The sequence below is a fragment of the Ovis aries genome, chromosome 3, assembly GCF_016772045.2.
Source record: "Ovis aries strain OAR_USU_Benz2616 breed Rambouillet chromosome 3, ARS-UI_Ramb_v3.0, whole genome shotgun sequence".
In the NCBI taxonomy this organism is placed as follows: domain Eukaryota; kingdom Metazoa; phylum Chordata; class Mammalia; order Artiodactyla; family Bovidae; genus Ovis; species Ovis aries.
The window spans coordinates 127595238-127667326 of NC_056056.1; the positions used below are offsets into that span (position 1 = coordinate 127595238).

General features: G+C 37.8%; 1 long non-coding RNA gene and 1 other non-coding gene across 2 annotated transcripts; both read right to left on the minus strand.

The window, feature by feature from the left end:
- Positions 1–8448: 8448 nt before the first annotated feature.
- LOC105607925 (uncharacterized) lies at positions 8449–50544 on the minus strand. Its single transcript, XR_001039063.5, has 5 exons — positions 50422–50544; positions 49034–49894; positions 19488–19569; positions 18265–18325; positions 8449–15939 (listed from the first exon to the last, which is right to left on the minus strand). It is a non-coding gene; the product is annotated as an uncharacterized LOC105607925 (long non-coding RNA).
- Positions 9440–9511, minus strand: TRNAR-ACG (transfer RNA arginine (anticodon ACG)). Its single transcript has one exon. It is a non-coding gene; the product is annotated as a tRNA-Arg (tRNA).
- Positions 50545–72089: the final 21545 nt, after the last annotated feature.

The window sequence follows — 72089 nt, forward strand, 5'->3', positions numbered from 1 at the left end:
CCTCTAGAATTTAAGTAGGCAAATGAATGAAAAGTTCGATTCTAATGTCTGTACTGTAAAATAATGGCTTTGCCTAGGAACTTTTTCTGGGATAATTATAGCCTCTTAAGAATTATTTGACTTGATTCAAGTTATCCTTTCAATAGCAATAATTCATCCCTTGTAATTTGTCTTATTTAGGTTATTTTTAAGTAATTCATGAGATGAATTCTTTGATGCAGATAGATATTAACATGAAAACAAAGTGAACTATGCTCTCCAATTTAAGTCTCGTGAGTGGTTTTGTTTTGTTTTGTTTTTTTTTGAACCAATTCTTTTTTATTCTGGATAAGTCCACTTTAACTTCTTGAAGAAATATTATTGTTTAGAGTAATTTATGTGCCCATTTTTTAGAGAATGGTGTCTGAGCATATTATTGATAAAAGCAATAAATAACCAATGTGTGAGCTTACTTTAAAATGATTATGAGTCTATGGGGAAAAAACGGAAAATTGGAGGCATAATCACATTTGGTGCTTCAGGTTTAAATCTCTTTGGCGCTCTCTGTATGAAAAGGTTGGCTTCTTATGAAACAGCTTCATTCCTGGAGGCCAGTTTCGATAACTTCTCTGGCACTAGTCAGGGGTCTGAGACAATACAAAATTTAAATAGAAACAGAGTACTTAATTCTTCCCATAGGCCAAAATTCATACAAATTGGTTTCTATACGGTTTCCTACCTACTAAATGATAAGAACATTATGTGCCTGTCTGAGAAGAGTAAAACCATAGTGAAAGCTGCTGAGAGAGAACAGTAAATACTGGGAAGATTTTTTGTGTGTTTGTTTTTATTCTATGTAGTTGCAAACGTTGATGGTTGCCAGCTGGCAATTGAAACCTAATGGCATCAACATTATACTAACAAGTACTTAACAATGCCTTGGCAGATCTGGGGTGTCAAGAGCTTTTTTTTTTTTTTTTCGGTGTGTTTTTACTGTCGTAAAAATATACCTAACATAAATTTTATCATGTTTACATTTTAAGTGTTCAATTTAATGTCATTAAGTACACCTACAATGTTGTGCAACCATCACTTCTTTCCATTTCCAGAACTTTTGCATCTTCTCAAATAGAAACTGTGTGTCCATTTAATAATAACTCCACATTCCCTTCACCCTTCTGTCCCCAGTAATCTCTGTTTTACTGTCTCCATGAATCTGCCTGTTCTAGATACCTCACATAAAGTGAACTCACAACAAATTTGTAAGTTAGGAGAAAAACTAAGCTTTTTTATTTGTTTTTTTTTTTTTTCCTTTTTTTTTTAAGTGTATTTAAATGGAGGGAGAGTAGAATGGGAAGAAATGAGCAGGGGCACTGAAATAGCCGGAACTATGTTGCTTCAAGGGATGGGTTTCTTCCAGGAAGAAATCCCTGGCCTCAGTCATTAAGCCTGATAAATGGGCCTGGGGGCTTGCTATGTTTATGTCAAATAGGAGCTATCCAACATCCGAGGTCAGGGGCAGTGGCTGAGAGGAACTACACCATGTCAGAGGTCAGGGATGGTGGCTGAGAGGAGCTATCCCACACTCAGGGTCAGGAGGGGAACTCGTCCAGGGTAAGGAGCAGCGGCTGTGCTTTGGTGGAGCGGCTGTGAAGAGATACCCCACGTCCAAAGTAAGAGAAACCCAAGATGGTAGGTGTTGTGAGAGGGCATCAGAGGGCAGACACACTGAAACCATAATCACAGAAAACTAGCCATCTGATCACACAGACCACAGCCTTGTCTAACTGAGTGAAATTAAGCCATGCCTTGTGGGGCCACCCAAGATGAGAGGGTCATGATGGAGAGGTCTGACAGAATGTGGTCCACTGGAGAAGGGAATGGCAAACCACTTCAGTATTCTTGCCTTGAGAACCTCATGAACAGTATGAAAAGGCAAAATGATAGGATACTGAAAGAGAAACTCCCCAGGTCAGTAGGTGCCCAATATGCTACTGGAGATCAGTGGAGAAATAACTCCAGAAAGAATGAAGGGATGGAGCCAAAGCAAAAACAATACCCAGTTGTGGATGTGACTGGTGATAGAAGCAAGATCTGATGCTTTAAACAGTAATATTGCATAGGAACCTGGAATGTCAGGTCCATGAATCAAGGCAAATTGGAAGTGGTCAAACAGGGGATGGCAAGAGTGAATGTCAACATTCTAGGAATCAGTGAACTAAAATGAACTGGAATGGGTGAATTTAACTCAGATGACCATTATATCTACTACTGTGGGCAGAAATCCCTTAGAAGAAATGGTCAACAAGAGTCCGAAATGCATTACTTGGATGCAATCTCAAAAACGACAGAATGACCTCTGTTCGTTTCCAAGGAAAACCATTCAATATCACGGTAATCCAAGCCTATGCCCCAATCAGTAATACTGAAGAGCTGAACGGTTTTATGAAGACCTACAAGACCTTTTAGAACTAACACCCAAAAAAGATGTCCTTTTCATTATAGGGGACTGGAATACAAAAGTAGGAAATCAAGAAACACCTGGAGTAACAGGCAAATTTGGCCTTGGAGTATGGAATGAAGCAGGGCAAAGGCTAATAGAATTTTGCCAAGAGAATGCACTGGTCATAGCAAACACCTTCTTCCAACAACACAAGAGAAGACTCTACACGTGGACATCACCAGATGGTCAACACTGAAATCAGATTGATTATATTCTTTGCAGCCATAGATGGAGAAGCTCTATACAGTCAGCAAAAACAAGACAGGAAGCTGACTGTGGCTCAGATCATGAACTCCTTATTGCCAAATTCAGACTTAAATTGAAGAAAGTAGGGAAAACCACTAGACCATTCAGGTATGACCTAAATCAAATCCCTTATGATTATACAGTGGAAGTGAGATTAGATTTAAGGGACTAGACCTGATATAGGCAAAGTGCCTGATGAACTATGGACGGAGGTTTCTGACATTGTACAGGAGATAGGGAGCAAGACCATCCCCATGGAATAGAAATGCAAAAAAGCAAAATGGCTGTCTGAGGAGGCCTTACAAATAGCTGTGAAAATAAGAGAAGTGAAAAACAAAGGAAAAAAGGAAAGATATAAGCATCTGAATGCAGAATTCCAAAGACTATCAAGGAGAGATTAAAAAAAGCCTTCCTCAGCAATCAATGCAAAGAAATAGAAGTAAACAACAGAATAGGAAAGACTAGAGATCTCTTCAAGAAAATTAGAGATACCAAGGGAAAATTTCATGCAAAGATGGGCTCAATCAGGGACAGAAATGGTATGGACCTAACAGAAGCAGAAGATATTAAGAAGAGGTGGCAAGAATACACAGAAGAACTGTACAAAAAAGATCTTCATGACCAAGATAATCACGATGGTGTGATCACTCACCTAGAGTCAGACACCCTGGAATGTGAAGTCAAATGGGCCTTAGAAAACATCACTACAAACAAAACTAGTGGAGGTGATGGAATTCCAGTTGAACTATTTCAAATCCTGAAAGATGATGCTGTCAAAGTGCTGCACTCAATATGCCAGAAAATTTGGAAAAGTCAGCAGTGCCGCAGGACTGGAAAAGGTCAGTTTGCATTCCAATCCCAGAGAAAGGCAATGCCTAAGAATGTTCAAACTACTGCACAATTGTACTCATCTCACACACTAGTAAAGCAATGCTCAAAATTCTCCAAGCCAGGCTTCAGCAGTACATGAACCGTGAATTTCCAGATGTTCAAGCTGGTTTTAGAAAAGGCAGAGGAACCAGAGATCAAATTGCCAACATCCCCTGGATCATGGAAAAAGCAAGAGAGTTCCAGAAAAACATTGATTTCTGCTTTATTGACTATACCAAAGCCTTTGACTGTGTGGATCACAATAAACTGTGGAAAATTCTGAAAGAGATGGGAATACCAGACCACCTGACCTGCCTCTTGAGAAACCTGTATGCAGGTCAGGAGGCAACAGTTAGAACTGGACATGGAACAACAGACTGGTTCCAAATAGGAAAAGGAGTAGGTTAAGGCTGTATATTGTCACCCTGCTTATTTAACTTCTATGCAGAGTACATCATGAGAAACGCTGGACTGGAAGAAACACAAGCTGGAATCAAGATTGCTGGGAGAAATATCAAGAACCTCAGATATGCAGATGACAACACCCTTATGGCAGAAAGTGAAGAGGAACTAAAAAGCCTCTTGATGAAAGTGAAAGAGGAGAGTGAAAAAGTTGGCTTCAAGCTCAACATTCAGAAAACGAAGATCATGGCATCTGGTCCCATCACTTCATGGCAAATAGATAGGGAAACAGTTGAAACATTTTCAGACTTTATTTTCTTGGGCTCCAAAATCACTGCAGATGGTGACTGCAGCCATGAAATTAAAAGATGCTTACTCCTTAGAAGAAAAGTTATGACAAATCTAGACAGCATATTCAAAAGCAGAGACCTTTGCCAACAAAGGTCCATCTAGTCAAGGCTATGGTTTTTCCAGTGGTCATGTATGGATGTAAGAGTTGGACTGTGAAGAAAGCTGAGTGCCCAAGAATTGATGCTTTTGAACTGTGGTGTTGGAGAAGACTCTTGAGAATCCCTTGGACTGCAAGGAGATCCAACCAGTCATTCCTAAAGGAGATCAGTCCTGGGTATTCACTGGAAGGACTGATGTTGAACCTGAAACTCCAATACTTTGGCTACCTCATATGAAGAATTGACTGACTGGAAAAGACTCTGATGCTGGCAGGGATTGGGGGCAGGAGGAGAAGTGGACAACGGAGATGAGACGGCTGAATGGCATCACCGACTCAATGGACGTGAGTCTGTGTAAACTCCAGGAGTTGGTGATGGACAGGGAGGCCTGGCGTGCTGCGATTCATGGGGTCGCAAAGAGTCGGACACGACCGAGCGACTGAACTGAACTGATGTAGTTTGAAGGCATCTAACATTCTTTAGTTAAAATCAGCACCGAACAAGAACATAACAGTTAAGGTATATTAATTATCTGTAGAAAAAGTTCACCAAGGAAGCTTTCTTATCACCAAATTTTGTTTATAAACATTGAGAATGTAATTTGCAGGCCAGTTAATGCATTCGGAATGATGGTACTGACACTCCTTAGCAAGCATTTATTTTCAGTTCTTTGCTCAGTGCTGGTAACTGAGCTTTAGAAGATATCTGTGTCTTGTCACATCAGTTCTGTGAAATGAGGAACAAAAGGGTATGTTTTGTGAGTATAAAATACACTTAAACTAACATGGCATAGCCAAATAAAACCTTTAATCTTGGTCTTACTAGAAATACTTTCTGCACAAACTAGCTATTTTTATGAAAATACTAAAGATAATATCTTCCTGAAAGAGTAGCATCTATTTATGCAAAGTGCTTTTATTTATTTATTTTTTTTTTAGTTTTTTATTTTTTAAATTTTAAAATCTTTAATTCTTACATGCATTCCCAAACATGAACCCCCTCCCACCTCCCTCCGTATGTTACAATTAAACACAAACCTCTTAAATATTTAATTCCAAACAACAGAAATCATGTGTAAAGATTTTTAGGAAAAATTCTCAGTACCAGACAAAATCTACCTTGGGAAATGTGAAGTTACTCTCATTCACAGTTTAAAACTCATAAGTCAGTTCCTTCCGAATTTAATTTATACCAAGGCATCCTAGCTGTGGGTGCCAGAATGAAAATTCCACCAAAGAGGGGATATTTGCCCTTTGTCTCACTGCAATATTTCTCATGTTTACACAGGCATGGCCCATGGCAGACCTAAGTAAATAGTTGCTGAGTATTGGCCCTGTAGGGTCTGATGTTCCCCAGCTTCAGGGCATACAACATTCAGTTCTTCCATGCTGCATTCTTAAATATCTAGAAGAATCTGTCTTCACTGGTAAAGACCCATAGTTGGCACAGGATCAAGCTCAAGTTGTTCCTTTCAGATTGATAATTTTGGAGATTTCAGTCGTCTCAGCTTTCCCTGCCATGTTCCAGGATTCAGACTCCACCATCCCTAGTTGCTCTCCAAAGCCCCACAAATGATCCGGGTACCCACACAGAGAATTGCAAAACCCCTTCTGTTTAAACTTTCTTCTGTTCTTCTTTACTTCCATTTCTCTATCCAAAGTTTTTTTCACCCTGCCTCTTTCTTTCAAGACTTTCATCTCCCCTATAACTCAGTGATTTTCAAAATTTAGGAAGTTGATTACGGACATCATAGCTTTCTATCTTTGCTGTTTTAATCAATGATTATTAATTTTACTTGATTATTAATTATTCACTTAATGACTATTATTCCAAATAATAATAAAGTCTGAAAAACCACATGGTAGTTATTTTTTTAATATATTTAAAGAAACTTAGCATATTAAAAAACGGAGACATCATTTTGCCAACAAAGGTTCATATAGTCAAAACTATGGTTTTTCCAGTAGCCGTGTATGGATGTGAGAGTTGGACTGTAAAGAAGGCTGAGGGCCAAAGAATTGATGCTTTCAAACTGTGATGCTGAAGAAGACTCTTGAGGGACACTTAAACAGCATGGAGATCAAGCTAGTCAATCCTAAAGGAAATCAACCTTGAATATTCACTGGAAGGACTGATGCTAAAGCTGAAGCTCTAATACTTTGGCCACCTGATTGGAAGAGTGACTCATTGGAAAATATTCTGATGCTGGGAAAGATTTAGGGCAGGAAGAGAAGGGTGTGACAAAGGATGAGATGTTTGGATGGTACCACTGACTCAATGGTCATGAATTTGAGCAAACTCCAGGAGATTGTGAAGGTCAGGGAAACCTAGTGTGCTGCAGTCCATGGGGTCACAAAGAGTCAGACACAACTTAACAATATGTTTAAGTAAATCACTAGTATAGTTAACTCCTTAAATTCGCATTGCTTACTATCAATGAGAAAGGCTTTAGTCTTTTGGAAAATATTTAGTAACCTTATCCAGTGCTTTTGAAACCAAATTTCAATACTTTATACTTAATTTGATATTAGTAATAGTTAATCCATAACAGATAATGGGCATATAGATATTTGAGGTTTTCCTATGTGAGGCCCCATTAGTTCGTTGGGACCGGGTCAGAAACATGTCCCTAGTTTTCCATGTTTGTGAAGTCATTCAAATCTCTTTCTCAGTGTCACAGACATCCCCAATAACAGCAATCTAATGGCACCCCACTCCAGTACTCTCACCTGGAAAATCCCATGGACGGAGAAGCCTGGTGGGCTGCAGTCCATGGGGTTGCTAGGGGTCGGACAAGACTGAGAGACTTCACTTTCACTCTTCACTTTCATGCATTGGAGAAGGAAATGGCAACCCACTCCAGAGTTCTTGCCTTGAGAATCCCAGGGACGGGGGAGCCTGGTGGGCTGCCGTGTATGGGGTCGCACAGAGTTGGACACGACTGAAGCAACTTAGCAGCAGCAGCAGCAGCAAAGACTAGACTAGTCTTACTTTCTTTGTGTTAAATCTACTCTGTATGGATCCTGGGCTAGTTACCTACAATGCTCTTATTGGATAAAGTTACCTGGAATGTTATATTCTAATGCCTTGTAAATCCAGCATTGGTGGTGGTTGGTTAGTCACTAAGTCATGTTTGACTGTAGTCTTCCAGGCTCCTCTGTCCATGGGATTTCCTAGGCAAGAATACTGGAATGAATTGCCATTTTCAACTCCAGAGTATCTTCCTGACCCAGGGATCGAACATGAGTCATCTGCAGTACAGGTGGATTCTTTACCAACTGAGCCTCCAGAGAAGCCTTAAATCCAACTTTAGACTTGCCTAATAGATTCCTTTAATATTGCTCTATCTTATTTACAAGGTTGCCCTTTAATATTTTCTTTAACAGTGAAGACTCTTACCTATACGTATACTTAGAAATTTCTTAGGTCAGGTTCATCAGAAAGTAGATCCTAAGACACATCTTTCTGGCATGAGGTTGATTGGAAAAATATCTCAGAAACAACCCTTGTAAAGGAGAGAGGGAAGCAGAATTGTAAGGGAGAAAGGGAAGACACCCTTATAAGGGAGAGAGGGCAGACAGAAAAAGCTGAACTGTGTTGAGGTCACGACTGCGATACTGGCAGATCCGATAGAAAGCTCTAGAGCTGAGTGAACTTTAGACTTGACTCCAATTCAGCAAAGCAGCTGAACTCCTGTACCCCAATAGCAGCCAGATAGTGTGTAAGTTGTCTTTGAGAAGTGACTTGACCTTGTGCAAGGTAACTTGACCATAGGACCACCTTGTGGACCATCCGGTGACAAAAGTTCTGGCAGCGCAGAAATCAGTGCCTCTGTACTAAAGGGGAGACCTGAGCAATGACTCACAACATCCACCACAAGAGCTTCCTATCCTATAATATAGGAAAATGCAAACTGAATTTTTATATGAATCAAGTTCACATTTTCCATTATTTTGAAAGCGTCTTTGTAATTGTGTATCTCACTAAACCACGAGTTGATTGAAGGTCAGGGACAGGACTTTTCCACTTTTAATTTCTGACATCTGGCATGTATATAGCTGTTCAAAAATTGTTAAAATATTGAAATTAAAAAACTGGACATTTGACACAAGTCCATAATTAAGCAAATTACAAAAGATTAATGATACAATTGAACTTTGAGCAAACATTAGGGTTACTGGGCCCTCCATATACTTGGGTTCTCTGTACCCAAATTTCCTTTATATCTGCAGATTCAATGAATCACAGATAGTGTGGTTAAGTAATATGTATTGAAAAAAATGCATAAGTAGACCCTTGAAGTTCAAACCTCTATTGTTCACAGGACAGCTTAGCACAGTTCAGTCACTTAGCCGTGTCCAACTATTTGCAACCCCATGGACTGCAGCAGGTCAAGCTTCCCTGTTCATCACTAAGTCCTGGAGCATGCTCAAACTCATGTCCATGGAGTTGGTGATGCCATCCAACCATCTTATCCTCTGTCGTCCTCTTTGCCTCCTGCTTTCAATCTTTCCCAGCATCAAGGTCTTTTCAAATGAGTAAGTTCTTTGCATCAGGTGGCCAAAGTATTGGAACTTCAGCTTCAGCATCAGTCCTTCCAATGAATATTCAGGACTGATTTCTTTTAGGATGGACTGGTTGGGTCTCCTTGCAGTCCAAGGACTCTCAAGAGTCTTCCTCGGCACCACAGTTCAAAAGCATCAATTCTTCAGTGCTCAGCTTTGTTTATGGTCCAACTCTCACATCCATACATGGCTACTGGAGAAATCATAGCTTTGACTAAACGGATCTTGGTCAGCAAAGTAATGTCTCTGCTTTCTAATATGCTCTCTAGGTTGGTCATAGTTTTCTTTCAAGAAGCAAGTGAAGTGGCTCAGTCATGTCCAGTTCTTTGCGACCCCATGGACTGTAGACTACCAGGCTCCTCCATCCATGGGATTTTCCAGGCAAGAATACTAAAGTGGGTTGCCATTTCCTTCTCCAGAGGATCTTCCTGACCCAGGGATCGAACCTGGGTCTCCTGCATCGTAGGCAGATGCTTTACCATCTGAGCCACTGGGGAATTTCATGGCTGCAGTCACCATCTGCAGTGATTTGGGAGCCCAAGAAAATAAAGTCTACACTGTTTCCATTGTTTCCCCACCTATTTGCCATGAGTGATGGGACTGGATGCCATGATCTTTGTTTTTTGAATGTTGAGTTTTAAGCCAACTTTTTCACTCTCCTCTTTCACTTTCATTAAGAGGCTCTTTAGTTCCTCTTCTCTTTCTGCCTTAAATATGGTGTCATCTGCATATCTGAGGTTATTGAAATTTCTCCTGGCGATCTTGATTCCAGCTTGTGCTTCCTCCTCCAGCCTGGCATTCTGCATGATGTACTCTGCATATAAGTGAAATAAACAGGGTGACCATATACAGTCTTAACAAACTCATTTCCCAATTTGGAACCAGACCATTGTTCCATGTCCATTTCTAACTGTTGCTTCTTGACCTGCATACAGATTTCTCCAGAGGCAGGTCAGGTGGTCTGGTATTCCCACAGCTTTAAGAATTTTCCACAGTTTGTTGTGATCAACACAGTCAAAGGCTTTGGCATAGTCAATAAAGCAGAAGTAGATGTTTTCCTGGAACTCTCTTTCTTTTTTGATGATTCAGCGGATGTTGGCAGTTTGATCTCTGGTTCCTCTGCCTTTTCTAAATCCAGCTTGAATATCTGAAAGTTCACAGTTCATGTACTGTTGAAGCCTGGCTTGGAGAATTTTGATTGAGCATTACTTTGCTAGCGTGTGAGATGAGTGCAATTGTGTGATAGTCTGAGCATTCTGTGGCATTGCCTTTCTTTGGGATTGGAATGAAAACTGATCATTTCCAGTCCTGTGGCCACTGCTGAGTTTTCCAAATTTGCTGGCATACTGAGTGCAGTACTTTCACAGCATCATCTTATAGGATTTGAAAGAGCTCAGCTTGAATTCCATCACTTCCACTAGCTTTGTTCATGGTTATCCTTGAGTTCACACTCAAGGATGTCTGGCACTCTGTTCAAGGGACAACTGTATATAAAAATCACAAATTTAGTTAAAAGACTTATACATGACTGTTTATATATTATAGCATTTTGTTATCAAATGTGATGAACTGTAATCTAACCCAAGGATTTTCAAGCATGCTAACACTTAAGGGGTGAGGAAAGAGGTAGCTGATTCTCCCCTAATCCTCCCCTGCATCTGCAACAATACTGAAATTTTATGTCCACATCATCCCTTCACTGAAAAAAAAAGTCCATAAAGAGCTAATGGTCCTCAATAGTTATTTCATATAACTGTTGGAAAAAAACACAGTGCTTTAACCTGTGAAGGCTGCTCTAACAAATGTCAGAGATTGGATGGCTTATAAACAACAGACATTTATTTCTTACTCTTCTGGTGGCTGGGATGTCCAAAATCAAGGCTCCAGAGACCATATATTTGGTGAGGACTTGCTTCCTGGTTCATGGACGATTGTAGTTTTGCTATAACCTACATGGCAGAAGGGGCAAGGGACCTTCTCTGTCACTTGATTTATAAGAGCACTACTCCCCATCATGAGGGAATCACCCTTATGATCTAATCACTCTCAAAAGTCCCACCTCTTAATGCCATCACCTTGGGAATTAGATTTCAATATATGAGTTTTGAGGGGCTACAACCATTGAACTTATAACAGGCTTTATTATAATTTCTCATATTTACAAACAGCTCTAAAGTAAAACAGTTACAAGAATATATAAATTAGACATTATCATGTCATTTTTTCAAAAAAATGGCTGCTTACAAGTTTCACAAACATTTTAAAAATATTGTGTCTAGTTTCTTAAGATGAAATACATGCACTTAATGCTGTAAATTTCTTCCCATCACTGCTTTTTACTGCATTCCACAAATTTTCATAAGTTGTCTTTATATTTTCATTCTCTTCAAGTAATTTTAAACAATTATCTTCTTTGGCTCAAACATTTGTCTTCTCAAACCTTAAAGTAATTAAAAAGTATGTTGCCTAACTTCAAATATTTGGGGACTTGACATGTATCTTTCTGTTTGACTTGTACTGTAATCCCTTTAGGTCTGAAAGCATACTCTGTGTTTTTCTATTCTCTTAAATTTGTTAAGACATATTTTATGTCCTCCCAGAGTGTGGTCAGTCATGATGAATGTTCTATGTGAGCTTGTGAAGGATGTGTACCTTGCTGTTGTTGGCTGAAGTCGTCCATAAATGTCAGTTGGTTCACATTAATTGATAGTGTTTTTCAGGTAAAAGATATTCTGATTTTCTGCCTGATGGTCAGTCAGTTGCTGAAAGAACAGTGTTGAAGTCTTCAGCTACAGTAATGAATTTGTCTATTTTTCCCTTTCATCTTATCAGTTTTTGCCTCTTTTTTTTTTTTTTTTGGTACACACTCTTGTTAGGTATACACATTAAAGAGAAATTAAAATTGACTTCTTTATCATTATATAATGCCCATTTATCCATGATAACTTTCCTTCTTCTGAAGTATGCTTTATTTGGAATCAATACAGTTACTTTAGTTTTCTTTTGATTATTGTTAGCACAACGTCTATTGCTCCATCCTTTTTAACCAATTGGAGATTTTATTTTTAAAGCTGACTTCCATCAGACAACACAAATTGAGTCTTGCTTTTATACCTATTCTGACAATCTTTGAATTTAAATTGGTGCTCTGACCATCCACGTTGAGAGTTATTCTTAATACAGTTGGATTAATATCTAACATGTTTGTAACTTTGTTCTATTCATTTAATTTGTTCTTTTTCCCCCTTTTCTGCCTTGTCTGCTACGAAATGAACATCCAATATGACTCCCTTTTACTTCACACCTTAGCACAAAAAAATAGTTCTTTAAAATGTTGCATTTGCCTTAGATTTTCCAATATACATTTTAACTGCCCTGTCTGATAGTCTTTATATATATATATGTATGTATATGTATATATATAATTTTTTTAATTTACTTATTTACTCATGGCTGTGATGGTTCTTTGTGGTTGCTGCTGCTTGGGCTTTTCTCTGGTTTTGGTGGTCAGGGGCTACTCATGGGGCCTCCCTTTAAGGTAGCTCCTCTGGTTTCTGAGCCCAGGCTCCAGGTCATGTGGGCTCAGTAGTTGCAGCTCCTGGGCTTTAGAGCATAGGCTCAACTGTTGTGATGCTTGGACTTAGTTGCTCCATGGCACGTATGGTCTTCCTGGATCAAGGATTACCACGTTTCCCGCCTTGGCAGGTGGACTTTTTTTTTTTTTTTTACTACTGAGCCATCAAGGAAGCCTTCCAATATGCATTTTTAATCAATCTAATTGTTATTAAAATGATACTAGACCACTTCACTTGTAGCAACAGAATATTTCCAATCCCTCTTTCTTCTCCCTGTGACATTGCTGTCATTCATTATTTATCCATAGGCTTACTCACAGAGAACATTGTTACTATTATTACTTGAAACACAGTTATCTTTCATATTAAATAAGAATAAGAAAAATACAATTTAAAAAAATTTTTTAAAAAAATTTTCTCTGATATGCTCTTTTCCTTTAAGTAGATTCAAGTTTGTAGTGTATATCATCTTCCTTCTGATTAAGAAATCTTTTAACTTTTTTTTGCATACAGGTGTGCTAATAATGGGGTTTCTCTCATAGCTCAGTTGGTAAAGAATCCGCCTTCAATGCAGGAGACCCTGGTTGAATCCCTAGGTCAGGAAGATCCGCTGGAGAAGGGATAGGCTACCCACTCCAGTATTCTTGGGCTTCCCTTGAGACTTAGCTGGTAAAGAATCCACCTGCAATGTGGGAGACCTGGGTTTGATTCCTGGATTGGGAAGATACCCTGGAGAAGGGAAAGGCTACCCGCTCCAGGATTCTGGCCTGAAGAATTCCATGGATTGTATAGTCCATGGGGTTGCAAAGAGTCAGACACGACTGAGCTACTCACACTATGCTAATGATGAATTCCTTCAGTTTTTGTTTGTCCTAGGAAGTTTTTATATTTCTCTTTCACTTTAGAGAGTAATCTTTCTGGATACAGAATTCTTGACTGGTTCTTTTTATTTTTCTTTTAACATTGAAGATTTATCCTACCTTCTTTCTTGCATAATTTCTGACAAAAAGTCCATTGTATCTTTGTTCCTTTGTAGGTAAGTTGCATTTTCCCTTCTCTAGATTCTTTTAAGATTTTTTTTTTCTGTCTTTCTCTCTTTATTTTGGAGGATGCTGCTACTGCTAAGTCGCTTCAGTCGTGTCCAACTCTGTGCGACCCCATAGAAGGAAGCCCACCAGGCTCCCACATCCCTGGGATTCTCCAGGCAAGAACATTGGAGTGGGTTGCCATTTCGTTCTCCAATGTGTGAAAGTGAAAAGTGAAAGTGAAGTCGCTCAGTCTTGTCCGACCCCGAGCGACCCCATGGACTGCAGCCCACCAGGCTCCTCCATCCATGGGATTTTCTGGGCAAGAGTACTGGGGTGGGTTGCCATTGCTTTCTCCATTTGGAGGATGAGGGTTTCTAAATATTATGTATGTGGAAGTAGTGTTTTGGTACTTATTTTTGTTCTGACTTTCCTGGATGTGTGGTTTGGTGTCTATCATAAAGTTTGGGAGCTTCTCAGCCATTATTACTTCAAATATTCCTTTCTTATTGTGGTATGCCAGTTATGTGTATGTTATATCTTTTGACATTATTCCACAGTTTTTGGATGTTCTGGGTTTGGGTTTTTTTCCCTTCTTTTTGAATTTCATTTTGGGAAATTTATATTGATCTGTCTTCAAGCTCACTGACTCTTTCCTCAGATTTATCTAGTTTATTGGTGAACTTATCATAGGCATTCTTAATATCTGTTATAAGGTTGGGGATTTCTAGCATTTCCTTTTAATTCTTTCTCAGAGTTTGTAGCTCTGTGCTTACTTTACCCAAGTGTTCTTTCACATTATCTAACTTTTAAAATTAGAGCTCATAATGTTTGGTCAAGAGTTTTTAAAAATCTCCTGTGATAATTTTAACATCTGTGTTACATTTGAGTCTAGTTCTGAAGCTTACTTTATCTCTTTAGACTATTTTTTCTTGCTTTTTGTCATATATTAAACAAAGATTACACATCCCCTTCCCATTCCAGAGCCTTGAAGGGATCTTCACCAGATCTTCAACTGAAATCTGGTAGAGTTTCTAGAGGTAAAGCCCACAAAAGGTCCCCTAAGACCTCAAAACCAAAGACTTTCTCATTTTCATGCTAAATCACAAAATTACTACTTAAATGTTGGCCCTGATGCTGGGAAAGATTGAGGGCAGGAGAAGAAGGAAGTGACAGAAGATGGGATGATTGGATGGCATCACCAACTCAATGGACATACATATGAGCAAACTCTGGGAGATAGTGAAGGACAGGGAAGCTGTAGTCCATGGAATCACAAAAAGTCAGACATGACTTACTGACTAAACAACAAACAACAACAGGTAATTTATAGCTACCTCTGCTTCTGATCTAGTTAGCGGATTCCAACTGCAAATCCTCGAATTCATCTCTCTAAGGAAAGGACAACCCACTCCAGGATTCTTGCTTGTGAAATCCCATGAACAGAGGAACCTGGCAGGTATAGTCCACAGGGTTGCAAAGAGGCAGACTGAGAAACTAAACAATAACAACAAAGCCAGTATAGTATTTTCCCTGAAACCTGCATTTTCTGATGGGTTCAAGAAAAGTCATTAATATTCTTTTTAAAAATTGTAATAGCGGTTATTTCCAAGCTCTTTACATGTTATTGCTAAAACTGGAAACCTCTTCGTTCTTTTAGGTGAGGGAACTTTGTCTTTCTTTCTAGTTTCCAGATTTCTATTGCTGTAGTCTTAGTTCTTCTTTTCATTGTCCTTTTTTGATGTTGACTCATTTTGTTAACATTTTTTTGGGATTTGGTGAAAAGTAGAGGTTAATACATTTGTTCAATTTCCCACCCAATTATTTCAACTTTACCATTATATTCCCTCAGAACTCCATGAGTCATAGTTTCCTCAACTAGGTCAATAAGTATATTAGTTCCTAGAATCATTACTTTGATCACTTTAGTATATTCAGGGCCAAGACAGTGCTTGGTAAATAGTAAGTACCTCAAAAATTTGTTCTGAGTGAATGGGTAGATGACTAAATGGCTGAATGAATGAATGGCTACTTTCTTGACTTCAGTTACAGGTATGCCAAGAAGAGTCTTCTCTTCAAACCACCTCCTCATTGGTCTGCTTGTGCTGGAAGCTCCTTTGGAGTTTCATAGGTGTCGGTCTGAAAGCATTTTCTTGTTTCTGGAGTTATGTGTTCATGTTGAATGATGGGAGAAATGACAGAGAAGACAATATCATGTAACATTCCAGCAGAAAATTTGCAGGAACCTAAACAAAATTGTTTGAAAACTGTCAAAACTGGCTGAAGTCAAATATTTGTCTTGATGAGATATTCTTCTTGTAATACCTTGAAAGGAAAGCAAAATGTCTTTAATATTATTTTTTTTCTTATCACAATTATACTTGCAAATATTTTTAAAATGCTAAATTATTACTTTTACTGAAGAATTTCCATATCTCATTTGTTACTCTAATGTCTGGCACATAGAGGTTAATACATTTGTTCAATTTCCCATCCAATTATTTCAACTCTACCATTATATTCCCTCAGAACTATTATTTAATAAATACTATTTTCTAATTGATCCAGTGAGTGCATTCATTCACACCTGTACTGAGGGATGTGTATTTATTATAGATTTTTGCTCTAGAACAGAAGTTAGCAAATTTCTTCTAGGTAAAGGGCCAGGTATTAAATATTTTTGATTTGTGGGCCATAAATCCCTGTTGTAACTGTTCAGCTCTGAAATTGTGTTCAGCTCTGCAAAAGCAGCCACAGCCATGTGTAAATGAATAACATCATTGCATGCTAATAAAACTTTATTTAAAAAATTAAGAAGTGGACTGGATGAGCCATATACCCTGGCTTGGCTATCCCTACATTAGAGTCCAGATATTTGACCCAGGTATATACTCTATAATTTTATATTCCCCTTTCTGCTGAACATTCCTTCTGGGATGTACATAGGTACCTCAATCTCAGCATGCTGAAAACTGATTTTATCATTATTTACCTGCTTAAGTGTTCCCTGTATATTTTCTACCTCAAGAAATGACAAAACTTTCTCCTCAACTAATAAACAGTCTAAGATTTCCTATGTTCACTTAGGTGGTTTTTTTTTTTTTTTTTTTTTGGTTTTGTCTTGTTCCTTCATCTAGAATGCTTCTTTACTATCTTACTTTGTTTAATAGAGACCAATATCCCTTTCATTTTATAGGATAACATTTTAACAAGTGTGTGTGTGTGTGTGTGTGTGTGTGTGTGTGTGTGTGTGTTCAGTTGCTCAGTCATGTCTGACTCTTTGTGACCCTATGGCTTATAGCCCACCAGGCTTCTCTGTCCATGGGATTTTCCCAGCAAGATTACTGGAGTGGGTTACCATTTCCTCCTCTGAGTGATCTGCCCAAGCCAGGGATCAAATCTGTGTCTCTATCCCCTGCATCGCAGGCAGAGTCTTTACTGCTGAGCAACCAGGGAAGCTCCTGTTTTAAAAAGTAAGATACATGAAAATAGGATTTGAAATCACCTATGTTTTTAAAGACACATGACCATGATTTCCTTTAAATTTCATCACTGTGTTTCTATGACAGTGACTATGACTACATTTGGAAATAGTACAAAAAGTCAAAATTTGAAAAGTTGTGAATGTCAAATCTATACCCAAATGATCTTACCATACATCTTATCCCCATAATGAGTTTTGCTTTTTATATATGAAAGCATAAAGATAAGGAATATATTTATTCATGCATATGTAAAATTTTTATTTTTGAAATTTTATGTTTTATTGAGGGAACATAAAAATTGGTGGGTTAAGATTTTTATAATATTGTTTTGAGCATAACATTATATATTATTTAAATTATTAACTTGAGGTACCATATTTCTTACCAATTGGTCATCTTTTTCCCTCATTGCTTAATTTTGTAAGTAATTATTGACCAAACCTGCTTGTTCTCTAAAAGAAATCCATTTCCCCATGATGTTTGTGTGAACTGAACATGATGTTTGTGTGAGGCTATTAATCATGAAGACACATAATTTATGTATTTGGAGCGTGTGTGTGTGTATCTCAGTCACCGAGTCATGTCTGCCTCTTTTGCAACCCTACGGACTATAGCCCATCAGGCTCCTCTGTCCATGGGATTCTTCAGGCAAGAACACTGGAGTTGGTTGCCATTTCCTCCTCCAGGGGATCTTCTGGACCCAGGGATTGAACTTGCATCTCCTGCACTGGCAAACAGATTCTTTACCACTGAGCCACCTGGGAAGCCCTTATGTATTTGGACAGATGCATTAATGCATGTTTTCGCTTGAAGTTAAATTTAAACCCAGAAGATAACAGTAAATTTACTCAGCTGTATTTTTTTTCACATACAAAATTTGTAAAGTAAGCCTTTTAAAACATGAAATTCATGTTAAAGGGCCTAAAAATACTCATGGGTCATGATCTGGAGTGAGATATTCCTGGAGTCAGGGGAACATCCACATTCAGCTTTCAGTTCTTCAAAAATAGCTGTGAATTTGTGAAAACAATGTCTCCTATTTATTAATACCACCTTTATTTACCCTGTATGTGTTTTTCCTGGATGATTGCTCAAAATTTTGCAAGTTAGTCTGTGAATGAATACATAAGAAAATATTTATCACTAATCACATGCGCTCACTCACTTCAGGGAATTTCCATTTCATAGATGAGCGTGTTCCAGACACGTTTCATAAGTTGCTTCTCCTAGAGACATTGGTAGAGAAAGAAAACTCAGAAAACTCAGGTTAAATTGCCATCCCAGAAGTCCATGTTTTGTCTGAGAACAGAAGTAGGGGTCTTAGAGGGCAGAAGCCCTTTGAAATTCTTTCCAAATTTTAGCTTCCAGACAGCAAGGAGAGGCAATGGTGGCCAGAGAAGGGTGAATGAGCAAAAGAAAACATAAGGATCCAGAATTCTGGATCAATGCATAGCCAAACATCTCCCACAAACTGGTTTTAAAGAAGCAGTGAAAAGAATTGTGTACAGAAAAACTCCTGTAAAGTTCTAATGAATCACTGCAAATTGCTTTGAAGAGACCAAGTTTGATTCATACAATTTACAGTTTCTTAACACTATCCCACCTGAAGCCCATGATACTTTATGTTCTCTGGTTGGTGCTGGTTCCCTTCCAGGTAGAATCCAAATAAAAGGTACAATTTCTACTCAGGGGAGTGGACAAAAGGCAGCTCTACTTCAAAAGGTTAGCTTATGTCCTAAAGACTATAATTAGCCTAAACTATTAATAGTCATTTTTACTAGTTTCTAAAATAGAACAAGTTAGTCTTACTGTTGGATTTCTTCACAATAGGCTTTGGTTTAGTGCTAGATTAAAAGGTAGAGTTAAATGGACATGATACGTTGCTTTGGAGTTCTTTTACATTGGAGTAATCTGTATTTTGGTAACCAGTTTTTACTGACAGAGCCACAGAATGACAGTGTGGTTTAAAATTGCCTACAAAGCACAATGTGTTCATGAAAAAATGTTATAGAAATACTCTGCCTTTGTCATTTTATTCAGGGTCTCCAAAAGCTGGCATGTCACTGAGGTAAAAGGGTTGACTCTTCCATTGTCTTTTCACCAAAACCTACTATATAATATTTCTCAAAGTATATTAGTGGCAAACAACCCATTTACATCAAGATATCTTTCTTGCCACTCCTGCACAACTGGAATTCATGCCATGTCACCTTCTAATCCAGCCCTTAGATATTAGCCTTTGATTCAGTGCTTGTTCACTTAGGTACAGGAAGAGTGTGTTGTGGGCAAGAAGGGTTTGCCTTTCACATCTCGATTAGTGCCCTATTGCTGCTGTAACAAATGACCACAAATCAAATGGCTTGAAAGAACACAAATTTATTATTTTACCATTCTGGAGGTCAGAAACTTGAAATGGTCTCACTGGTCCAAAATGAAGATGCCAGCGGGGCCGTATTCCTTTCTGAAGACCCTAGGTTAGAATGGGAAAATCAGAACATTTGTGTCTTTTAGTAGTGCTATGGCTTATTAAACATCACAGGCTGTGTCTGGCATTGTGCTTGATTGCATGTTGTTGTCGCTAAGTCAGGTTTGACTCTTTTGTGACCACCGTGGACTATATAGCCCACCAGGCTCCTCTGTCCATAGAATTTCCCAGGCTAGAATACTGGAGTGAGTTGCCATTTTTCTTCTCCAGGGAATCTTCCCAACCCAGGGATTGAACCCATGTCCCCTGCATTGACAGTCAGGTTCTTTACCACTGAGCCAGGAGGGAAGTCCCTGTGCTCAACTAGATGGAGCTAAATGACTCTCAGTTCATAGACACTGGGGAGTGCTGCTCTATCCATTCTGTTTCTTTCCACTTTTATTCCAGACCTGCAAGTGGCAGCAAGTACTGATACGGGGGTTTGCCTCAGTAGACCTCAAATTTTCTTTCAATGGACTATGCTAATGTCTTAAGAGAGGTTGAGGGTGTATATAAAGAACAAAAGGCATTCCCAAACCTATTTGTCCATTATCCTAAGCCACATCTTCCAATACAGTTTTTACTAGCAATAAAATTGGCATATCCATCCTATCAATTTATCTCCTATATGTAAGCTGAGTTTTATTTGTGACTCTCATAAACATTTAATATTGCTTCTATGTAGAAGTTCTGGATCTATTCATATCACCAGCTGGGACTCAAACATAGATCTGATACTTGGTAAGGCCTTCCTTATTCTTAACCACAGTCACCTTTGGCTACATACTATAATTATTTTAAAGTTTAAATAATTTCATTAGCTATATCCCACACATAAAAGATGTTCAATAATTGTGAAATTTTCTCCTCCTGTTTTATGAGTAAAATGAGGATCAAATAAACTAGAAATCTTAAAATATTGCATAAGGTAATTTTTATATTAACCAGCCCTCAGCAAATAATTTTTAGTCTAAGAGGTGCCTGATTTTTTCATTCACTAATTGGTCCCTTTATTTATACATTCAATTAGCTTTTACTTTTTCAAGATAAATATAACATAACATGAATAAGACCAAATTTAGCTTTGAGAAGAACATTCATGTTTTTAAATCAGCAACATAGAAGAATGGAGTTCAGCTGTGTCCCTGTAACTCTCAAAGCTAATATTTCTATTTTTCCCTGATATAGAATAATGTAACCAAAGAAAATGAACTGCCTGAAACTTATAATAAATAATACCAACTCAGGTGTATAGCCGTAACTTTAACTTCTGTAACCCCAACATGAATTCATCCTTGTATCTTTTGACAGTAACATACTTTGGCATAACTCTGACTGTCTGAATATCATAACCCCTATAATAATGTCAGTAAGACAAAATTTTGCTTGATTTAAAAAAATTGTGGACAGGATACTCTCCAATATTATTAGGCTCCCATTGCAAAGCCAACTGCAACACTTACTGAACAACTAATGACAGATTTTCTGTGTTGCAGCTGGCAAAAGTTTTATAGATCAGTAGATATTTCTCAGGACATCAAATGCAGGATGAGATCAGTCTGTCTCTTTGGGATTAGGCTGCAAAGCTATTGGTGTTTCTGAGGAAAAACAGTGACAGATGTTGTATCATTCACTTTGTTGTTGGGCAGATTTATATAGGCATCTTACTACCACGTAGCTAATGTTAAAACCAGAATTTCCACATGTGAAAATATATACTGTTGACTTAGCAAGTATGAATACTTGCTGTATCATCTTATGGTGTAACAGTTAGGCAGAGTGTGGAAATTTCACCCTTTTGGAAATAAAATTTGGAAAGCCAGACCTCATTTGATTTTTTCAACTATGAAATTTTCTAAAGCTTTACACATAGGCTCTTTTGATATTTACTAGAGGGTGCGATGATTTACAATGTAGATCACATAATAAATAGACTAAACTCTGGAGTCAGAAAATCAGAGCTTGAATCCTGGTTCATCCATTTGAGATGCATGACCTTGGTGGAACCAATCAACTTTTCTAGTGTTTATTTGCGAATAATGTATATCAGCCTCAGACATTTACTATAAAATTTTATTTCATTTTTACTTCTAATATAATATTTGGTATATAGTAATACTTACTAGCTATTATTATTACCTTATATTAAGTTTTGAGCAGCAACAACACATCCAAAGTATTGAATTGAAAAAGACTTTATAACGAAGGAACCGGACAGAGTTGTGTTCAGGAGATGAAGTAGAGAGAATGATTGATTATCCCTAACAAGCAACAGTTGCAAGCAATGACCAACCCTGTAGGGAAAAGGGAAGGGACTGGTATCATCAGAATCAGCATGGCGGTAGAAGCAGAGACACACAGCCATTGAACGAGCCAGTTAGTGGGGAGAAAGTTGAAGGGATTCAATTCTCCATCTGCCTGGCAAGTTACTCTCATTTGTCCAACCCAGTGAAAGCCAGAGATGAAGGAAACAGCATAAGGAAGTCCATAGGGGACAGCCCATTGGGGCTAAGGACAGGGTAAAGATGGCAAAAAGAGGATAGCCAGCATGATATTAAATTTAACCATCTCCTGAGGGCCCATGTCTCCTCATGAATTGTGACAATTTGGGCCTGTTTGCCAAGCAAAACATTTGCTCTGTCCCATCCAGGATACAGCTGTGGCCTCCTTGGAGCCCCCACTGCTCTGGAGGCCAGTTTCTCTCTCTCTCTCAGACATGTGGAATTCTTTCAAATCCAAGGTCTTGAGGTTAGAAGTCCACAGAACTTCCCTAAACTGGAAGCCTTCTCAACCTGGCCTCATAATGGAAAATCATTGCCAAGAGTGCTCTGATGTGAAAAGGTACAGACATAGCTGTGTGATTGTACTGAGTCATTTCCAATATCAGCTCCCAGACCACCACCATGTTTTCCTCTCCGAAAGACACACTTTTGAACACAAGTAGTTTTTAACCTTTTTCCAAATAGAAGAGGGTAAATTTATCAAATATAAGATATTTGTCAGTAGTTGCCCCTTCTACCAGTACGTTTAATTTAGGAACTTCTTTCATGGGAAATAGTTGGTGATTTCAGACTGTTCCATAACAGTATCTCAGGGGAATAAGGTACTGGTATGGCATATGATTAAACAGAAAGCATGTTTTCAGAATGTCTTTCCTCTCTTTCTTTAAAGTAGCTAGATATAATTTAAAGCAGAAGATTGAGATCAGTTTCTGACTCCACCAGCTCAGAGAGCTCCCTTAAGCTTACTGGGTGGCCATACTTTCATCTATGACATTAGCATATGAATATTTTCCCTGCTCTTGAGTAGAAATTACATAGCAGATATGAGAATCTTTATGTAAGTCATAATTTATGTGAGAAATTAATTCTTTTTTCTTTTCTTTGTCTCTGTCCCCTTCTCTCTCTTTCTTTTCTGGTAATATGAACTCTGCTGTCTTCTAACTCAGGAAAAGCCTCGGGTTTTGCTCCAGAGTTAGACAATGACCAACTTTGAGACTCTGAAGAAGTCCCATGATGCTAAACAGATAACAGATACTTTAAAGATATATTATTTTAAAAAGACCTTGGAATAAAATATATTTAACTTTGTCTTTAATTCTGAACTTTAACTGTACAAAGTTATTTAACAATGATCATATTCAAATATTAATTCTTTTTTGAGATACAGTTGGTTTCCCAGTTCCTTGCTAAGTTAATAGAGAATAATATTATTTCAAATAATTGATTAATAGTGTTTAATTCAGTTATGCTGTTAGTATAACTTTTAAAAAATGCTTATCCTCATCACAGAAGAAGAATGATATAATATACCAGATGGAAATCCACTTACTCCTTAGGGGTCAGGAATGCAAATAAAATAACTATGTAATAATATGGTCCAGCTGCACTTTGGATTTAGCAGAGGCCCCAGTTGTGATGTGACATCTGAAAGATTTTTCATAACATATTTTTCCAGCTGAAATTTGTCTTGTCCAGATACAGGATCTGCCAAATTACAAAAATTTACACAGATGCTAGATTTTGAAAAAGAAGGGACTGTACAAGTTAGGAATTTTTCATAACTACTCCTTCTCTCATCCCCCTCAAAATGAAATATAGCAACTCAGATAGTCTTCAGTGAATCAATCAAATAAGCAGGTTCTACCTTGCTCTGAGTATATTTCTTTATAGGAGACACATCAAAAGCCCCTGACAGAGAGAATTTGTAGTTTGCCTGTGAGCACGTTTTCAAAATATGGACCATTACTGGAAAACCAAAAAGCACATGGGTAATGTACACTTACGTTTTCACTGCTGTTCAAAGGACCTCAAACTTTGATCTGTATCATTGATCCTTTTACAACTACAGTCAGTTGGTGTACTGAAGAGTGTTATGAACTACATGGCAAGTAAACTGAGTCCAAAGCCAGGTTCTCCCATTTGCGTGTTTTGTGGCCATGGGGACAGGCATTAGACTTCCTGAGTGCAAGATTCTGAAGTGAACACAGTCATGCTTAAACCTGGGCTTCCCAGGTGGAGCTAGTGGTAAAGAATGTGCCTGTCAATGCAGGAGGTATAAGAGACATAGATTCTATCCCTGGGTTGGGAAGATCCCCCGAAGTAGGAAATGGCCTCCCACTCCAGTATTCTTACCTGGAAAATTCCATCAGCAGAGAAACATGGCAGGCTACAGCCCTTGGGGCCACAAATAGTCAGACATGACAGAGTAAGTGAGAAAATGCTTTACTAGAGAATCTCCAGATTCCTTCTAAATTCTGAAATGTATTGAAACTTATGCTTCGAATTTTAGAATTCAACTATCCGTGGCATATGCTGCCCCAAAATGGCCTCTAAATAATTTTTTTCTTTAAATTTTAATATATTTAATTTTTTAAGAGTAATTTTAGGTTTTCAGGAAAACAATATTCAGAAAGTACAAGGAATGCCTATATACTCTCTGGTCCATTCTCACGGTTTCCCTTATTATTGACATATTGCATTAGTGTGGTGCATTTGTTACAACTGATGAACCAATATATTCAGTACATTAGCTGAATTCCATAGTTTGCATTAGGGTTCACCTCTTATGTTGTGGTGGTGGTTTAGTTGCTAAGTTGGGTCCAACTCTTGCAACACCATGGACTGTAGCCTGACAGACTCTGATTCTCCAGGCAAGAATACTGGAGTGGGTTGCATTTCCTTCTCCAGAGGATCTTCCTGACCCAGGAATTGAAGTCAGATCTCCTGCATTGTGGGCAGATTCTTTACTGACTGAGCTATGAGGGAATACCCTTGTGTTGTAGTTTTGACAAATGCATAATGGTTTGTGATCTCAGTATAGTATCACACAGAATACTTTCATAAACCCTAAAAGTACCCTGTGCTCCACCAGTTCATTCCTGTTTCCCTCCTCCTGAACTTGGGAAACCATTGATTTTTTTTTTTTCCCTCTAACTCTATAGTTTTGCCTTTCCCATAATATCATATGGTTAGGATCGTACAGTGTGTAGCTTTTTCAGGTTGGCTATTTTTTTTTAGCAGCATGCATTTAAAGTTCCTCCATGTCTTTCTGTGGCCTGATGGCTTATTTATTTTTTATCACTGAAAATATTCCATCACATAATTTTATTACTCGTTTATCCATTGTCCTATTGAAAGGTGTGTTCATTGCTCCCAATTTTTGGCAGTTGTGAATAAAGCAACTATAAACATTAGTGGGCAGGTTTTTGTGTGGACATAAAATTTTAACTCATTTTGGTGAATATCTAGGAGCATGATTGCTGGCTGTATTTTCAGACTACGTTTAACATGTAAGAGAGTGCCAAACTATCTTACAAAGTGTTTCATTTTGTGTTCCCACCAAAAAAGAGCGAGAGTTTCTATATACAAATGCTTTTATTTTAAGAAATATAAATATAAAGTTGGTACAAATAGCTCCTGAGTGTGAATAGTTTAGTAAATAAATATCAATTAACTTATACTTTATATCATAGGAATTCTTGATTACACAAGATAAAAAGAGCTTGATGTATGTTTAATAAATTTGTTTTACAGACTTTACTATCCATTAAACTATCCCATGTATACAAAACACTGTTTTTGCATAATCTCCTTTAAGAACACTTTAGCTACATGTGATAATGTTTATTACATTTCATGTATATTTATATTACTATAAGTTAGATATGCAGCTGATGAGTCCCAGGAATTTCTACAGCACTTCTGAGATAATCACAAGTCATGTGGGTTTTATTGAGTCTCAGTATTTGACCTCTGCCTGATGCAGATGTTTTCTGGCGATCAGACACATCTTGGTGAGATCCCAGATTATAACATTTAGAAAATCATTGTCTAAGAAATTAAATTTTTTGGCCTAGAATATAAGCTTTGGAGCATGAGACCCTTAGTATAGCTCCTGATTTCCTCTTTGTTTTCATTTATTTCCACTCCAGCTCTTGTCCAACATTCCAGATATAAAGAAATATTGTGCTGTGCTTGTTGTGCTTAGTCGCTCAGTCGTGTCCAACTCTGTGTGACCCCATGGACTGGACCCCACCAGTCCATGGGGATTCTCCAGGCAGGAATACTGGAGTGGTTTGCCACGCCCTCCTCCAGGGGATCTTCCCAACACAGGAATCGAACCTAGGTCTCCCACATTGCGGGTGGACTGTTTACCGTCTGAACCACCAGGGAAGCCCAAAGAAATATTATTCAACATGAAAATGTTTGCTTTATGGGTCCTGGCAGTTCAGGGGTTGGGACTTTGCCTTCCCATACAGGGGTGCAGATTCGATTCCTGGTCAGGGAGCTACCAAGCTAGGATCCCACAAGCCTTGTGGCCAACCAAAACAAAACAAAGCACAAAAGAGAAACAATATTATAACAAATTCAGTAAAGATTTTCAAAATGGTTTGCATCTAAAAAACATCTTTAAAAAAAAAAGAAAATGTTGGCTGTAGTCCCAAATTCTGGAAGCCAGTAGCATATAGTGGATTCAGACGTGGGTCCTACAAAGTGTTGGTTCAGTTCCCAGGTCTGCAGTTTCTTAGCTATTTGAAAATGGATGGTCATATAACCTTTATCTTCCCCAGTGTCTCCATTGATATAAAGTATTTACTTCATAGAGTTGTTCTAAGGATTAAATGAGACAGTATCTGTAAATATTTGAGCACAGCAGAGAGATAGCAGACAAGAAAGGTTAGCAAGTACTATCATTAAGTGCTGGACTTGTTACTTTCCACTGACTCTCCTTTTTCTCTGCCTCACTTATTTATAAAAAGCATTCAGGGATCATCTCAAAGAAATCCTCTTTGTCAATCTGTCATTGCCCCTCACCACAATCTGAGTGAGTTCTCCTTGCTAGATGGAGCCTTCTCTTTCTCTTTATCCTAAAATATCACTCTATCTAGTTTGTTTGTTTTCTGTTTGTTATTAACATGTAAATCCCTTGCAATCACAGACTCTGTGCTACCCCCTTGTTATCACCAGTATCAGGTACTTAGGAATCCTTTCCTTGAAGTAACAGAAGACTTTACTCAGACTCAGGCTTAAAAAACAGAGGAATCTAACGGGCTAAGTAAGTGACCACCAGAAGTATGTCCAAATTTAGGCAAGGTTTGATCAAATGTTCTTGATAATGTCCAAAAAGACTCTTCATTTCCATGCCTTCTTGGCACTTATCTCGTGCTATTTCAAGGCTGCTTTTTCTTGGGGGTTGCAAGATGCCAGCCAGGGTCTGCTAGTGGCTACCAGTGACTCATTTACTGTGAGCAGACAGAGAGAATGTTGGTCCAAGAAGCTCTCTGGGGAAAACATGAAAGCTTCTTTCTCAGAAGCCCTCAAAACCTCTCCTCCCATCACACTGACCTGAAATGGATCATGTGCTTATCCCTGAAGTCCAACAGCATGGGTTGTGCCTATTGGCTTAGGTCAGTTTGGTCACACGTACAGCTGGGTTTGGGCTATTTCAACTTGCCTGCACTACCCCCTGTCACATGAGCTGCGCAGAGAGAGAAGAAAGTAGGATAAAATTAACACACTGATACCAAGAAAAAGGAGGAACTACTGTGATAAACACAATTACACCCTCTCTTTTCAAAGACACAAAACTGGATCAGAAAATATCTTGTGATCATTAATGCTGTGGCGTCTATGAAAGAAAATGTATGCCTAAGTATAATTTTCCCCATGTCTACCTCTTTGAAATGAGATTCAGATTAAGTGTATAGAAGCTAACCTCCCATAAGTACTTTGTGAATTGCACATATTGTTTGATATGAGCTTCATGAGAGTAGATTCCTGATTTACTTGGTTTCCTACTAAATCCCCAAGTCATAGAACAGTGCCTGACACATAGTAGACATACAATAAATATTTCTTTAATTAATTCATATTTCTAATGTTAGAGGTTTACCAATGTAAAGACTACAAATGCAGATGTTGGAGTAAAAAAAAAATCACATTTGTTCTGTCTCGATTATTAAAGTGTCCAAATCTCTTCATTATGACTGATTTACATGGCATCAGACTAAAGAGAACAAATAAAAACCATGTGCTCCAAAAAACTTGCTCAAATCATGTGAGCAGCTTCATCATAAGATGACAGATGAAGAAATTCAAATTCGAGGCAATGAGGCAAGAACTCTAGACTTGCATGCTGGGGGAGAGCAGGATTAACCCATTCAAGGCTATTCTCAGTGTAACAGTCTGAGTGAGGTGTTAAAAAAATCTAATTCACAACATACAACTTCTCTTTACAAAACACTTACACTGGCTCTGTATTTCTATTAAAAAGTCAGCCCCAAATTTGAAAAGACCTATGAAATTTTATAAACAATCCCTCTCCCCCAACTTCCACTATAACTTCTTAGATTTATCTTGTGATATTCTCTCCCTGGTTTAAAGAGATCAAATCAGTCAATCTTAAGGGAGATCAACCCTGAATATTCACTGAAAGGACTGATGCTGAAGCTGAAGCTCCAGTATTTTGGTCATCTGATGTGGACAGACGACTCATTGAAAAAGCCCCTGAAGCTGGGAAAGACTGAGGGCAGAAGGAGAAGAGGATGTCAGAGGATGAGATGGCTGGACCGCATCATGGATGCAATGAACAGGAACTTGGGCAAATTCTGGGAGATGGTGAGGGACAGGGAGGCCTGGCATGTTGTAGTCCATAGGGTCACAAATAGTCGGACATGACCAGGCAACTGAACAACAACAACAACAATTCTCTCCCTCATTCACTCCCCTCCTTCTATTGTTAATACCTTGCTGTTGCTCAAATAATACAGGTAGTGTCTTGCATTAAAGCCTTGGCACCAATAATTCCATTTGCCTGTAAATCTCTTCCCTTATACTGTACGACTCTGCACAGCGTTACCCCTGTGATACCTAACGGTGCTGTATTTAACAGTGTATCCTAGTCCTCCCTTCTACCTTGACACTAGACCTCCATATGGTGTTCTACCATTATTATTTCCATAGCATGTCTTAAGTTCTCACATACAACATAATGTACTTTTATCATGATTATTCATTTTTCATTTCCCCCATTAAATGCAAACTCCATGAGTACAGTGGTTATTATTTTGACCACTGATTGATTCTGAAGCATAGAATAAGACTTGGAACATAATATACTAATATTCTCAATACATATGGTTGAATGAGCTTATGTATTGAATGAGTAGTCATGTGTGTGTAGTCACTCACTTGTTTCCAACTCTTTGCGACCTTTTGGACTGTGGCCCACCAAGCTTCTCTGTCCACGGAAGCTTTAAGGCAAGAATATTGGAGTGGCTTGCCACTTTCCTCCTCCAGGGTATCTTCCCAATTGGAGGATCAAACCTGTACCGCCTGTGTCTTCCTGCATTGCTGGTGGATTCTTTACCTGCTGAGCCACTGGGGAAGCCCATACTGTATTAACCATATATTCTAGCCAGTAGTTCAGGGTTATCCTGTATAGAATAGTATTATCCTATATAGAATAGTATTATCCTATATAGAATAGTATTATCCTATATAGAAGAATAGTATTATCCTATATAGAATAGTATTATCCTATATAGAATAGTATTATCCTATATAGAATAGTATTATCCTATATAGAATAGTAACCCAATAAGGCAAGCTGAGTGTTTTCATTTTTGAATATGTTGACTATTATTTATCTAGAAAATATGTTGGAAAATATACTTGCCAAGCAAAATATATATTAAGCATATTAATACTCCGAATTTTTTCTGCATTTTAATAAAACCCAACTGTCCGGTGAAACCAAACAATGATATGATAGGCATAACAGTAACTATATCACAGCCAATTTTGGATTTTTGAGTATTTGCCCAAGGTCCAAATATTTAACAAAATTTTGACAGAAACTCAAATATATACTTTATTGATTTATTGTGTGACCCATAATGGTTGAAATGAGTTTTTCCAGCAGGACACTGCTAAGTATGAAGATTGTATGTTTTTCACAGAATGGCACTTACCTTTTTCTACAGAATAGTAATTTCTAACAAGTTTTATGATCCTACATTCAAACTTTTTAAAAAAGAGCTAGCCAATAATTAATCTCTATATTAGTGAAATATTAATTGTACAGAAACTAGCATGTATGTAAGAGAAATAAGTTCTCCTTGGTATTTTTTTTCCTGATTGGATTCTTTCTTTTAAACTTTACTAATTGATACTACTGATATCTTTTTACTTGGAAAATAGCTATTTTTATGGATGTGATTCTCATTTCATCCAGGCTACCAAAAACAAACAAAAAAAAATACCATAAACTGGGTGGCTTATGAACATTTATTTTGAAGACAGGAAAATCCAAGATCATGACATATTTAGTGTCTGCTGAGAGCCTGCTTTCTCACTGCTAACCTCACATGTAGGAAAGAGTGAGGAATCTCTCTTGGACCTCTTTTATAAGGGCACTAATCATGTTTACCATGGCTGCACCCTCATGACCAAACACTTCCCAAAGACTCACCTTCCAATATCATCTCTTTGGGGGTTAGAATGTTAGCATATTAGTTTTGAGTCATCATGGGAGTGGATACTTATTTGGTGTTCCTGAGATTAGCTTCTGTAGCTGGAATCACCTTGATAGAAACAAACCCCACTGACCCTGGCCCAAATGGGCAAATTGTGTTCAAGTAGAAAAAAGGATCGCTGATCCTCAGTGATAAGTGCAAAGAAATAGAGGAAAACAATAGAATGGGAAAGTCTAGAGATCTCTTCAAGAAAATTACGGATACCAAGAAAACGTTTCACGCACAGATGGGCACGATAAAGAACAGAAATGGTATAGACCTAATAGAAGCAGAAGATATTAAAAAGAGGTGGTAAGAAAACACAGAAGAACTATACATAAAAAAGATTTTCACAACCCAGATAATCACAATGGTATGATCACCAACCTAGAACCAGACATCCTGGAATGTGAAGTCAAGTGGACCTTAGGAAGCATCACTATGAACAAAGCTAGTGCAGGTGATGGAATTCCAGTTGAGCTGTTTCAATCCTGAAAGATGATGCTGTGAAAGTGCTGCACTCAATATGCCAGCAAATTTGGAAAACTCAGCAGTGGCCACAGGACTGGAAAAGGTCAGTTTTCATTCCAATCCTAAAGAAAGGCAATACCAAAGAATGCTCAAACTACCACACTCATCTCACATGCTAGCAAAGTAATGCTCAAAATTCTCCAAGCCTGGCTTCAATAATACCTGAACCGTGAACTTCCAGATGTTCAAGCTGGATTTAGAAAAGACAGAGGAACCAGAGATCAAATTGCCAACATCCACTGGATCATCAAAAAAGCCAGAGAGTCCCAGCAAATCATCTACTGTTTTATTGACTATGCCAAAGCCTTTGACTGTGTGGACCACAACAGACTCTGGAAAATTATTAAAGAAATGGGAATACCAGACCACCTTACCTTGCCTCTTGAGAAATCTGTATGCAGGTCAGGAAGCAACAGTTAGAAATGGACATGGAACAACAGACTGGTTCCAAGTAGGGGAAGGAGTACATCAAGGCTGTATATTGGCACCCTGTTTATTTAACTTATATGCAGAGTACATCCTGAGAAATGCTGGACTGGAAGAAGCACAAGCTGGAATCAAGATTGCCAGGAGAAATATCAATAGCTTCAGATATTCAGATAATACCACCCTTATGGCAGAAAGTGAAGAAAAACTAAAGAGCCTTTTGATGAAAGTGAAAGAGAATGAAAAATTTGGCTTAAAACTCAACATTCAGAAAACGGAGATCATGGCATTTGGTCCCATCACTTCATGGCAAATAGATGGAGAAATAGTGATAGACTTTATTTTTATGGGCTCCAAAATCACTGCAGATGGTGACTGCTGCCATTAAATTAAGACACTTGCTCCTTGGAAGAAAAGTTATGACCAGCCTAGATAGCATATTAAAAAGTAGAGACATCACTTTGCCAACAAAGGTCCGTCTAGTCAAGGCTATGGTTTTTCCAGTAGTCATGTATGGATGTGAGAGCTGGACTATAAAGAAAGCTGAGTGCTGAAGAACTGATGCTTTTGAAAAGTGGTGTTGGAGAAGACTCTTGAGAGTCCCTTTGACCTAAAGGAGAGCCAACCAGTTCATCCTAAAGGAAATCAGTTCTGAATATTCATTGGAAGGACTGATGTTGAAGCTGAAACTCCAATACTTTGGCCACCTGATGGGAAGAACTGACTCACTGGAAAAGACCCTGATGCTGGAAAAGATTGAAGAGAGGAAGATAAGGGGATGACAGAGGATGAGATGGCTGGATGGCATCACCGACTCAATGGACATGAGTTTGAGTAAAGTTTGGGAGTTGGCAATGGACAGGGAGGCCTGGTGTGCTGCAGTAATGGAGTTGCAAAGAGTTGGACATGACTGAGCGACTGAATTGAAGTGAGACAAAACGATTGGTGTTCTAAGGCACAAGTGTTAGGGTCAATCATCATTTGGCAATAGATAACCAAAACACTGTGGGGCCCGAAATGGGAAACCTTAAAAAAGATGGGTTAGCTTTGCAGTCAGAAACTAAGATGGCGCCTGGTGGAAGAGAGAGGGGCGTGGTCTATGTTACAGTTTTTGATTGGCTCTCTTGATTTCCCTGCGGGTGATCACCATAGACCCCTGTTATAATGAAGGCACATGATGATTTGACCTTTAACGTGATTGGTGAGACTATGGCATATTACAATTTGAGCTTTAACGTGATTGGTGCAACTATAGAAAGTTCCTTGCAAAACCCCCTTACTTGCCTATATAAACCAAGAGTTTGTGGCAATAAAGTGGAACTGCTTAGAAGGAACCCCTGCCTGGTCTGATAGGGAAGTTCCACTGCCTCTCTCTTCCTGCAGGAGAGCCCCCAGCAAAAGACAAGTTATTTTCAGATAAGGTTAATTGGAAAAAAGTCCAAACTCACCAAATATCACCACCCCAAATGCTGTTATTAACAAATTTGTAGGAAAAAAATGCATTTAACAGCAAACATATAAGAAATAACCACATCTAAAAATATCATCCACTTGTATGTATTTAGGCATTTATCTACATGTATATGCATATACATGGGCTTCCCGGGTGGCTCAGTGGTAAAGGATCTTCCTGCCAATGCAGGAGACACAGTTTTAATCCTTGCTTTTGGAAGATGCCCTGGAGAAGGAAATGGCAGACCACTCTGGTATTCTTGCCTGGGAAATCCCATGGACAGAGGAGCCAGGCAGGCTATAATAATCCATGGGGTCACAAAAGAGTCAGACACAACTATCGACTAAAACTACAACAAATATGCGTGTACTCACACATACTTTGCTTCATTTATTCATATCTATTTAAATAATAATTGAGTACCAAGTTAGTACCAGGCACTAGACGTGAAGTAAACTATTGAATAAAACTAATGTATTTCACAGAAACTGTGAAAGATAGTAAATTTTGCAGCATTAAGCCACTATGTTTTTGGTAATTTGTTACAGAGAAATAGATAACTGATTGGGGAGCTTTATTTCTAATAATCCCAGGGCCCACAGCTTTGTCACTTACAAAACAGGGATTCTAAAATAAGATAGACCTGGTCTCTGATTACAAATTCATGACTTCTTATTCTTGTGTTCTGGAACAAGTCCCCTGACAGTTTTGAGTATCTTTCTGCATGTTAGAAGAATTGGGCTGTAACATTTATTTCTTGTGAATGCTTTGAGGGCCTGATAAGACAAACATTAATATAAGCTCTGTTGTCATTTCTGCTCACGTCACATGTCCCTTTAGAAGAAATTCTCTAACTGCTAAATTAATAGGGAAATTAGGGAGTGGGGATCAAGAACTGATGTGAGAAGACAAGTGATTAATTGTCTCTGGGGCCCAGACAATGCATAATGGTGGCTCAGGGAGGGTTGGATCAAAATAAGACCCAATGAGAAACTAAAAGGAACAGAAATTCTTCTTGATGATATCCATTAATTTTAAAAAATTTTATGTTCCTTTAAATAAGCTTTCACATCTTTAGGCTAAATTATTCTACTTCCTCTAAATATTTCGGATATACCATTTTAGTCATTCATCTATAAATGCATTTTAATCCTTCTAAATGTTTCTAAATGAAGGTGCCCAGAACTGACTGAAATGGCCCGAGCACTGACTAATCAGTACAGAGCTGAAGTGTTGCTTCCCCAATTTTAACTACAGTACACTTCCCTTAGTAAAGTTTGAGATGCTGTTATCCTCTTGGTGACAAAAGCACCCCTTTATTTGATATTGAATGTGCTGATAACCATAAAGTTGCCAAGTCATGGCTTCCTTATTTTGTACCAGTGAATCCTGTTGCCTGCACATGCATGGAAGTCTCATATTTACCTTTGATAAGTTTCACCTTGAAACACTTCCTATATCCTCAGTCCATCACCATCTTTTTGTAGACACATTTGTCCAGAGACATATTCGTTCTCTTCCTTACAAGCTCACCATTAATTTCAACTTGGTTAATTTTACCAAAATTATAGCTAAATGCATGGATGTCTTTATCCACGTGTAGATGAGGAAATATTAATGATTAGAATATGATCAGTTTCAAAATGTATTTGAATATATCTAAAAATCATCTCAGTAAGTGTAAATGAAATAACCAGGTGTGAGGGATTCATATTATTATGTTTATATTTCTTTCATATAATACACTGATGAGGAATTTATTTATTTACTCATTTTTTTAGTGTGTGCTGTGTTCTTTGCTGGGTGCTGGAGATACAGCAGTGAACCAGACAGACTAGGTCTGTGGTTTTACAGATTTCATGACAAGCAAACAATGGCAACATGGAGCAGACTCTATTTCACTGACAACCGTCACATGAATTCTGCACGTGTAATCAATTTTTATTGTCAGATTAATAGCAACCTCACCTCATTAAAATAAATTTCAGAACATTTTCTTCTACTGCTGAGATGAAACTGCTTGGTTTATAATTTGCAGTCATTTTTGACATGCCATCAGCCTATTTCAGAATGTTTTATTTTTACAGCACACTTACAATATCAGTCTTGGTTTTCATGGATTGCGTGTGTCTATTCAAAATATATCTAGCCTGTGCCTCTGCTTTGGTACATTAGCTTTTTAAAAGAGTTGATATCATTATAATGGTTAAATAGCCATGTTTAAAAGAACTACTCCATTGTAAGATCTATTTTCTTTTTTTAAGTTGGTTATAATTTTGCCTTTGTGGTGCAGATAGATTACATCCAAGTGTCTATTTAGAAAGAGAGCGATCACTGAAGATGCAAGATGCATTCAGTGGATAACACTGACCCAACATATACTACTACAGACTAGTGTGTCAAACTAGAGGGTGAAGAAAGCTTAAAGATATTTGGTTATATATGCCTCATGTTGTAAATGACTTATGGAGAAAATAGAGGATGCCCAGGATCAAGCAAAGACCTGATCCCAGATTTTATGTCTTCCATTTAGTGGTGTTTCCAGTACGCCATGTTTCATGCTTATACCAGGAATGCTAGGGATGTTTATACTAGGACAGACATAGAGGAAGCAAGATTGGCTGTGTCTTAGTTCTGGATCATTGTCCAATATGATAATCTCAACCTTTGTTAGAAATTTTCTATAGAAGACATTTAAAAGTAAGTATAATAGAAAGAGATTATCTCTCATTTAGCATGATATCATAATTTATAATGTAGAGGCTACCGAGTATTACATAATTTTTGAGGATAAGTACAGATTAGAAAATATTTGCCACTTTTGGGCACATATCCAAACAAACTCATTCTAGAAAGAAGAAAGCAGAGGGACCTCCCTGGTGGTCCAGTGGCTAAGACTCCACGTGCACTCCCAGTGCAGGTGGCCGGGGTCCACTTCTTGGTCAGAGAACTAGATCTCACATGTTGCAGCTAAGAGTCTGCATGCCACAACTAAAGATCCCACATGCTGTGTTGAAGATCCTGAGTGCTGCAACCAAGGTCCAGCACAACCAAATAAGTAAGTAGATAGATGTTTTAAAAAAGAAGAAACTAGAAGCTGTTCTAGGAAATTGGCATGCTATAGAATCATCCTTTCTGCTATGGTAGAAACTAGTTTTTGTTTTCATGTCCACTGGATTTAGTACTGTTGATAAATTGCTGTTTCTGCTGCTGCTGCTTAGCTGTTCAGCCGAGGCCAACTCTTTGCAACCCTATGGACTGTAGCCCCCTCAGTCTCCTCTGTCCATGGAATTCTCCAGGCAAGAATACTGGAGTGGGTTGCCATGCCCTCCTCTAGGAGATCTTCCCAACCCAGGGATAGAACCATGGTCTCTTGCATTGCAGGTGGATTCTTGTAGCTGTGTGCTACTAGAGAAGCCCTTGCTGTTTCTGTGATGTCGAAAATGTCAATACTTGTGGCATTTTATATAGCATAGTGGTTCATTTCATACTCAGCCAAGTAAAACATTAATCCAACAGGATTCAACTAATTGGGACTCTACATTAACATCTTGTCCAATTTTCTGTGCAAGAGTAAAACAATCACAAATAGATAAAGAAGATATATTCATTGAAAAATAAATTCTAGGACATGTCTTGTGATTTCTACAGACTTGGTACACCTCTTGGTACACCAAGATTTTATTGCAAGTAAGATGGTCCTAAGAATCATAAAGATACATTACTAAAGGAAAATTGTGTTGGTAGTTACAGTAAGGGCTTCCCCGGTGGTTCAGACAGTAAAGAATCTTCCTGCAATGCAGGAGACCTATTTCGATCCTGGGTCAGGATGATTCCCTTGAGAAGGGAATGGCTACTTACTTCAATATTCCTCCCTGGGGAATTTCATGAACAGAGGAGCCTGACAGGCTATAGTCCATGAGGTCACAAAGAGTGACGTGACTGAGTGAAGTTACAGTAAATGAATTCAGGTCACAAAGTATGTTAAATACATTTTAGAAAGTTGCTAAAACAAGGATAAAAGGGGGAAAAGATTCCTTTGTATATTTTTGCTAACTAGAAAATTTTACAAAGAGAACTAATTATATTATATGAATTGGGGTTATTCAGTGAGCTTCAGGGTACTAATTCTATAGGATAAAGTGCATGACTCCAACAAATGCAGTGCTGATAATATCTCTGAGTGTCGAGAATGCTCACAAAATTTTCCTCATGGCTTATCTAATGTTTATGGCAGAGAATAAAGAAATGGAAAATTTTTGCCAATGACTCTAAAGATAGTGGATTGCTAAACTCTTTCCCAGATTCAGGACTATTCTTGTTGCTTAAGATACCGCAATTCATATTTTTTTAATTACTCATTCTTAAGAGCCTGGTGTGTCATGAAACTTGTGGCTGTAACTTTGAAAATTTATTTTTTCCAGAGTTTTCAAAATGAGCAAAAATATTATAGTAAGCCACTGAACTTTCCAGACTTCTTCTTTACAACCACAAACTGCCAGCTCTCTATATTTCATCTGAAATGATTCAAAGATTGCTCACCCACTATACATCCCCAAATTCCCAGTTTGAGCAAGCATAGGGCAAGGATAGACATTTGATGAGGAGTCAAACCCAGAAGAGCATGCCTAGGCTTTTTTGCACATGAAATTGCTTAAAATTAAGACCAGCTCATTCAGGGACCCCAGAGCAGGTAACAATTCTTTTACTCTTCGATCTCTGCCACTGCAGGAGAGATATTGTATTCATTCATTTATTCATTCATCTGTTCAATCATTCATTCATTTACCAAGTACTTATTCATAGAAACCAATCCCCCTTGTTACCATATGAGACACACTCTGCTGGGTCTGACCAACAATAGTATGTAAACAAAGAAGCAAGGTGATTTCAATAGAAATGAATGAAAATGTATCCCATCTGCTTTCTTCTAGTTGTGTGAATTTGATAATTTCCTAACTTTTTTTGATATATTAATTTTTAAGATGTTAATGTTAGCATTTCTCCTAGGCTTTGTGAGAAGATTAAGTTAGATTAGGCAACAAAGTTCTTGGAAAATAATATGTGGTTCATTTGCATAAGATATATGCTAGGATGTCTGCAGTGCTACTTTTAATGTTGGAAAAAATGGAAACAAGCCAAATTTCCCCAGAGGAAAATGGAATGGATAAATGATATGTATTATATTTGTATGACACTTTGCTGCTCGGCTATTGAAAGGTACATAGTACTTGATTTTAAAAACTATAGACCTGAATCAGTTCTGATGAGATGGATGAAACTGGAGCCGATTATACAGAGTGAAGTAAGCCAGAAAGAAAAACACCAATACAGTATACTAACACATATATATGGAATTTAGAAAGATGGCAATGACGACCCTGTATGCAAGACAGCAAAAAAGACACAGATGTGTATAACGGACTTTTGGACTCAGAGGGAGAGGGAGAGGGTGGGATGATTTGGGAGAATGGCATTCTAACATGTATACTATCATGTAAGAATCGAATCGCCAGTCTATGTCTGATGCAGGATACAGCATGCTTGGGGCTGGTGCATGGGGATGACCCACAGAGATGTTATGGGGAGGGAGGTGGGAGGGGGGTTCATGTTTGGGAACACATGTAAGAATTAAAGATTTTAAAATTAAAAAAATAAAAAAATAAAAAAAAATAAAAAAAATAAAAACTATAGACCTTAAATTATAATTGAATTTTAAAATGTGGCATTAAAAGTAGAGAGAAATATAAAACATTCATTTACATATAGGTATGTATGCAGCACTATTTTAAAAGGAAAGAAAACATATATATCATATTTATGATGGTAAATATACCCAGAAAGAAGGAAAAGACACTATGACCAGGAAGAGGATAGAGGAATTCAGAGTTCTATACTTTATCTGTTATGTATTTTTTATTTTACTTTGAAAATAAAGCACGTGATAAACTTGGTTAAAAATAGTAATAGGCAAAATGGTAGGGGAGATAAAATCAATTGTATGAATAACTGAGATACAATATGAAAAAAATATTCAGTAAATCAGCCCTGAATATTCATTGGAAGGACTGATGCCTAAGCTGAAACTCCAATACTTTGGCCACCAGATGCGAATTGACTCATTAAAAAATACCCTTTTGTTGGGAAAGATTCCACACAAGAGGAGAAGGGGACGACAGAGGATGAGATGGTTGGGTGGCATCACTGACTCAATAGACATGAATTTGAGCAAGCTCTGAGAGTTGGTGATGGACAGGGAAGCCTGGTATACCACAGTCCATAGGGTCACAAAGAGTTGGACATAGCTGAGCAACTGAACTGCACTGATATGAAAAAAAATATGGTCTTGTGAAAGGAAAATTCTTTGTATATTTGTGGCCATCCTTTCTACAGCCAGTTACTTTAAGTTTGAAAGTTCTTTTTCTCTGACTTAGCAAAATTTTGTGAAATGGATGTGCTATTGGGTTTTAACTCCCATTTTTGAGTTAAAACGTATTTACTTAGGATAATCAAGATTTTTCTTGATATTTCATTTTTTGTTATTGCATTTTTTTACTTAATGTTTTACTTAAGTAAACATTTTTGTACAATGTTTTTTGCCGGGGACTTCAGCACATCTGCGTAATGGCACAGAACTCCTGACTGCTATTTTTGATCTGAAGAAGTCAGGGTGTTTCAATGAATTGTCACAGAATAGCTGGCACATGATTTCTCCCTGCCTCACAGGGAGACTTGATTGACTTGATTGACTTTTACAGATTCCAAATTGTCATTCTGCATGGCCTCATTGTATTACTAAATATACACATTTGTCTATCATTGCCAGCCTAAATTTTTTCCAACTCTGATAGCTTTTAACTTTCACTGAGTACTAACAGTCCATGCACATAGTCACTAAGTGAGATTGTTAAATTTCCATTTTCCATCTGACATAAATAGCTACTCAAGCAGATGTGGACTGGGATGGGTATTCCCTAAACCAAAGCTATTTGGCAGAGATCTGTCTTTCCTTACACAAGAGAAGAAAGGGTTTTGATGACTAACATCTTGACTCACTCCATTAATACTTCATGAAAACAGATCTCCTCAAAAATAGTTTTTGGGGGACTCAGGGTAGGGAGAAACTACTTCTAGGTGGGAATCAAGATATCTATGTGGAGAAAGTAGAATTTGACTTGAGAGAAGTTTTCATTCATTCATTTAACACATATTTTTTCAAGCAGCTAAAATTACTTTGCATTGTGACTAACACTGGGCTGAAGAAAATTTTACTAGGTGAAGAAAAAGGGATAAAAATCAATGAGCAAATGAGTAGTTTGAGTAGTTACAAGAATGTTTGAGCAATAGCAGTGGGTCAGTCTAGTGTTCAATTATCTGTTAATACATTCAGCAAACAGTTATACCATTTCTATATGGGCTTCCCTGGTGGCTGAGCAGTGAAGAATCTGCCTGCAATGCCAGAGACTGCCTGCAATGTAAGAGGCATGAATTTGATCCCTGGGTTGGGAAGATCCCCTGAGGGAAGGCGTGAAAACCCACTCCAATATTTTTGCCTGGGAAGTCTCATGGACAGAGGAGCCTGCCAGGCTACAGTCCATGGGGTCATAAGAGTTGGACACAATTTAGTGACCAAAACCTCGTAGTTGATATTGGATTAACTTCTTGGAAAACAAAAGTGACACAGAACAATACTGTCTTTTTGCAAGAATTCAAAATGTAGTGAGACAAATAAAAAATTTTCAGAAAAAAAACATACAATAATCAGTGTACATAAGTAGCCATGCCCCCAGAACTAAGCAACACCAAAAAAAAAAAAAAGGTAAATCTCCTGCCCTTAGTGAGAAACAAAAAAGGCAGGATAACTGATATAATAAATATTGAGATTAGGGAGAGACACAGGTAATATGTGCTTTGAGGGATTTGAAAAAATGTTGGGAAAATTTTAGGAGATTATAGATTATAGGAGAAAGAGACCATAGCTAGATATTGGATTAAAGAAAAACAAGAGATTCAGGTCAATGAGGGCCAGGTAGTCTGAACTTTAGGCTATAACCAGTGGAAATCTTTGAATTTTTAGTCAGAGATGTGATCTCAATGGCCAGTTTTGATGGTCAGCTTTACTTGTGACATAATGCAAAAGAATTATGGGACAGTTAGCAGTCCAAAATTTCCAAGGTTGGTTTAAAAATGAGGCTATAAAATGGTAGAGGATACCACAAACATTGAAGTAGGCAGGGAAATCAATAAAAACTTGCTGAATAATTGATTCAACAATTCTTTCCTGGTTTCTTGCCTGAGAGAAGAAAAGCACAAAACTTGGAAGATTTTACTTGTATCTCAGTCCAAATTCCACTGGAGAGGAGCAGGGACACAGGAGGAAGGAAGGGCACTGGGCCACACCACATGGGCCACGGCTGTCGGCAAATCCGTGTCCATCTGGTCAAAGGGGAAATTGGTTGGCCCGAGGTAAATAAATGGCCCAAGGACCATTTATTCAGAGTAAAGTAACAATTTTCTTTTTGGGAAATTTACCTGTTATCATAACTAAAAAGTAAAGTTCCACATACAGTGGTTCACAGCTTCACAGTAGCTATTCACATAGCTTCTATTCAACATTCCAGAAAGCTCTGCTTTGCTTTTCCAGATCCTTTCTTACTGAAAGTATTTGCAGGTAATTGAGAGTTGGGAAGTCTGCATTCTGAAATCTCCTCTACATATTCCTTTTTGCGAAAACACTGGCATCTCAAATTCTGTGGTTTCTTTCTTCACTTGAAAACATATCTCCATGTCCCTTTTGGTTTTAATATTTTATAAATCTCTTATAATAACCTATGACAATCATTTTACTTGAGGAATCAAGTAATCCCAAATACTTTCAACATCTCCTTTTAGTTCTTACTATTTTATCATCTTAACTTCACTCAACTTACATGCTCAGTTGATCTGTTGTGTCTGACTCTTTGTGACTCCATGAACTATAGCCCATCAGGCTCCTTTGTCCATGGAGTTCTTCAGGCAAGAATACTGGAGTTGTTTACCATTCCTTTGTCCAGGGATTGAACCTAGGGATTGAGCCAACATCTCCTGCATTGGCAGGCAGATTCTTTACCACTGAGCTACCTGGGAAGCCCTTCACTCAATTTACCATTCCTTTTATTATTTATGCTTTTAAACTGTGGTGTTGGAGAAGGCTCGTGAGGGTCCCTTGGGCTGTGAGGAGGTCCAACCAGTCAATTATAAAGGAAATCAGTCCTGAATATTCATTGCAAGGACTAATGCTGATGCTGAGACTCCAATTCTTTGGCCACCTGATGAGAAGAACTGACTCATTGGAAAAGACCCTGGGAAAGACTGACGGTGGGAGGAGAAGGGGATGACAGAGGATGAGATGGTTGCATGGCATCACTGACTCGATGGACATGAGTTTGAGCAAGTTCCCGGAGTTGGTGATAGACAGGGAAGCCTGGCAAGCTGCATTCCATGGGGCTGCAAAGAGTCAGACACAACTGAACGACTGAACTCAACATTTGACTTTTTATGTGTTCCTGTTGTTTCTTTGTTTTATTTTTCTTAAACTAACTTCCCTTTATCATTGGCAAACTTTTCTAATAACTTTTAATATATCATACTTTGGGTCCCAAATCATTTTTCTTGTCATTTAAGTCTTAGTGAAATTTTATCCTGTTAAATAGATGATCCACCTCCCAGAATTCTGGAAATAAAAGCAAAAATAAACAAATGGGACCTAATTAAAATTAAAAGCTTCTGCACAACAAAGGAAAATATAAGCAAGGTGAAAAGACAGCCTTCTGAATGGGAGAAAATAATAGCAAATGAAGCAACGGACAAACAACTAATCTCAAAAATATACAAGCAACTTATGCAGCTCAATTCCAGAAAAACAAATGACCCAATCAAAAATGGGCCAAAGAACTAAACAGACATTTCTCCAAAGAAGACATATGGATGGCTAACAAACACATGAAAAGATGCTCAACATCACTCATTATTAGAGAAATGCAAATCAAGACCACAATGAGGTACCATTCACACCAGTCAGAATGGCTGTGATCCAAAAGTCTGCAAGCAATAAATGCTGGAGAGGGTGTGGAGAAAAGGGAACCCTCTTACACTGTTGGTGGGAATGCAAACTAGTACAGCCACTATGGAGAACAGCGTGGAGATTCCTTTAAAAATTGCAAATAGAACTGCCTTGTGACCCAGCAATCCCACTTCTGGGCATACACACCGAGGAAACCAGAATTGAAAGAGACACATGTACCCCAATGTTCATCGCAGCACTGTTTATAATAGCCAGGACATGGAAACAACCTAGATATCCATCAGCAGAAGAATGGATAAGAAAGCTGTGGTGCATATACACAATGGAGTATTACTCAGCCATTAAAAAGAATACATTTGAATCAGTTCCAATGAGATGGATGAAACTGGAGCCGATTATACAGAGTGAAGTAAGCCAGAAAGAAAAAACACCAATACAGTATACTAATACATATATATGGAATTTAGAAAGATGGTAATGATGACCCTCTATGCGAGATACCAAAAGAGACACAGATGTGTAGAGCAGACTTTTGGACTCTGAGGGAGAGGGAAAGGGTGGGATGATTTGGGAGAATGGCATTGAAACATGTATACTATCATGTAAGAAATGAATCGCCAGTCTATGTTTGATGCAAGATACAGGATGCTTGGGGCTGGTGCATGGGGATGATCCGGAGAGATGATATGGGGTGGGAGGTGGGAGCGGGGTTTGTGTTTGGGAACTCATGTACACCCGTGGAGGATGTCAATGTATGGCAAAACCAATACAGTATTTTAAAGTAAAATAAAGTAAAAATAAACATTTTTAAAAAATAAATAAATAGATTCTCCTTGATTTTTTGTATGACCATGCAAAACTACACACCAAAACATTCCATCTGAATTCATTTAACTTGAATGAGTTTGTTAGTTAGGCTAAATCTATTATTCAATTAATCATGTATTCAAAGCTACACACACACATACTCACCCCTCTGACATAGTACTCATTGGTCTTATTTATCTATTACACTATTAAATATCTGAGGACAGAGATCTACCTAACTTAATTCTATTAAAATAATGTAGAACTAATATAGATCCACATTTATTCTAAGTGTGAACTAAATACAGGATAATGATGATGTTATGCGTTGTTATAAGATCTGTGTCCAATTATCAGAGTGATTGAACTGGCTAAGATACTGTCAAACTTCTTACACAAATATGAATAAATGGAATTATATGTTTAGAGGGAAAATGTATACCCAAAGAGATTTTAAGTATTAAAAAATTATCCTCATACCCTTATACCATTTTTTTCTAGGAGTAATATAATTCTAAGGGACTATCTGAGGAACACACAATGAATGAGATTAAAAACAAGAAATTAAACATTTAAGTACATATATTATAGTGCTAAGGGGCTTCCCAGGTGGCTCAGTGGTAAAGAACCTGCCTGCCAATGAAGAAGACATAGGAGACATGGGTTCGATTCCTGGGTTAGGAAGATCCCCTGGAGAAGGGAATGGCAACCCACTCCAGTATTTTTACCTAGAGAATGCCATGGACAAAGGAGCTTGGCAGGCTACAGTCCACAGGATTGCAAACAGTCAGAAAGGATGGAGTGAATGAGCACGGATTATAGCACTAAGTGTTAGTCACTCAGTCATGTCCAAGTCTTTGTGACCCCATGGACTGTAGCCCATCAAGGCTCTTCTGTTCACGGAATTCTAGGCAAGAATACTGCTTTGGGTTGCCATGCCCTTCTCCAGGGGATCTTCCTGACCCAGGGATGGAACCCAGGTTTCTTGCATTGCAGGCAAATTCTTTATCATCTGAACCATCAGCACTAAAGAGCTACATAAAATTTCAATTATAATATTCATTAGAAAAAAGCTATTTTATTTTTCTCTCCCTCATTTATTTCTGAGGGGGTTGATATATATCTATAGGATGGGAGATAAATATTAAATTTTCTACCCAAACCAGACTTTATCACTAACAAGAGGTCAGTGGAACTCTTGACATGTCAGCAGGAATCCCCAACTACAGATTCAGTTCATTTTATCTGTCTCTCCTTTTGTTCTTTTTCTGAATATGAGGCTGTCATTGGCTCTAGGATAAGTATACATTATTGGCGTTTGGTTTATCCAAAACAGCATATGCTCAACTATGCTAAGTAGAGGTTTAAACTTGAAAATGATGTGGAAACACTACTTTGGTTGTAGACACGTGGGAGAAAAAAGAAGAATTTGCCTTTCCATTGCCAATGTTCTCCACATCAAGGAGACTGGGCTACAGTTGTCACTGGTGTGTTTCCTTTTTTATTTTGCACCTCAGAAGCCCTTTCTCCCTTCTTTTCCTCACTTTTCCTCATGTATGAGAAAGGTCAAGAGGCCACAAATGCTTTTCCTTTAAGACTGAACAGCCATGGGCTTCTTTTGTAGGTTAAGAAAGAGATGTAGTGTCTGAAGAGACCCTCTGCTTAGCTCTGACTTACCAATGAGTATCATGGTAGAGTCACAGGTTAATTCGCTAAAACAGTAATTTCTGTTTTGTTCTTGTTCTGAATTCCCTCTGTTTGAACAAGACAGGCAGACACTTTGTACTCTTTCACGCCAGAAGAGTCTGTGTAGTGTACTCTGCCTCAAATATTCCTTTCTTTTTTTTAGAAAATGAAGTTATTTAAAAATAAGACTATAGGGATGAGAGGAAAGAGGGAGAAATGGTCAAAGGGGAGAAAAGTTTTCTTCATTCCAACGCAGGGACTAGAGGCTCACTGCCTTGTGAACAGGGCAGACCAAAGCCTTGAGGCACCCAGAGAAGTGGGAGGAACAACGTATTACTGGAGGCGTCACTTGACTTCCAGCACAAACGAATTATGCTTTGCTCAAGAAACGTAGACATAGCCTGAGCATTGGTGCTCAGCAAGGTAATTTATGATCTTGGACAACGGATGTCTAAGGGGTAACTCAGTGTGAACAAAAGGCCCTTAGAGCTTAAATAATCTGAATGGGAAATAGGCAATAAGTTAATGATTCAAATTTAAGTTTTTGCTGCGTCTAAGGGACAGAGCCTTATTGTCAGATTTATCATGATTTGAAGGGTGGTTAGAATCCTACCCTATTTATATACTACACATACTAATAAAGGGGTTGAAAATTAAATAAGATAATATTAATATAAGAATTCATATAGCAAGTGGATGCCTCACAGCAGGTAGTTAGCTAATAACTGCATAACTCTTAGATATAATTGCAGAAAGCTGTCTGATCCTTTAAAGGACTAGGTTCTGGGCCTTAAACAGTTAATATATTAAGTCCATTGTTAATTTCTATTAATATGACTTTGGAGTTTCACAGGATGGTAAATGTCAAGCCTGAATGCTGGCTAATAGTCTTGAGATTTTGTCCTGATGGGTATTTTAGCACAAACCTAACAGACTGTACATCTCCTGGGGAGAACTGAATAGTATTTCCATAGAGTAAGGGAAACTGTAGGCAAAAGTTGAAGTAAAACTTCTAGCAAAATTACACAGCAGCTTGCACAGTTATAGACTGTGAAAATCAAATACCCATAGCATATCTTAGTGTTTCATTTAGTCATTAATTAATCTAAGTTTATTTATTCATTAAATAAGCATCTATTCAGTGAGTCTCTATTAAAGTAAGTCTCCCCAACCTACTGGCTGAGGACTGGTACCTCCTGTTGGAACCAAGTGGCATTAGATTAGAAATAAAGTGCACAATAAATGTAATGTAATTGAATCATCCTGAAAACCATCCCCTCTATCCCCAGTTCGTGGAAAAAGTGTCTTCCTTAAAACTAGTCCCTGGTGCCAAAATGGTTGGGGACAGCAGTATTAAAGGACAGGAATATTTATAATAAATTATTGAACAAAATAAGCAGTGGAGTGACCTTGTGGAGTTTATAGTCTAGGAGGCAATTTATCCATAGTGAGATACTTTTTTGGAACAACATAAGAACACCTAATTGTTAACTATAAGTCTAACTAGAAATAGCAAGCTCTGAAATAGTAAAGGAAATAATAGTCTGTCCCAAATAATCTGTGGTTGTTTGGACCTGGAATTTTGAGCTGCATCTACATGCATAAGGATCATTTAGCATTTATTCTACAGTTTATTAGACTCTGATAGACCATGTGCTAGCTATTGCAAACACAAAAAGATGATGTCCCTGCAATATAGACATAATGGCTTATGAGATAAATGTTATTTTCACCATTCATTTTGAAGATCAAGAATAAAGATGGTGTAGAAAAGAAAGGAAAATAAAGAAAAATAGAGAAGTCCCTATTTATGGATCACATACTTCAGGCCCGATACTATGCTGAGCATTTTATAGATTACTTCACTTAAGAGCTATAGCAGCCAAAAAATATATTATTATTCCATATTCATGATGAGAAAGCTGAGGGTGAGAAGATATGTTACCTGCTAAAAACTATTTAGTTAGTTAATAGGAAACCTAGAATTTGAAGCCCAATCAGTATTATTTTTTCACCTATATCTTAAATCTTAGCAATAGTACAAATTTATATTTGTCATGAAAATATTTTAAAATGTCTAGTGCATTGGAATCACAAACTAGGTAAAATGTGAACTCCATGGTTGAAAAATGCCAGTATATATTCAATTTGAGAATATTTTCTGGGAAATAAAAGAGCTGCTATAAATGACTGACAATGAATGAATACATACATACATACATACATACATTATTTTCCACATAATTTTATGTTATACTCAGGCAAAGATGTTTAAATTTAACATAATCTGCTTCAGGGCAAATTAAACATTGTTTAATGATTAAAGAAAGTGTTATATTTTAAAATCTAAATAAAAGTATACCTTTCAGGTACCATTTTCCTTGGGAGAAAAATCATGTTTATTTCAATATAAGTAACATATCTTATCATTAGCTTATAATTTTCATGTATTACTTTTTCTAATATTTGAGTTTTTAACTGAATATATGAAAATGTGTCAGCCTTTGAAAGTTTGAAAAAAAATCTAAAATTTTAGTCTCTGGTTAGCTTAGGCATAGAGTTATGCAAAATACTTTTCACTTCTGGCAAAAACAACAGGAAAAAAGCATTAGTCTCTCCAGGGTGATTTGGTACTTCCTACTCTAGGATAGTCCAGAAACAAAATGAGGTCAGAATTTTTCACTAATTTCTGGCCTTCTGTTCCTCCACATTCTGGCAATGAAATGTGGAAAACATATTTGTTCAAGGGCAAAGTGAACTTTTTCTGAACCTCTCAAGACATCCACTCTTAGTCATAGGAAAACAGAACTTTTTGGTTCTTTTTTAACTGCAACTACTGAAACCACTAATGAATCGTACAACGGCTTCTCCCAGTCTCCACTGTCAGCAATCATTTTCCTTTATTTACTTACCACATTATAAGTAATATTATGCCAAGGTGTGGATTTACAGAATGCTTGATCAGAGACAGGAAATCAGTTTTGTTGTCAGAATGAAATAGCCGATATTCTTAAAAATGTTCCCTCTCTGCCTCCTAAGCTATTTAAGCCAAAATTACTAATGAAATAGGAAGCATGGTTAATTGACTGAGTAGGATGAATTCTTTTCTAAAAGGTGGGAGCCTATTACCATGTTTGTCTCAATTAGCCTCCAGAGTTATTTGCTTATTTGAGGGTGGTCATGGAAAAGAGTTTGAGGTTGTTTTTTATTTTATGAATGAGAAAAGAAAACTGACATCAAAACAGAAGGCAATATTTGTTTAAATGTTACACTACTGGCTGGAGTCCCAAGAGGTTTTCAAATATTAAATGCTTCTTCTAACACAGTGATTAACAAAAGTAGGAATCTGCACAGTCTAATTGCAAAAGAATTTACATAGATATAAACTAAAAACTAGGAGCCCTCAGGGAAGAGACAAATATGCTGAAGAGAAGTCAACGGTGTCTCTGAAATGAAGAAACAAGAAAAGAAAGCAAAGAGAAATTACCTTTCCATCCATCTTCCCCCAAATCGTCTGCTTCACTACTTGAAGGGGTGTTGAGTAACTTTCAGCAATCGCTATTACAAGCACTCAGCTGAGGATATTATTACAGGTTGTGAAATAGAGCCTTAGGTATACGAATTTTTATTTTATTTCACTCATTTCTTCAGTACTTCATTTTAAGAAAATGCACTGATAGCATTACTGGTAATAAATGTATTTAAATTCTTTTCAGGAATACCAACCTGACGTTTATATTTTTGTTTGACTTTTTTAAAAAGTGAATTTAGAGCTTAATATTATAGAATATAAAAGGTGAGCTACATGATTTGGGCACAGACTGATCCAGACCATATGTTCTACCCAGTTTAAATGTCATGCTCCTTGCTGTTTCTATTGTGTTGTGACTTGAGAAACACCAGGTTTCCATTCCAATTTTCTTATATAGCTTCAGGGCTTAAAAGCACAAAGAACAATTACTTTAGAAATTCTTTGAAAAGCTATTTAGTTTGCTTTCTTATTTTCAAGAATTTTCTAAAGTCATGAGAGCATATACCTTGGATTACAATACACCAGAGAAGAAACTCTCTTTAGTACATGAGGTGTCTTGTTGCATGCATGCTTGCTAAGTCACTTCAGTCGTGTCCAACTCTTTGCAGTCCTAAGGACTATAGCCCACCCACCTCCTCTGTCTGTGGGATTCTTCACCCGAAAATACTGGAATGGGTTGCCAAGCCCTCCTCCAGAGGGTCTTCTCTATGCAGGGATCGAACCGGGGCTCTTCCATCTCCTGAACCGGCAGGAGAGTTCTTTAGCATTAGTGCCACCTGGGAAGCCAGGCTTTGTGCAGTGGCCAGTACACATTTTCTGTAAAAAAAAGAAAAAATTAAGCTTTCTGCATAGTCACCTATTTGCACTTCAAAGAACTTTCACTTTCCATAAAGTATTATTATTTTTTATTTTTTTAACCTTTAAATGATTAAATATATAAAATTATTCTTAGCTCATGGACCATATTAAGAAACCAGGCTGAAGCTGGATTTGCCCCTGGGTTGCAGTTTGCTGACCCCTGACTTGGTGCATTGGTTAGAAATCTTAGTCTTGAAAGTAGCTAGTCTTGAATATAATGAAAATTCTACCATTTATATTACAAAATAAAACTCTCTATATATCCATTTTTACAAGCACAGCATCTATTTTGCAATATGAGGGTTAAGTAAAGTTCTTATTGTACACTCATTGAAGTAGGTTTATTATTGGGCTATAACTTTTTCAAGCAGTGGAGACCTGCATCACTGCTTCAGTCTCCATATAAACAACAATAGCCAATTACTATCACTGGCAAATAATATTTTGCAAAACTTGAAACTTCTCCATGTCATTCTCCTTCTTACCTCAACCAATGCTGATTCTTCCAGATTTAACTTAGAGATATTTTTCTTCCAACTCTTTACTCATGTTCTGAACTTCTTGTAAATGCTCTGAGATGATTCATTATCCTCTGAAATTTTGACATCAAGACAAGACTGAATTTTTTGACTAAATATGAAGCCCTATTGAAAGTCATTGCTTAACCACATGAAACATTCCCAGAAGAAGAATTGCTGGTTGGTATTTTCTGAAAATTTAAGTTACGTATCTAATGCTTTATATTATCAAGCTTTCATTTTGCTATTTATATTATAGTAATATTTGCTGTTTTTATACAACTTCAAAATCCTGTTGATGTTTAAAAGGATATCTTGTTTGATTTTTTATTTCTTCAACTAGTTACCTCAGTAGTGCTCTTGAAAATCTCCCTTTTGCCTTTATTTCCTCCTTACTATTTCAAATATAACTATAAATTATCACTGCAAGGAGGGCTTCCCAGGTGGGGCAGTGGTAAAGAATCCTATATGTCAATGCAGGAGGCACAAGAGACTTGGGTTCGATCCCTGGGTTGGGAACATGCCCTGGAGCAGGAAATGGCAACCCACCCCAGTGTTCTTGCCTGGAAAATTTTATAGACAGAGAAGCCTGATGGGCTACAGCCCATGGGGTTGCAAAGAATCGAACACAACTGAGTGACTAACACTTTACTTTTTTCTCTTTAAACTTATTAGTATGATTGATTAAATTGATTGATTTTTGAATTTGGAGACAACCTCCCTTACTTGGAAAACACCATTTGGCCATGGTGTATAATTCTTTTTATGCATTGTTGGATTCAAATTTCCCTTATATTTTACACATTTATTCATGAATAATATTGGTCTGAATTTTAAACTTTATTTTGTTTTGATTTGTACTGTTTTTGTCTAGTTTTGCTCTCAGTGTAATTCTGGCATGATAACATGAAGAGACATTTCTCCTCCCTTTCTTCTTCTGAAACAGATTGGGTAGAATTGGTGTTCATTCATCTTTAAATGATTGGTAGAATTCACCACTGAAGTTTTTGGTCACAGAGATTTATTCTTCACGAAAGGTTTAATTATGAACTCAATTTCTTTAATGGTTATAGGACTATTCAAAGGATCGACATCACTTTAATTAAGTTTTTAAAAATATTTTTTGGCTTACAATGAATCGGCCCATTCATTAATCTAGATTGAATTGTGAGCGCAAGTTATTCACTGTATTCCCTTCTTACCCTTTCAGTGACTGCGGGAACTGTACTTAGAGCCCATATACGTGTAATTTGTATTTTTTCTTGTCTCACTTTTGTCAGTTATGCTAGAAATCCATCAATTTCATTTTATTTTCAAAGAAAGAACTTTTGTTTCATTGTTTTTCTCTATTATTATTTTCTGATTTTTGGTGTCACTGATTTCTGCTCTTGTCTTTATAATTCTACTCTTTTCCTGCTTTGCATTTATTTTACTCTTGGTTTTCTAATTTCTTGAGTTAGTATTTAGGTTTGCTCTTTTTTCAACATAAATATTTTGTGTTATAACTTTTCCTTTCAGAATAACTTTACCTGCATCCCACATATTTTGATATTTTGTAGTTTCCTTGTTGTTCAGTTCTGTGCATTTTATTTCCTCTGAAAATTTCTCTTCAAACGATTATTAAGAAGTATATTGTTTAATCGCTAAGTGCATGGAGATTATCTTGTTGTCTCTATATTTTTAGTTTTTGTTTAATTCCATTATGCTTATTATTGTTAGGTAAAGATGACCAGGACACCGAAAAGAGTGTCTAACAGGCTTTTTAATGACGAAGTGCTCCCGGGCGGGGGTTCCCGGACCCCTACGAGGCAGGTCGAGGAAGTCCGTGCCCGGACCTTGTTGGAGGCGGCTTATATATGTTTGTTGCGAGGGATGGTCAGGTTAACGGACGGGGTTCAGAGCCGAGGAGTCGCGGGCTGTTAGGTCCTTCTACGTGGCTGGGGTGGGACGGCTTTAGCTGGTGAAGTGTGCTGTCATTGGTCCCCAGGATCTGGGAGGCGCCTTCCGTTAGGGACTTCCCCCGCCGCCGGGGCAGAGAAGGGGCGGCCCATCATGGCCCTGGGGTCTGGCCTTCCAATTATGATTTCAGTTCTTTTAAAGTTGAGGTTTGTTTTATCACCTAGTATTTGATTTTTCTTAAAGAACTTTTCATGAGCCCCTAAGTAAAAGTATGTATCTAGGTGTTATGTCCTATAATCGCCAATTATACTGTTGTGTTGGTTGTTTGATTGTGTTCTTCAGATTTTCTATATCCTTGTTAATTTTTTCCTTAGTGTGTGTGTGCTTAGTTACTCAGTCGTGTCCAACTCTTTAAAACCCCATGGACCATAGCCCATCAGCTCCTCTGTCCATGGGCATTCTCCAGGCAAGAATACTAGAGTAGGGTGTCATGCCCTCCTCCAGGGGAGCTTCCCAACCCAGGAATCAAACCCAGGTCTCCCACATTGTAGGCAGATTCTTTACCACATCTGAGCCACCAGGGAAGCCCTTTCTCCTTAGTAGGTCTACCTGTTTCTGAGAGGGGGATTGATTGAATTACCTAACTATAATTATGACTTTTATCACTTTTTGAAGAGCATTTATATACAAGCTTAATCACTTTACAATTCTTAGAATTATCACGGAATGTGATTTTTTTCAAAAATTGAGGCATAATTGACATATGACATTGTGTAAGTTGAAAGTATACAGTATATTGATTTGGTATATTTACATGTTATAATATGATTACCACCTAGAGTTAGCTAACACCTCTATCATGTCACATAATTATCATTTCTTTTTTGTGGTGAGAACATTTAAGATCTAGTGTCTTGGCGACTTTGAAGTGTATAATACAGTATTGTTGACCTTGGGCTTCCCTGGTGGCTGAGCAGTAAAGAATCTGCCTGCAATGCAGGAGATGCAGGAGAAGCAGGTTCAATTCCTGGGTTGGGAAGATCCCCTGGAGGAGGGCATGCAACCCACTCCAGTATTCTTGCCAGGAAAAATACCATGACCGAGGAGCCTGGCGGGCTACAGTCCATGGGGTTGCAAAGAGCGGTGCATGACTGAAGCAGCTGAGCATGCGTGCATGCATGCATTGTTGACCATAACCTCTATACCGTGTTTTAGATCTACAGAAGAATGCAATCTTGAAACTTCCTTAACCACTGCAAATTTCTTACTCAGACAGTAGAAGGAAACGAAATAAAAGAATTTTGATGTATTCCACATAACTAGTGACCAAACACAGCAACTTGGTGTTGGAAAAAGTAGCAAATTTTAACCAGTTGGTGGCTAGAAGTCCAAGCATACGCTGAAGAAGTCAGTTCTCTGTAGCTCTTCTCGTCCTGTGTAACATGCATGTATATGTGAAATTTGCACAGCATTTCTTAATAGGCAAAGTTGGCTTGACTTTTTGTAATAAGTAAATACGGAGTAACAGTAGTTACACTAGGGCATGTGACAAAGCAATCACTAACAAAGTTGTGAGTGTAACCCAGTTTATCTAGCATTTCCTAGACTCAATGGCTTTACATATGTAAGTCTATTTTACCATCTCATTATAGAGACTTCTATTAAATTTGAAACGAGAAGACTTTTCTTGTTTGGACCTTTGTTTTCCATAGTCACGAAAGACCTATAACTAAGGGAAAACAGGAACATTCTTCCTGCTAGTGCTATTATCTAATGAATCACATCTGATTTTGTTGGATAAATAGTCTCAGAAGAAAATTTTATAATGTATCGAGAGTTTAATAATTGCTGATTCAGTACATCTTTATATAACAGGAAAATAAGAAAACTCTGCCGTAAGCATGTTGAACAAGGTTTTAATTAAAAGCAGTCCTACAGCTGGCAGCAGACTCTGCCCTAACTGCTCTTTTACAAAAGTCTTCAAAATATTTTAAATTTCTACCTTTACTTATTATAAAGCCTGTTTTGCATTCTTCTGACTGATATAAATAAGAATCATTTTCAGCTCATGTAATTAATGGAGTAATAAATTTACTTATATATTAGAGTCAGCCAGCAATGGGTGTGTGTGAAATAAAAAGCCCACTCCTATCTCCCTAGTGTATGACCTCAACTTAGGAGAAGATAATAGAAATGGCTTATGTAAGAGATTAGTTCCTGATGTTTACAGACTTAAAATCCACAGAATGTGCTCTTTGTTCAAAACCAAAAATGGGAGGTTGCTCTTGTAGTCGATGCCTTATTTACATGTATACATGTGTTATGTTTTTAAATATGTCTTCAAGTATAAACTCTATTTTGCTTCCAACTTCCATCTCACTGTTGTCTTGTGACAAATTTTCTTTCTCATCCTCTCTTACTCCTATTTATGGCAAGTGGTAATCTGACATTACAAGGAAAAGGCTAATCAAAAAAGCCTGCAGCTTTTTCAATTTTTAAAAAGAGAGCACTGTTTGAGGTTTTATAAGCCATGTTAAATGTCCTCAGTTCTCCAGTGACTTTGACAAATGACTTTTAAAAAGTTTTGTTATAACAAAACAAATCCCCAGGATATACATTTCTCTTGTAGCCTCATCTCCTTATTTTTCTCATAATTGCCCTGGGACTCTTTGAGAACATCTGGGAGAGCTCTGATTACAAAATCCAAACTGTTTTGAGCAACAGAGTAGTTTGTAATTCTGATTTGCTTTGTTTGTAATTTTGAATCTTGTTGTGTTCTCATCCTTCTTCTCTCTTTTCAGATAGACACCAAGTCCAAGATGTCTTTCAAATGGGTTAAGTAAACTTAGGTTTCATGGAGTTAGAATTTCTCATCACTTAAGGGAAATCTGACATTATCATTACATGTCAGTTGATGTCATGTAAGATGAGGCAATTTAATATAAAAAGGGACAAGTCCTGTACTACAGGGATCTTAGGTTGCAAAGCCAATTTCTTAATTTCTTTTTTTTTTTTTCCAATTTCTTAATTTCAGTATGGTAGCACCTGGTGAAATTCCTGAAAGAATTGATTCATATACTTATTAGGACCTTTTACTCAAAATGTCATCTTGAAATTCATTAAAGTTAGAGGATGGATTTTGCTTTATTCTTATGTGAATTTCCAGTGCCTAACCCAGAGACCAGCACAGAATATTCAATAACTATTTCTTGAATCAAATTTATATACAATTGATATATAGATAAGAAGATAGATTCAGAAATAATTATCTTTTAGATTGTGAGTTCATTATCATTCTAAAGATATTTAGTAAAATTTAAAGCATCAAAAGTTAAATTTATAGGCACAATTATGTGATATTAAGATAAAATTAGCATTATCAGCTTGATATATTATAGCCTTATACTGAGTGGTATAATAATCATCATAAGTATCACTTATTTGGATTTTACTCTATGTTCTTAGCATTTTGCAGCCATTCTTTAGCAATCTCAAAACGAGCTATGAGTTACGGTATTATTATTTCATTATGTGGCTCAGTGGTAAAGAACCCATTTGCCAGTGCAGGAAATGCAAGAGATGTGGGTGTGAGGCCTGGGTCTGGAAGAGCCCTGGAGGAGGGCATGGCAAGCCACTCCAGTATTCTTGCCTGGAAAATTCCACGGATAAAGAGGCCTGGCGGGCTACAGTGCTTGATGTCACAGCGTCAGACGTGACTGAGCATGCGTACTCACAAGAAGAGAATTCAAAACTGAACATTTTAAACAACTTTCCTAAAGCTCTCCAGCTGAGATTTGAATTCAGATGTTTGACTCTAAAACTTGACTCTTGAATCATTATTGATGAAACTAGTACTGGATTGAGAATGAGACCAAATTTTATACTAAGCTTTGTTAATAGCTCTGTGTCACCTTGGACAAGTGATTTAAAATTCCCTGACCTCTTTCTGATTTTGAAAATAAAAGTAGAACTAGCTAATGTATAAAGTCCTTTTTAGTGTTAAATGTAATTACTCAGTGATCATAGTTGTTGTTGTTAATTTTAGTCACTATTATTTCTTTTCTCTGGTGGCTCAGATGATAAAGAAGCCACCTACAATGCGGGAGATCTGGGTTCTATTCCTGGGTTGGGAAAATCCCTTGGAGGAGGGCATGACAACCCATTCCAGTATTCTTGCCTGGAATCACCATGGGCAGAGGAACCTGGCGGGCTATAGTCCATGGAGTCACAAAGAGTCTGACACGACTGAGTGACTAAGCACAGCACAGTTCTTTTCTACCAAGGACAGCAAAATCACGACCAGGGCAATGAGGCTGCAGTGATTCCCGTTGACTCTCACTTGTGAATACAGAGAAAATAAGTAACTTAGGAAATAAGTAACTTCTGACTACAGAAGTGAAGTCGCTCAGTCGTGTCCGACTCTTTGCGACCCCGTGGACTGTAGCCTACCAGGCTCCTCTGTCCATGGGATTTTCCAGGCAATAGTCCTGGAGTGGATTGCCATTTCCTTCTCCAGGGGATTTTCCACACACAGGGATCGAACCTGGGTCTCCCACATTGTAGACAAACGCTTTACCATCTGAGCCACCCGGGAAGTCCAGAGGAAAATAAAATCAATTTAAGACAGGAAAGGACCTAAGAATGCACCCATTTAAAGGCCCTCATTTTACAAATAAGGAAATTTGGGACCTACGAATTTATGACTTGCCTAAGTTACTTAGTTACTTTGCCAGGGACTGGACTATATCCAAAATCTTAATATATTATTCTTTCTGCTATGGTATGATGATGATTTCATCATGAAGATCTTAATCAGAAGTAAGGATCAAAGCACAAATAGTGTCACACACACACACACACACACACACACACACACACACACACACAGAGTGAGAAATCTGCCTCCAAAACACATACATTCATCTGTGCATTCAGTCAAAAAACATTCATTGACAACCTCTGTCTCAAGGCTGCCTACATTAAGACGTGACACCTGAGACAACGAAGAGCTTCCTGCTCAATGGAAGAAGCAGATAAGTGAATAGACTGTTAAAAAAGTAGTAAATCGTATGGGAGAAAGCACAGGCTACTCCAAGATAGCACATCTTACCGAGATTGGGTGGTTAAAACACTGACCTACAGCATTTTTTCTCATTTACCCTGTAAAAAGATTATAAAATCCTGTACTCTCTTGTCTCTTTTAAATTGATATCTGAAATTTTTCATCACCAATATTATAGTTACAAAGGATTTCATTTATATTATAAATATTGATTTTTAGAAATAAAATTATGTCTCCCTTTTAAGTATATTATATCCAGTGGAATTCAAATTGCAAAGCAGTATTTCACCAACCATGTTCCATTAATATATACATGAACAAGCTGTTCTTTGACAGAAATTTTCCATCATTTTTAAAAATTTTTGAACTCACATTTCCTTTTCAATTCTTCTACTGATTTTTTCAAATACAGACTTACACCTAAAAATATTCTCTTGATTGTCCTAATATCATTTCTACAACCAAAATATTTCATAGATCATATAAATTTTAAGTAAATTTTAATGTATAATTTCATATATAAGAACATGGTGCATTATATGCAATATAATTATATTTAAATAAAATAATGTATATAATAATATGGGCTTCCATGGTGACTGAATATAAATAAATTATAAAAATTTTAATTTATATATATGTTCAATTTCCTGGAATCTTACAGCAGTAAGGGCTAAAACATTTTGTCTAGAGTTATTTATTTCATTTTAATGTTTATTACTGCCAACTGATAAAATAACATAAATATGTGACTAATTTAATGACATGGATAAGAATAGTTTTCATTTAGTATTTCATATATTCATTCTTGAATATTAATTATTGCTTGAATAAAGCAGATTACAATGTGAATTTTAATTCTGATTTTAAAAAATTTATGTTTATAGAAGCTAACACTTATAAACACTGTTTACATAAATGCATATTTGCGAACAGAAAGAAGTTCATGGAGAAAAAGAACCAATTAAAAAAATTTTCTATTTATATGCGATGAATCACATAATAATGTATCATCAAATATTTTGAATGAACCAAAGGCTCAAATAGGCATTTCTCAACTTTGTCAAAGGCAAATAAATGAAAACTATCTGGCATTAAATGAATTTGTTATCAAAAACACTTGCTTTATTTCTGAAAAATATATGTATAAGGCTTAATCTAATCAAATTATTCCTTTATTTTGCTTAGTACCTTTTCATTTCGAGGCATATTTATTAAGCCAAAGTTAGTTAAAACTGAGAACAAATTTTCATAAAATAGGAAATTTAACATTTTAGTATTTTCCCCCTCTTTAAAATGCATAAGAAATGGACAGAAAAACAACATTTGGTAATTATGCTAGTTATTTCTCTTTATGGTTGAAAGAAATCTTATTCATAATCATGCCTTTGGCAAAATTAATACCAGACCACCTAACTTGCCTCTTGAGAAATCTGTATGCAGGTCAGGAAGCAACAGTTAGAACTGGACATGGAACAACAGACTGGTTCCAAATAGGAAAAGGAGTACATCAAGGCTGTATATTGTCACCCTGCTTATTTAACTTATATGCAGAGTACATCATGAAAAATGCTGGACTTGAAGAAACACAAGCTGGAATCAAGATTGCTGGGAGAAATATCAAGAACCTCAGATATGCAGATGACACCACCATTATGACAGAAAGTGAAGAGGAACTAAAAAGCCTCTTAATGAAAGTGAAAGAGGAGAGTGAAAAAGTTGGCTTAAAGTTCAACATTCAGAAAACGAAGATCATGGCATCCAGTCCCATTACTTCATGGAAAATAGATGGAAAAACTGTGGAAACAGTGGTTGACTTTATTTTTGGGGGCTCCAAAATCACTGCAGATGGTGATTGCAGCCAGGAAATTAAAAGACGCTTACTCCTTGGAAGAAATTATATTCAAAAGCAGAGACATTACTTTGCTGACTAAGGTCCGTCTAGTCAAGGCTATGGTTTTTCCTGTGGTCATGTATGGATGTGAGAGTTGGACTGTGAAGAAGGCTGAGCGCTGAAGAATTGATGCGTTTGAAATGTGATGTTGGAGAAGACTCTTGAGAGTCCCTTGGACTGCAAGGAGATCCAACCAGTCTGTTCTGAAGGAGATCAGCCTGGGGATTTCTTTGGAAAGAATGATGCTAAAGCTGAAACTCCGGTACTTTGGCCACCTCATGTGAAGAGTTGACTCATTGGAAAAGACTCTGATTCTGGGAGGGATTGGGGGCAGGAGGAGAAGGGGATGACCGAGGATGAGATGGCTGGATGGCATCATGGACTTGATGGACGTGAGTCTGAGTGAACTCCGGGAGATGGTGATGGACAGGGAGGCCTGGCGTGCTGCGATTCATGGGGTCGCAAAGAGTAGGACACGACTGAGTGACTGAACTGAACTGAACTTAACTGATTGTATTTGTAGATTCCATAGTATTCTATAAATAATTAATAGGAATGAATAATGAACAAATGCATATATGATTACAAGGAATCTTGGAGATATGAAAAATTGCCTAAATTTAAAAAATAGATATACTAAATGTATCTTTAACTTTATAAGAAGCCACCACATATGTCTTTTTCCCCAAAGAATTTTATTATTTTTTATTCCTACTGCATAAAAGTGTCAGTTTTCCCAAATCTTTGTCAACACTTGGTATCATTAGCTTTAGTGTTTTATATCATTGTGTTTTAATTTGTATTTCCCTGATGATTTATGACTCAGAATATTTTAATGGTTTAATTTTTGTTTATATGTCTTGTTTGTCATATATTTGTTTAATTCTTTTGACTTAAAAATTTTGTTATTAGGCTGTAAGAATTCCTCATATATTTTGGATCAAGGTTTTTTTCTTTTTGTTTTTGTTTTTTTTTTTAATCAAGAATAAGCATTGCTAACATTTTCTCCCGGTTTATGATGTGTCTTTTCATTTTTTAAATAGCATCATTTAAGAGCAAAGTATTTCTAAATTTTATGGATTCAAATTTGTTGTTTTTCAGTATTTCACCTTTAGATGTTTACCTAAGTTTTGAAAATATATCTTTTTTACTTAAATTTTACAGCAGTTTTATTTACAATAGCCGCAAATTGAAACAACCCATACATATATTGACTAAATATTTCATATCCATGCAATGGAATACTATCTAGGAATAAAAATAAACTACTGAGATACACATAACATTTATAAATCTCCATTGCATGAAAATGAAAAGTGCCCAACAAAAAGGGCTGTATGCTATTTGATTCTATTTTTATGAAATCCTGCAAAAGACAAAGCTACTCAACAGAAAGCAGATCATTGTTCCTAGAATGTGAGTGTGTGTGTGTGTGTGTGTGTGTGTGTGTGTGTGTGTGTGTGCTGAGTCCCAGCCGACTTCTTGCAACCCTAGGGGACTGTAGTCCACCAGCCTCCTCTGTCCATGGGATTTTTCACACAAGAACACTGGAGTGGGTCGCCATTTCCTGCTCCAGGGGATCTTCCTGACCCAGGGATTGAACCTGTGTCCCCTGAATTGGCAGGAAGATTCTTTACTGCTGAGCCCCTGAAGAAGGGTTTTGACTACAAATAGGCACAAAGGGACTTTTCGTAGAGATGCAGTTATTCAATGTCATGATTATGGAGGCTTGTAAAAGGAATGAATATAGCTGTCAAAACATTGAATTGCCTATTTAAAGTTGGTGAATTCTATTACTCATAAATTATACATAAGTTTTTTAAAAGTGAAAAAGTATAGATTTATATCACTGTATTATTTTTTATAAAAGCTAATGTAAAAGCTTCTGTAATGTATTGTAAATGTGATGAAAAATATCTTTCCTCCAATAGATATTCTCTTTAACCAAGAACTAATAAATAAGGTTAATTGGTAAAAGTATCAACCAATGCATAACAAAGAAGAGTCAAATCATTAAAAAAAAAAAAAGTTATCACTTCCACCTCTTCACTCTATTGTATCTGAATTTGAAACATTTCTAAGGCCAACTTAACCCAGAAGGGAAATGTATTTAAGATAAAAAATTAAGTCCTATATCAATTGATTAAGAATGATTCATCAACACCCAGTCTTCTAATAGGTTCTTTAGTGTTCTGAAGGATTTTATGTCCTGGAGCAAGATAAGCATAGATGCATGACCAAAACTGTCAAAAGCTCTTTTACTAAAAACTCTTGTTGGACCTCAGGTTCATAGGATGTCATTGCCTCTTAATAGGATGGGGCACAACAGGAGGGGAAGACTGTTTTACTCTGGAGGTCAAATGTCATGGCCTGAAAGTAATTCCTAACAGCTTCCATCTAAATTAAGTGAGAAGAGAGAGTACAAAATCCTTCAGAGGCTGACAGAAGAAGAAGTTAGAGCTGTTGATAAAACACTTCTGCTAGTCTTCAAAAACTAGATGTGAAGATGTTTGAAAGGGCAGCACACATAATACTGGACAAAAAGAAGAAAGATAATTTTAATTCTCCCCCCCCTCTCTACATGTATACATAAAATTATTAAAAGAAAAAGTATATAGCCCTCCCAACATCATTAAAAGAGATAAAGAAATTTCAAATCATGCTTACTCCTACGTCTCTGTGTATTGCACATTTTCAGGACATAAATAGATTCCAAGCTTAATCTTTCTCAGTTGAAGACTCTGAAGGGTAAAGGTTCTTTATAGTTAGGCTATTTTGAATCCTTCATGTTCATTTACTAGCCAACTATGTGAGTGCAAGTTCGATCACCTCATTTTGGTGATGTCTTTCTCCTGCTTATCCAAGGTTGGCCTCCACATCCTCTCCTTATTTCCTTACTATAGCCTGGAATTAGCTCAATTAAATTTTAATTAAATAATCATTTTCTAATTTGTTTTGGTTTCCAATAAAATTAATGAAGAATTTAATTTAGTAAAGATTAGCAAACAACTTACATGTTTAAGACCCTGAGCTAGACATTGTCCAGTATATAAAGTTAAAAAAGATGAAATTAATCTACAAAAGGACATCTAGTAAGAGATGGAGGATAAATTAAAAAAAAAAATCGAACACACTGTATAATGTGATGTTTGTAATATGAGAGATATAAAATGCTATGAAAGAACCTAAGAGGAAGATATTATAGAATAAAGGTTTTTTAGATGTAGTAGGGACATTGGAGATATCTAGTCTAGTGGTTCTCAAACTTTAACAGGAATTAGAACTACCTAGAATCTGTGTTAAAACACAGGTCACTTGGACCCATCTCCTGATTCATTAAATCTGGGGTCAGCACTAAGAATTTGCGTTTCTAACAAATTTCCAGGCGATGCTCATGCTGTTGGTCCAGGGACAACACTCTAAGGATCACTGATCTAGTTCATATAGTCTTAATTTACAGAGGGGAAAAAACTGTCTGAGAGACGTGTACTGTGTGCTGTGCTAAGTTGTTCAGTCGTGTCTGACTCTTTGCAACCCCGCCAGACTCCTCTGTCCATGGGGATTCTCCAGGGAAGAATACTGGAGTGGGCTGCCATGCCCTTCTCCAGGGGATCTTCCCAGGCCAGGAATTGAACCCAGGTCTCCAGCATTGCAGGTGGATTCTTTACCATCCGAGCCACCAGGGAAGTCCCTGAGAGGGGAAAACTAGTCAATATGTGAATAGCCTATTAGAGGCTTCCCTTGTGGCTTAGTTGGCAAAAGAATCCGTCTGCAATGTGGGAGACCTAGGTTTGATTCCTAGTTTGGGAAGATCCCCTGGAAAAGAGGAAGGCTACCCACTCCAGTATTCTGGCCTGGAGAATTCCATGGACTGTATAGTCCATGGGGTGGTTAAAAGTCAGACCCGACTGAGCGGCTTTCACTTTCACTTTATTAGAGACAAAATTGGGATTAAGATCCAAGGCCCTTGACTGCAGTTGAATTTTCCTTTTCTAAATGCGTACTTCTTTGAAACAAGATGTGAAAAGAAGGGAAAGATTTCTAAAGATTGAAATTCATAACAAGGCCTTCCCACACCCAGGAGCAGCGGCCCAGGTAAATGGTACAAGCTCAGTGTTTCAGTTTGGCTGAATTCGTTGGTTAGTGCATGAACTGTGACAGAATCATTCACTTAATCAGTTGTGTACTGAGCAAACTGAGGGAGAAAACCACCTGAGAGCTAGGAAGTTTGCAAAATCTAGTTGAGAAGTAAAAAAGGGCATAGCTAATATTAGAGCAACAATGAAGTAACAAACTGTCTATGGTTCAGAAGGTAACCAAGTATGTCTTTTTGGCTAGAAAGGATCCCTAATTATAAATTTAGTGTAATACTGAAATTCAAAAGACCTTGAGTGTAAAGGGAAAAAAAAAGCATATTCAATTGAATTTTAAATATCAGGATTAACTCTCTAATGTTGCAGAAGAAATATACTCTGAATATCTCCACTCATAATAAATTAGAATGATAAATAATTTGAAAAGAAACATGAATTTCCTAAGCCAGGTCTAAAATCTTTTTATTAATAACTCAAAATAAACAGAAATGATATTCATGTCTTCTGGCTCCTGCTATCCATTTTAATAAAATAAAATAGAATAGAATAAAATAAATGGAAAAGATAAAAAATTGAATAAATTCTAAGTTCAGAGATCTAAATATTTCTTGTTTAAGGGGTTGAAAATTTTAAACTTTTGAGGCTGGTTTTAGTGAATATAAACTTCAAAATTATGCTTTGTCCAAAACTGCATGAAGAGTTTTATTTGAGGGGAAATTAAAAAGGAGGATTTAGCTCAAGAATTTAATTTCCTAAATCTGACTTTTATTCTTTTTTTTTTTTCCCACAGAAGGTCAGGACAAAATTTCACAATTAGAGCTCATCTGGCATTGTTTTCTACAGGAAAACTGAAAACTAAAGGATCTTTTGTGCAGCTAAAAGCCCATTTATTTATTTATTGGGGTTTATATTCATGCCTGTGGGATGGTACCTTAATGTTCTACCCAGTATTTTGGAAGACATCAAGAAACCAGGCGAAATCATGAGGTTGGAATAAGCATCTCTGATGTTCCTTGAATTAATGGATGGTTTTCAACCCCTCTGAAAAATCAGCAAAATTACTATCATTTCCTCTTGCTCCAAGGATCAGACTGTGCCATCCGTCATCCACCCCAACACTCCGTCAGGACAGCTGCTTCTACACAGTCTGGTGTGTCATGCAGATCATACCCTGTGACTTCCATGGTCACTCCTGTGAAGTGGGTGCCTCGGTCAAAGGCTATCGTGCGAGAGTTCCCGTTGGTAGATCTACACTATATTAGCCCCGGAACAGTCACACTGTGTGAGGCTCTATGGAGATAAAAAGCAAATCTACATCTGAGATGTGCGTACCTTTCTGCGAAGGGAAACACTGGCCCTTCTAGAATGAAGGGGACCGAAACAGATGACTTGCCATCAGTGCGCAGCTGGTCTCCTTGAGGGACAGTGTCTTGGTGAGTCTCAGCAATGGGTTCTGTGGTTGCTGGTTTGGACTTACAGAAATGTCTGTCGTCTGACTCAGTGGACGTCCACTGTGTCAACTGCGTAGCTTCCGATTTTGCCAAAACGGCCACCCTGTCCAAGTGCCCATCGTGTCCGTTGTAGGAGAGCTGAATACAAAGACTGGTGGCACCATTTTACCTACTTAGTGTTCCATGCCTCTCCAGGGTGAATGTTTTCTGGTGGATATTGATATGCAATAACACAGATCTTCACACAAGTCCTGTTTCATTACGTTCATTCACAGATCTCCAGTCTAGACATCCTCGTCCCTGATCCCCCTGTAGGTTTCCTTCCAGTATGCCTGTAACACTGGCCCTGTTCATCTGTGGTTCGTACCTGAATATCATGCTGATCCCTCCATAAACCAAATTTAGGCTTTTTATTCTTCCTTGATCTGGATGTACAAGGCCCTTATATGGCCATGGGAAAATGAAAACTGAAGGACAGTCTCAGAAGCAACCAGAGTGGTGGGTGATATGGGAATCTGGGCCACGCATCTTATTCAGGCCTTCTGATCTTGCTCAAATTCAGTTACATTTTCTTCTTATGATAGACCATCCGAGGCCCTTCTGACATTACGCTTGGCAGGTCTGACAGTACCTAGCTTATGATGAGCAGCTTCAGAGACATGGTTACTTGGCATGTGTGCATGTAAGCTCAGTCGCTCAGTGTTGTTCCACTCTTTGCAGCCCCGTGGACATTGCAGCCTGCCAGCATCCTCTGTCCATGGAGATTCTCCAGGCAAGAATACTGGACTGAAGTATGCTATGCCCTCCTCCAAGGGATCATCCGAACCCCGGGACTGAACCCACATCTCTTGCATCTTCTGCGTTAACAGCTGGATTCTTTCTAATAACCCCACCTGGGAAGCCCTGATTACCTGATAACTCTATGGAGATTCTTCTACATCTTCCAAGACTCAGTCACTTACAAGAGACTGCTTCTCAAAAGGAGTATAATTCCCCTCTGCTGTTAGCATGGTCCTGGTCTAGAACCCTAGGAGGCTGTGTTAGGATCCTTCCTCTGGGGCTTGCCCTAAAGCCACACTGAAACTCTTTTACCCACTTACTCTTCAAACACAGCTGGGATGGATCATCTGACCCAAATGGCAGGGCTGTTTGACAGAGGCCTAAATTCTCTGCTGAACCCTTGACTGCTTTTGGTTCTACAGTTCTGACAGCCTTTTGTGTTCCCTGGTATATCAGTCAGAGAAGTAGACCTGCATGTAAAACCTGTTGCTTCTAAAACCCAACAACCCCTTCAAGCATTGTACTTCCTTCTCTGTAATAAGGCATCAACATGTAGGAATTTATTTTTTACTTTGTAGGGGTTACATCAGCATATCCCTCACCGTGTGTGTGTGTTTGTATGTATGTTAGTCTCTTAGTCGTGTCCAACTCTTTGCAACCCAATGGGCTGTAGCCTGCCAGGCTCTCCTGTTCATGGAATTCTCCAGGCAAGAATACTGGAGTGGGTTGCCATGCCCTTCTCCAGGGGATCTTCCCAACCCAGGGATCAACCCCAGGTCTCTTGCATTGCAGGCAGATTCCTTATCACCTGAGCCACCAGGGAAACCCCAGCCTTCACTATAGACCCTTTTAAAATTTTGCTCAAGTTATCTTATTGCCTCTGAAGTACACGTGTCTTACCCCAGCCTCCAGAATCTTAATAAATCTTACTCATTCTGATTGAATCACAGAATGTCATCAATCTAATGAATCAATGTGATATTCTATGGGGTACCTCTTTCTTTCACACGGTATACATCTCCTTGGACTACATCATGGCAGAGGCTACCCAAGTTAACCTATTTCTGGGGCAGAATTGTAAATGAATATTACTATTTGTCTCCTGTGAAAGTGTGCATTCTCTGTTGTTCTTTGTTAACTCCACGGAAAAGAATGCATTTGCCAAATGAATGGTCACATATCATATGCCTGAGACTCTATTAGTTGTCTCTTGCAAGCATATCATGTTTAGCACAGTGCTCTGATCACACGTTTTCATAGACTACAGCAATTCTTCAAGCTGGGCCAGTTTGCATCGAGACTGGAGTAGCAAGCTAAATGAATATATGATGAGAACCATCACAAGGGCATCCTTTAAGATCATGGGTCTTGTTCCATAGGCTTGAGGCCCAATAGGTCACAGTAAAGATCCATGTTTGCAGGTATCGTATGGGCTCAAATCAAATGTCCAGTGGTCTTTGAAATATCTAAGCATTGTATTTATGCCAATATGCAGACATCTGAATAAATGGCTGGAGTTCCCATTTCAGATAAAGACAAAATGGAAAGCAGACATAAAACTGGTGGTTTAGTCACTAAGCTGTGTCTGTCTCTTGCAACCCCATGGACTGTAGCCTGCCAGACTCCTCTGCACATGGGATTCTCCAAGCAAGAATACTGCATTGCCACTTTCTTCTCCAGAGGATCTTCCTTACCCAAGAATCGAACCCAGGTCTCCTGCATTGCAGGCAGATTCTTTACCAACTGAGCTATGAGGGAAGCCCCTTAGGGAAAGCAGACATAACAAACAGCTAATTACTATCCTGGCTATAAATGGAATCATAATTCATGATACTCTTGCTATTTGCCTCAGTGATTCATTCATGCATACAAAAAAACACAAAGGGCCTGTGTGGGGACTCTGTACTAGACGCTTGAGCTCTAGTACAAGGAATTCAGGTACAAGGTTAACAAGATCTGAAATTTGCCAAACTTCTCACTTGGCAGGGCAATCAAATTTAAGAAACAGTTTTTAAAGATAGTTGTTGTTAACTTAAATGGATATAAGCATATTTTACTTATGATATTAGTTTACCTTCTTTAAAGGAGTTTTAAGTTCTCACTTATGCAATTATTTTATTATTCATTTTCTAAAAGGGCTCTCAGTTCAGTTCAGTCACTCAGTCGTGTCCAGCTCTTTGTGACCCCATGAATCCCAGCACGCCAGGCTTCACTGTCCATCACCAACTCCCGGAGTCCACACAAACCCATGTCCATTGAGTCGGTGATGGCATCCAACCATCTCATCCTTTGGCAGCATCAGGGTCTTTACCAATGAGTCAGTTTTTCGCTTCAGGTGGTGAAAGTATTGGAGTTTTAGCTTCAACATCAGTCCTTCCAATGAACACCCAGGACTGACCTCCTTTAGGATGGACTGGTTGGATCTCCTTGCAGTCCAAGGAGCTCAAGCATCCTCTCCAACACCATACTTCAAAAGCATCAATTCTTCTGTGTTCAGATTTCTTTATAGTCCAACTCTCATATCCATACATGACCATTGGAAAAACCCATGGCCTTGACTATATGGATCTTTGTTAACAAAGTAATATCTCTGCTTTTTAATATGCTGTCTAGGTTAGTCATAACTTTCCTTCCAAGGAGTAAGTGTCTTTTAATTTCATGGCTGCAATCACCATCTGCAGTGATTTTGGAGCCCCCAAAAATAAAGTCAGCCACTGTTTCCCCATCTATTTGCCATGAAGTGATGAGACCAGATGCCATAATCTTAGTTTTCTAAATGTTGAACTTTAATCCAACTTTTCATTCTCCTCTTTCACTTTCATCAAGAGGCTCTTTAGTTCCTCTTCACTTTCTGCCATAAGGATGGTCATCTGCATATCTGAGGTTATTGATATTTCTCCCAGCAATCTTGATTCCAGCTTGTGCTTCTTTCAGCCCAGCGTTTCTCATAGTGTACTCTGCTGCTGCTGCTAAGTCGCTTCAACCGTGTCCGACTCTGTGCGACCCCATAGACGGCAGCCCATCAGTCTCCCCCATCCCTGGGATTCTCCAGGCAAGAACACTGGAGTGGGTTGCCATTTCCTTCTCCAGTGCAGGAAAGTGAAAAGTGAAAGTAGTCGCTCAGTCGTGTCCGACTCTTTGCAACCCCATGGACTGCGGCCTACCAGGTTCCTCTGTCCATGGGATTTTCCAGGCAAGAATACTGGAGTGGAGTGCCATTTAACTTCTGCATAGAAGTTAAATAAGCAGGGTGACAATACACAGCTTCGATGTACTCCTTTTCCTATTTGGAACCAGTCTGTTGTTCCATGTCCAGTTCTAACTGTTGCTTCCTGACCTGCATACAGGTTTCTCAAGAGGCAGGTCAGGTGGTCTGGTATTCCCTTCTCTTTCAGAATTTTCCACAGTTTATTGTGATCCACACAGTCAAAGGCTTTGGCATAGTCAATAAAGCAGAAATAGATGTTTTTCTGGAACTCTCTTGCTTTTTCCATGATCCAGCGGATACTGGCAATTTGATCTCTGGTTCCTTTGCCTTTTCTAAAACCAGCTTGAACATCTGGAAGCTCATGGTTCATGTATTGCTGAAGCCTGGCTTGGATAATTTTGAGTATTACTTTACTAGCATGTGAGATGTGTGCAATTGTGCGGTAGTTTGAGCATTCTTTGGCTATTCCTTTCTTTGGGATTGGAATGCAAGCTGACCTTTTCCAGTCCTGTGGCCACTGCTGAGTTTTCCAAATTTTGTGGCATATTGAGTGCAGCACTTTCACAGCCTCATCTTTCAGGATTTGAAATAGCTCAACTGGAATTCCATCACCTCCACTAGCTTTGTTTGTAGTGATGCTTTCTAAGGCCCACTTGCCTCCACATTCCAGGATGTCTGGCTCTAGGTGAGTGTGAGTGATCACACCATCGTGATTATCTGGGTTGTGAAAATCTTTTTTGTATAGTTCTGTGTATTCTTGGCACCTCTTAATATCTTCTGCTTCTATTAGGTCCATACCATTTCTGTCCTTTATTGAGCCCATCTTTGCATGAAATGATCCCTTGGTATCTCTAATTTTAGACCCTTTAAAAAAATTGCATCAGGGACTTCCCTGACAGTCCAGTGTTTAAGACGCCATGTTCCCAGTGCAATGGGAAGAGGTTCAATCCCTGGTCAGTGAACTAAGATCCCACATGCTGCACAGTGCAGGCAAAATAAATAAATACATAAAATGAAAAGAATAAAAAGACTGAGAAAAAAACATTTAAGTTAATGGATTAAAATAATGTAGATATTGACTTGTGTTATTACATGCAACACTGCAACACTGCATCACAAGGACTATGACATGATTAATACCCACTATGGTGTGCAGCCCACAGTCAAAAAATTGCATAGAAAGGCCCTATAGTTCTGTTACTTGCAATCATGACACAGCCAGAGTAGGAATTAGTAGGAATGTTTTGCCTCATTCTCACATTTGAAACCCTGGAATTTAACATTTGGGTAAACCCGAATCAGGTGATATACTCCACTATTATAATGTTATGCTCTATAAAGTTTTAATTTGGTAAATGTAAATATTTAAAATGTACAATGAATTTTTAAAACATCGCTACTTTGTTCTTTAGCAAACAGCATTAGAAAGCAATTGAGCAAGCAACAATAAACAAACAGAAACAGAAAGGTCCAGGCTTTTGTATATGCCAGCAAGGTACAGAGATTATTAGCATTACCATTTCCATCTTTTGGACTCAGAGGGAGAGGGAGAGGGTGGGATGATCTGGGAAAATGGCATTGAAACATGTATACTATCATGTAAGAATTGAATCACCAGTCTATGTCCGATGCAGGATACAGCATGCTTGGGGCTGGTGCACGGGGATGACCCAGAGGGATGTTGTGGGGAGGGAGGTAGGAGGGGGTTCATGTTTGGGAACGCATGTACACCCGTAGTGGATTCATGTCAATGTATGGCAAAACCAATAAAGTATTGTAAAGTAAAATAAAGTAAAAATAAAAATTAAAAAAAAAAGAAAGTGAAAGAGGAGCGTGCAAAGGTTGGCTTAAAACAAAAAATAATAAAAAAAAAAGAAGTGAATTGCAGAGGACCAGGTGTTGAATTAGAAACGTAGTTTCTTTAATGTTAGCTGATGTCGTGATGCATCACTATGAGGACATAAGGAAAAAAAACAAAAATCGCCTAACCTGGCAAGGCAGGTGTTAGCACTTTGTACTCCTGGGAAAATAACCTCTGTTTCATAAACATTTATTGCTCTCAGTTGGGGGATAGAAAAAGGATTATATCGCCTTTCTCTTGAAATTTAGATTTGTTGAGAAAGACCAAAAGTATGGTAATTATTTTTATATACTTTCTACATATTCTATACATAGGGCTTCCAGGTGGCTCAGCAGTAAAGAATCCACCTGCCAAGCTGGAGATGTGGGTTTGCTCCCTGGATCAGGAAGATCCCTGGAAACAGAAATGGCAGCTCACTGCAGTATTCTTGCTTGGAAATTTCTATGGACAAAGGAGCCTGGCGAGCTACAGTCCATGGGGTCATGAAAAAGTTAAGTTGGACCCAACTTAGAGATTAAACAGCACAACAACAAAAACAATTCTGCGTATAATGTACACGGGCTGTTTACTCTGTATAATGAATGATAATTGTGTGCAGTTACGTAGGTCACATACCCGTGATATGTTCCTGCATAGTGAATTCTTCTCTGAAACACTACTGAACCTATACTATTAAGCATTTTATTGACTCTTTGACATTAATTCCATTTTTTCCCATCCATTTGGTTAAGGTGGAATTGACGCCACCCTCAGATCCCAGTTGATCCTAATTGATATGAACCAATCATTGTAATCTTATCCCCTTCACCTCAGTAAAACATGCAATAATCTGAGTATAGGCCAAATAGTCTGAAGCCTAGATCTAGACCAAAGTGATCTGTTCAGATTGGTCCAAACTTATTGAATTCAGAAGTGTTATTTGACTGGGAAAGAAGGTCTTTCTCTTGGTGGTATGATATGCAGAAATGAGGTTGAAATTTCTGTATGCCATTTCCCTTCCATGAAGAAAGCCAGACAGAAGACATAGGTCTCACATATCTTCGTGTCCCAAGCTTTCAAGTGTTTGTTTATAAAGCCAGTGAAACTCCATCAAAGCTCCTGAGCATGAGGAAAGAAGTAGATTGGACTTTGACAGGTTTACGGCAGGATTTCAAAATTTCAGAAAAAAAAAAAGAAAGAGGAGACTACTGGAAGATCAATGTAGAGACAAGTCATGCAGATGTAGCAGCAAAAGAAAAAAAACGTTGTAAGAACAAAACAGCAAGTGTGAATCTGTAAACTGGCTGTTCTCAAGATTGAATGTTCCCCTTTGGTGCCTCTCAGGACTTTGAAGATGGAAAACAGGAAATCCTGAGAATTGATGCAGTGGGAAGAGGAGAGGGGAAA